General features: G+C 42.3%; 3 protein-coding genes across 9 annotated transcripts; 2 read left to right on the top strand and 1 right to left on the bottom strand.

Annotated features, from left to right (window-relative positions):
- The first annotated feature begins 4409 nt into the window (after positions 1–4409).
- Positions 4410–5424, top strand: LOC111159379 (galectin-3-like). Its single transcript, XM_022521794.1, is given in 3 exon segments — positions 4410–4434; positions 4437–4589; positions 4698–5424. Coding segments are annotated over 3 exon segments (753 nt in total). The 3' UTR covers positions 5273–5424.
- Positions 5425–17500: 12076 nt separating this feature from the next.
- Positions 17501–20627, bottom strand: LOC111159378 (putative uncharacterized protein FLJ37770). Its single transcript, XM_022521793.1, has 2 exons — positions 20589–20627; positions 17501–20497 (listed from the first exon to the last, which is right to left on the bottom strand). The coding sequence occupies exon 2, from the start codon at positions 20137–20139 to the stop codon at positions 19507–19509; it is 633 nt and encodes a 210-aa protein (XP_022377501.1). The 5' UTR covers positions 20140–20497; positions 20589–20627; the 3' UTR covers positions 17501–19506.
- Positions 20628–21048: 421 nt separating this feature from the next.
- On the top strand, positions 21049–49600 carry LOC111159632 (THAP domain containing 12). Of its 7 annotated transcripts, none has more exons than XR_002641422.1 (6): positions 21049–21229; positions 31209–31329; positions 34694–34801; positions 39454–39490; positions 41256–44061; positions 49585–49600. XR_002641422.1 is itself a non-coding variant. In XM_022522177.1 (6 exons), the coding sequence occupies exon 6, from the start codon at positions 41429–41431 to the stop codon at positions 43187–43189; it is 1761 nt and encodes a 586-aa protein (XP_022377885.1). In that variant the 5' UTR covers positions 21049–21229; positions 31209–31329; positions 32195–32289; positions 34694–34801; positions 39454–39490; positions 41256–41428; the 3' UTR covers positions 43190–44173. The 7 variants fall into 7 exon arrangements, 6 of the variants coding, with proteins under 6 accessions (XP_022377885.1, XP_022377883.1, XP_022377888.1 ...); XM_022522177.1 differs by lacking the exon at positions 49585–49600 and adding an exon at positions 32195–32289 and having other exon boundaries at positions 41256–44173; XM_022522178.1 differs by lacking the exons at positions 21049–21229; positions 49585–49600 and adding exons at positions 30384–30651; positions 32195–32289 and having other exon boundaries at positions 41256–44173.
- The last annotated feature ends 21725 nt before the right edge of the window (positions 49601–71325 follow it).

Genomic DNA, 71325 nt, shown 5'->3' with positions numbered 1-71325 from the left:
GGGTCCTGGGATCGAGTCCCACATCAGGCTCTCTGCTAGACAGGGAGCCTGCTTCTCCCCCCCCCACTTGTGATCTCTCTCTGTCAAATAAATAAAATCTTTGAAAAAAAATACTATAGCTATAGTATAGTACTATAGCTATTAGTAAGGGTTCTCTAGAGAAATAGAACATATGTGTGTGTGTGTGTGTAGATATGTATATGTGTATATGAGCACACACATACACATACAAAGAAATTCATTATAAGGATTGGCTTACACAACTATGGCAGCTGACAAGGCCCAAGATTTGCAGTCGGCAAGCTGGAGACCCATCAGACCCATGGTATAGTTCCAGTGTGAGTTTGAAGGCCCAAGAACCAGGAGAGCCAGTGGTTTAAGTTCCTGTCTGAAAGCCAGCAGGCTCAAGACCCAAGAGAAGCTGATATTACAGTTTGAATCTGGAAGCCAGAAAGGGCCAATATCTCAACACAAACAGCTTGGCAGGAAGAATTCTTTCTTACCTGTGTTGGGGGGGCTGGCAGGGTGTCAGCATTTTTGTTCTAGGTAGACCTGATCAGATGAGGGCCACCCATCGGGGGCGGGGGGGTGGGGCATTCTGCTATGTGTCCTCCCCAAACACTCTCAGAGACACACACAGAATAAGGTAGGACCAAATATCTGGGTGCCCCCTAGCCCATTCATACCCCAGTGAAACCGCAAAACCACAAGGAAAAGAAAATAAAAGCTCTCAGTGGAAAGGGACAGATTACCAAAAGGGGTGTTAACTGCAATGACAGCAGCCTTCTCATCAGCAACAATGGAAACCAAAAGACAGGAGGATAATATTTTCAAAGTGTGGAAAGAGAATAAATCTCGACACAGAATTCTAGACACGGTGAAATTCCTAAGTGAGAGCCAGATTTTCAGACATTTTCAGACAAGCCAAGCCAATGAGTTTACCTCACACAAACTTGCTGAAAAGAGCGCTGGTGGATATACTTTGGTAAGAAAATTCAGTCCAGAAAGAAGTTACAAGGAATGTGATACAAGAGAGGTCGGGCCACAGCCAGCTCCCATTAGCCCAGAGAGCCGACTGCTAAAATTTTAGCAGTTTTGAGAATTGGTTGTTAAACATGGTCATTATTCAGCATTAGATTATATAAACTTACAATTAAGCGAGTTATTTTTTAAAAAGGTTAAAAAATCCTCGCAATGCATCACTTCCTAATTATTTGATACAGTGTTGCTATTATCTACATTCTTGAGGTAATTTCTATCTCCCATACCTATACAGTAGGAGGAATATAGAATGGTGTGTTACTGTGCATTTCTTTCCCATCTCCATAATTCAGAGATGTCATGATGGCAATTTGAGTATTTACACCCCAGAGATCAACAAATGCTACAAACCAGAGCTCCCCTTACCCCTTACCACGTAAGAGCTGGTTGTTAAATATCAGCACACCACTGAAAACAAGAAACAAGTTTCCACTCCTAGGTGTATATCCAAGAGATCTGAAAATACATATCCACAAAAATACTTGTACACAAAAGTTCATAGCAGCATTATACATAATAGCTAAAGGGTGGAAACAATTTAAATGTCCATCAGCTAATGACTAGTAAATAAAATACGGTTTATCCATACAATGGAATAGTATTCAGGCATAAAAAAGAATGAAGTACCAATACATGCCCCAACATGGAAGAACCTTGAAAACATCAAGCTACTTGAAAAGATGCCAGAATGAAAAGCCACATATTACATGATTCAATTTATATGAAATTTCTAGAATAGGCAAATCCATAGATACAGAAAGTAGTTTAATGGTTGCTAGGGACTGGGGATAGGAGGGAATGGGGAGGGAATGGGAAGGGACTGGTAATGGATATGGGATTTCTTTTGGGGATGATGGAAATGTTCTAAAATCAGATATTGCTGATGGTTGCACAGTTTTGTGAACATATTAAAAAACTATGGAATTGTACACTTAAAGGGGGTGAATTTCATTGTATGTGAATTATATACCTAGTTTTAGGATTTATTTTTTAAAAACTAGGTTTTTTAAAAAAGACATATTTATTTGAGAGAGAGAGAGAGAGAGCATGAGCGGGGGAGAGGGAGAAGAACAGAAGACTACCCGCTGAGCAGGAAGCCCAACATGGGCTCAATCCCAGGATCCTGGGATCATGACCCGAGCCAAAGGCAGATGCTTAACTGACCAAGCCACCCAGGCACCCTAAGATTTATTTATTTATTTTAGAGAGAGAGCATGGAGGGTCGGGGTAGGGACAGAGGGACAGGGAGAGAGAAACTCAGGCAGACTCTGTATAGAGGACGGAGCTGGACGTGGAGCTTGATCTCATGATCCTGAGGTCAGACTCAAGTTGAAACCAAGAGTCAGATGCTTAGCAGACTATACCACCCAGGTGCCCCATGAAATATATTTCAATAAAGAAAAGGCACCAAAGAAAGACAGACAAAGAAATTAATATGCAGGCCTGTAAATCCAAACAAATGTTGGCTATTAAATCATCTAATGGGGGGGTTGTTAAAAGTAAGTTAGGACCAAAAAACTAAAACCCAAATTACTTGGAAGATAGAAGGGGGTAGAGATCAGAACTGAAGAATTCTAAGGATCCTAAAACCTGCACAATGAGCTAGAGATGGTAATTAACACTGTTAACTCAAGTATGCACATTAATAATGTAAGAACATCCACTGAAGGAACAGAATTAGAATGTATATCTTCCAAATCACTCATGAGAATAAAAAGGGAGTAAAGAAAACAACTAAACCAAAGACAGTACAAGAATAAAGCAAACACATGGCAGGCAGACACCTAACCAAGTCACCGAGGTGCCCTACAGGCATATACTTAGGGACAAAAGGGATAGTTCATCAGGAAGATATGACCCAGAACCTCTCTGTACCAACTGGAAACATGCCTCCAAATATATAAGATTATGAGGAGAAATGGACAAACCCATATACTGAGAATTAACACATCTCCCTCAGCAGCTGATGGAGTAAGCTGGTGAAATATTTGTAAGGCTATAGAAGATTTGAAGAACACAACAGTCAAGCTTTTTCATCTTTCCATACTCCTGGCCTCAAAAGTTCCTTCTCACTATTGCTACACACTGAGTCAATTGCCAAAATTTGTGGAATCTCACAGTACAGTGGGTTGGTTCTGTGCCAACCCCCTTTCATCCTTAGCTATTTCTTGGCTCAGGCTTTAGTTGCCTCTTCCCTGATCCACTATAATTATCTTCTAATTGAACGACCCCCCCATATTTATAGAGAATCACCCAAATGACTTGTGGTTCAGTAGTTTCATTTTGATGCTATACATTTTATTTTTGAATAAGCCAGACTAAAGGTATTGCGATATTTCAGTCACAGTGGAAGCACTTTTATTATACTGAGCTCTAGTATGAAGTTATTGGCTATTTGGAGGAATGGTAAAGACAAAATCCTAGGAAACTTCCTCTGGCTGGTATATTATTCCAGGTACATACTGTATTCTCTTTATGAGGAATCTTGGGGGGAGGCGATTCTGAAATCTGTACTTTTCCTGTCCAACCAATTTGTTTATATTTTATGGACACTGAATCATGTAACTGATATTTCCACTTTGCTAGAGTCACTAGGAAACTCACAGATTTGCTGGCTGCTTTTAACAAGTATAGAAATAACTAATATTTATTGAATACAAGTTTTGAACCAAGCATTGTCCCAAATGCTTTACATGTTTTAAGCTATTTAACCCCCATCTCAGGCCAATGAAATATGACCATTATGGGCCCCATTTTAAGATGAGGAAATTGAAGCCCAGAAAGGCTATATAGTTGGCCCAGGATATACAGGTAGTAAGATGGTGAGTCAGAATTCATACCCAGGCAGTCTGGTTCCAGAGTCTATACTCTTAACCACAATATGACATTACCTTTTTAAATCTTATGATATGCCTGCCTTTGTGCTAATCATAGCCCCTGGCTCCATTAATTTCCTATGCATATACTGTGGTTTCTGGCTAAGATGATGTAGTATTAGGGACTATACTTACCTGCCTATACAAAGCAGCTACAAATCTGGACAAAACATATAAAACAGTGATTTTTTTTTTCCTCAAAGATTTTATTTATTTATTTGACAGACAGAGATCACATGTAGGCAGAGAGGCAGGCAGAGAGAGAGAGAGAGAGAGGAGGAAGCAGGCTCTCCACTGAGCAGAGAGCCCGATGCAGGGCTCGATCCCAGGACCCTGAGACCATGACCTGAGCCGAAGGCAGAGGCTTTAACCCACTGAGCCACCCAGGTGCCCCTAAAACAGTGATTTTTAAGACACTGGATATCGGGGATCGCAGCACCTCACCAGAAGCCACCCCTGCAGCAAGCAAGCGAGGGCTGAGGCGTCAGGAAAATGGCAGACAGTTTTTCACTTAATGATGCTTATCTGGGTCTGGAAACCCAAACCCTCAAGGATGGCCTGGTCAATGGGGAAACCAGCCTGCTGGAGCAGGGGGCTACCCAGGGGCCTCCTATCCTGGTGCCTACCCTGGACAGGCCCCTCCTGGCAGTTATCCTGGACAGGCCCCTCCTGGTGGCTACCCTGGACAGGCCCCTCCAGGAGCCTATCCTGGACAGGCCCCTCCAGGAGCCTATCCTGGGCAGGCCCCTCCTGGCGGCTATCCTGGACAGGCACCTCCAGGAGCCTACCCTGGCCCAACAGCTCCTGCTTATCCTGGACCACCTGCACCAGGACCCCACCCTGGGCAACCGAGTGGGCCTGGGGCCTACCTGCCTCCTGGACAGCCAAGTGCTCCTGGAGCCCAGCCTGCTGCTGGCGCCTTTGGCATCCCTGCTGGACCACTGACTGTACCTTATGAGCTGCCCTTGCCTAGAGGAGTCATGCCTCGCATGCTGATAACAATTCTGGGCACAACGAAGCCCAATGCAAACAGATTTGCTTTAGATTTCAAGAGAGGGAATGATGTTGCTTTCCACTTTAACCCACGCTTCAATGAGGACAACAAGAGAGTCATTGTTTGCAATACAAAGCTGGATAACATCTGGGGAAAGGAAGAAAGACAGGCGACTTTCCCATTCGAAAGTGGTAAACCATTCAAAATACAAGTGCTGGTTGAATCTGACCACTTCAAGGTTGCGGTCAATGATGCTCACTTGTTGCAGTACAATCATCGGATGAAAAATCTCCAGGAAATCAGCAAGCTGGGAATTTCTGGTGACATAGATCTCACCAGTGCTTCACACGTTATGATATAATTTTAAACGGGAAGATTTAAAAAAAATGAAATTGAATATAAACGCTTACACATTGAAATTTCATGTTTCCTGATTGAAAAATTTCACTTTTATTCATCACCGTCCTTCTTGTAAATCTTCGATTTAATAAACATTCTAAGAGTTAAAAAAAAAAAAAAGACACTGGATATCAAGCAAGAAAAAACAGTGATCCCTGGAAAACAGAAAACAAGCCAGGTGAACCTTATGATTGTTCCTGCTTACCTCCTAGAGAGGGTTTCTAGGCCATAGGGCTGAGAGAGTAAACCCAGGTGGAACCCAGCAGTTTTCCTGAATTGAAGAGATGGAGCTATGAGTCTGGGGAGGTCAAGGTAGCAAGAGTTCACAGGGAAGACTGCCAAAGAGAAGAAATATGCACCAAAAGAAAGCTCTGGCTATCTACTGAGGTTCCCCCTGCAGTCTTCAACATGCATGTGAGGAAAATGCCTGAGACCAGAAAGAACCATCCAAAGGAAATAGAAGGAACAACTCACAAAGAACCCACAGGTCCAGTTCCTGTTCCCAGCATTCAGAGTGGCAGGCATATTTCACATGGCATCAGATGGGCTTTGCCACAATAGTGGGGCAAAATTAGCCCTAGACTAATGTTGCCCTGATCCCATCTCACAATGTTTAAAGATAATAGCCAAAAGCTACTTCCAAAAATTCAAAATCCCTCAACTGAAACTGACCAAGACAGCTAGGATGGATAGATTAAAAACATTAAAACAGTCACAACTGTACTCTATGTGATCAAGAAGCTAGAGAAAACACTCAGCTTGTTAGAGACACAGAAGATGCTGAAGAGGTCCAAGTCACAGTAGCCACAAACATGCTCAGTGCCCATCTCTTCATTTCTGAATACCATTCTCCAATAAAAGGAACCAGAGTTCTTTAGAGAAATGTTTGATTGTGGATCTAGAAGAGGGAAAATACAAGATGATTCTGGAGTACGCTGAAGAACTAGAAAGTAAGGAAGTGTTCAAAAACAAAAGAATGGGAACATGTCAAAGAGATACAGAAGCCAACCCGAAAAAGCATCCAATGGCCCAAACTGAAACAATCTGAGCAATAAAATAAATAACATAGCATTGAATTATAATGCAAAATATCAAATAAATATACATGAGCCCAAAATGATATAAATACTGACCGAATCAATAAAGTGGGAAGAAAGATAATTATTCTATACAGAATTCCAAATAGCAGATGCAGATATTCTCCCTTTGCAGGAGGTGGAATATAATCATTCCCCTTCCTTTGGGTGTGGGCTGAACTGGGTGACTTGCTTCCAAAGAACAGAAAGGAAAGGAAAAAATAGTGTCTTTACAGTAGGAAAATCTATCAAAACTACCTTAATCAAGTGATTAAAGTGAAGGTCACCAGTGATGTCATGTGGCTATCATATGCTCTCTAATTTGATGTAATAAAAAGAACACTTTAGCTGCTATTCTTTCTCAAAACCTATAACCCCAGCTAATCATAAGAAAAACATCAGACAAACCCAAATTAAAGGATATGCTATAACATACATGACCAGTGCTCTTTAAAACATTCAATGTCATGAAATGTCATTGAAAAACATGATAATGTCATGAAAAACAAGATAAGACCGAGAAACTGTCATGGGTCTCAAAAGACTAACAAGATATAATAAGTAAATGAGATCTGATATCTTATTGATTACTGGGATAGAAAAAAATCATTATTGGAAAAGCTGATGAAATCTGTATAAGGTGTGGGGTTTCATTAATAGTCATGCACAAATGTTGGTATCTTAGTTTTGGGGTAAGTGCACCACAGTAACATCACAACATTGGGAGAAACTAAAACTGGATGAGGGGCAATTTGGAAATGCCCTGTACCATCTTTGCAAATTTTCTGTAAGTTTAAAATTATTCCAAAATAAAAAATATATATTTAAAAAAAAACAGGTCAAATTTCTTGAGATGGAAATCACTGTATTTGAGATGAAGAATCCACAAAATGAGATTAAAATAGAGTAGACATTTCAGAAGAAGGCATTAGTAAATTTGGGGACACAGCAATAGAAACTAAAAGAAAGGGAGGAAAAAAAAAAGGAAAAAATTGAACAAGTATCAGTGGGTTATCGGACAATTCAAGCGGCCTACTATTCATGCAATTGGTGCCCCTAAAGGAAGGAAGGGCAGAGAAAATATTTGAAGAAATAACATCCATAAATTTCCCGAATTTGGTGAAAAGTTCTGGCCCACAAATCTAAGAAGCTCCATGAGCCCCAAGCACAAGAAACACAAGAAGTACTATACCAGAGTATATAAAATCAAATCACTAAACTCAATAATACAAAAGAGGTCTTAATACAGAATACAGTAATAGAGAAGAGCAGCAAAAGAGGAAACAGTACATACAGAGGAACAAAGATAAGAATTACAGCAGAAATAATGCAAGCCAGAAGACACTGGAGCAAAGTCTTCAAGGCACAGAAAAATCTGTCAACTTATAATGTGAAAATATCTTTCAATAACAGATGTGATGATGGGAAAAGAAGAATCTTTTCAATAAATTGTGCAGGAGTAACTGGAGATCAACATGCAAAAGAATGAAGTTGGACACTTACTGTATGCCTTATACAAAAACAAACTCCAAATGGACCAAAGACCTAAATATAATAGCTAAAACTATAAAATCCTTAGGAGAAAACATAGGGACAAATCTTCATGACTTTGGATTTGGCAACGGTTTCTTAGCACAAAGCAAGCAAAAAATATATAAATAAATAAACTGGACTTCCTCAAAATTAAAACTCTTTTGTACCAAAATTAAAACTCTTTTGTACCAAAACTCTTCCTCAAAATTAAAACTCTTTTGTACCAAAGAACACTATTAAGAAAGGGAAAAGACAATCCATAGAATGGCAGAAGATATTTGCAAATCATGTATCAGATAAAGGTCTAGTATCCAGAATATGTAAAGAACTCTTTCAACTCAACAACAAAAAGACAACCCAAATAAAAAGTGGGCAAAGGGCTTGTGTAATAGACATTTCTCCAAAGATACACACATGACCAGAGAGCTCACCAAAACATGCTTGACATCATTAGTTATTAGGGAAATGCAAATCAAAACCACAATGAGATTCTACTTCATATTCACTAGGATGGATGGAGATCTATATCTATATCTATATCTATGGAAGATAATAATTGTCATATATATGTCATATATATATATATATAAAATTGTTGATGAAAATGTGGGGAAATTAGAACCCTCAGTTCATACACTGCTGCTGAGAATGTAAAATGGGCGATTGCAGTAGAAAACAGTCTGGTGGTTCCTTAATAAGTTAAACATAAGCTTACCATATAACCAAGCATTTCCATTCTCAGGTATGTACCCAGGAGAATTAAAAATAGGCGTTCAGGGGCGCCTGGGTGGCTCAGTGGGTTAGGCCGCTGCCTTCGGCTCGGGTCGTGATCTCGGGGTCCTGGGATCGAGTCCTGCATCGGGCTCTCTGCTCAGCAGGGAGCCTGCTTCCCTCTCTCTCTCTCTCTGCCTGCCTCTCTGTCTACCTGTGATCTCTGTCAAATAAATAAATAAAATCTTTAAAAAAAAATAGGTGCTCAAACAAAAGTCTGTACATACACACATTCATAGCAGTACTATTCATAATAGTCAAAAGGTAGAAAAGCAAATGTGTATCAGTGGATGAATGGATAAAGAAAATGTGGTCTATCAATGCAACAGAATATTATTCAGCCTTAAAAAGTTACGTAGGAAGTACTGATACATGCTACAACATGGATGAGTCTTGAAAACATGTTAAATGAAAGAAGCCAGACACAAAAGGCCACATATAGCATGATTACATTTATGTAAAAATTTCAGACTAAGCAAATCCATAGAGACAGGAAGTGGATTAGTGGTTGGTTGCCAGGGCTTTGGGGTAGGGGGTGATGGGGAGTGTCTGCTTAATGGATACAAGATTTCCTTTTGGAGTAGTAAAAATGTTCTGGAACTAGACAGCAGTAGTGATCGTACAACACTGTGAATATACTAAATGTCACGGAAATGTGCACTTTAAAATGGTTAAAATGGTGAATTTTGTTATGTGAACTTTGAACAATAAAAAAAGCAATTACCATAAAAGTCTATTCTTTTATTCATCCATCAAGCATTTATCCAGACAAGCTCTATTCTGGATGCAGGGAATACAGAGAACAATCACATACAGTCTTGGCTTTTGAGGAGTTCATGGGCTGGTAAGGGAAGAAAAACATTCTGCAAACAATTAAGTTCAATTAAGTGTTAATGTTTCTTTAACATTAAGAGTGTGTATGTACATTCAGGATGGCTGCTTTGCCATTGCAGAGAACAGCAATGGTAAGGTTAAGGCTCGAGTGCTGAGTAGGAGTTTGCTGGGTGCATGGCAGCAGCAAGGAATTCCAGGCGGAGGGTGTGACCTGTGGAAGTTCAAAAAGCTGGGGTCCAAAAGACACCGGTTTTCAGTAAACACCAAACCATACAGCACATGTGCAGCAGTGTGAAGGATGGGCTTCAGGACAGTGAGGTGACAGGTGGATAACCACCTCAATCTGGTCTCAGCAGGTGGTAACTAAGAAATATAAGGATAATGACATGGACCACTGGACATGAGGGTCCAAGAAAGTGTGATGCCACGATTAGGCCACTTGGTGGGTGGTGGACGCTGCAGGTCCCTAAGGTGGGTCTGCGGGACATTGTGTTCTCAGGGCACATCCAACCAGAATTTACTCCCCTCCTCCCCATCTTATGTATTCTATTTTTAATGATTTTTTTTTCATTTGAAACCTACTTCCCTTTTCCTTGGGCTTCCTCTGTTTTCCTGTTTAAAATATGTGTTACTATGGAAATGTCATGGCACAGTATAGTGGCATTTACAAGTGAAGTGTAAAGAATTTTCAGAACATCTAGAAATATAACTCTATGGTTTAGGAATATAAACCCTAATGATGTGATAGCATTCACGCCTATAGACACTGTGTCATAAATATAAACACACCCGGAAATTTGAGACAGCATAGAGGAGATAGTTAAGAACTTTATTAGGATTTATGTGCCCAGATTTTAAAAATATATATGAGAAATATTAAAAAACATAAAACCTAACACACTACTTGGGAAGGACTCTGGAAAAAAATGAATGACAGAATGCCAGCATTTACTTATGAATACGCACCTCTGGAACAACCAGAGGGCCTGGACACACCAATGAAACTTGGAAAAAACTGTCCTACTTTGATGCTTTAAATACATTCCCTAGGGGCACCTGGGTGGCTCAGTGGGTTAAACCTCTGCCTTCAGCTTAGGTCATGATCTCAGGTCCTGGGATCAAGCCCCGAATGGGGTTCTCTGCTCATCGGGAAGCCTGCTTCCCTCCCCACACCGCCCGTCTCTCTGCTTGCTTGTGATCTCTCTCTCTCTCTGTCAAATAAATAAAATCTTTAAAAAAAAATACATTCCCAAAAAATTGCCCATAAATCAACTGTTGGTAAGTCATATTTATCAAATGGGATGTTGACTGCTATTTCAAAGATATCTTAACAATGTATATGTTGGTAAAGGCAATTATTACCAGTGGAGTAATGGAAAAAAATTCACTGGGCTGAGTGAAATTCAAGGTCCTTCATTATTATTCTGGCTCAGCCACCAGCTATATGTGTGATTCAAAAGAAGTCACTCAACCTCGCTATGCCAATTTCCTCATCTAAGCAGAGCTGTAATTCTGAATTTTCACTTATTGGGTTCTTAAAGCAAGGTTCAGGGGGATTGGCCCACAGCCCAACATCCAGTTTCTTCTGAGAGGTACAACTTCACACGGAATCCTGGGGATGGTATAGCCAGCAGGCCAGTTAACCATTGTTTTGTGTTTTTCCTCTTTAAACTCAACTTTCTCGTTCCCACAATCACCCTATGTGTGATCTTTCTAACTTTCTGTCCTGGATTCTTTATAAAAGCTTGTTCCTTACAGCTGTCCTCTGGGAAAGATGGACAATCTAAGGTGGGAGCCCATTTTCAGTGGTCCTTCCACCTCGAGCCCTTTCCCCATGACACAAGGCTGGGCACAGCCTAAGGGCAAGGGCCCAACCCTCTTTGCCTCAGGCAGGCCCAGATCTGAAGGAATTCACCAAATGAATGCTCACTATGCTCCTGGAGGAAGATGAGGCAGAGAAATGGGTCTGGTGAAATACCTGAACTCTAGGGGTGAACTTTTGGCTGCTATTATCCAACATTCCTGGACCTTCCAAAATTTCCACAATGGGGCAGGAATATAAACATACCACAAGCATTAAACTCTTTTCCTGGCTTTCCGACAATGTCCTGGCCTCCCACAAATAATGCAAACTTTGCCCAGCTCACCAGCATTGGGAACAGGACATGGGGAACACATCTTTAACAGAAACAGCCATGACAGCCTCTGCATCTGTTCTGTTTAAACAGCAATGACACCATGCCATTTGTCTTTGTGGACCTAACACCTGCCATCTAGTCCCAGGCCAAGACCCCTGCCAACTGGCTTCAGAAAAGGCCATCTATCAACAGTGTTTAGGCACCACCTTGATTAATCTGCTATACAGGAAGGTACAAAACATAACTGTAAGAATTATTTGTCATAAGTAAAAACAGGTTTAAGCTTTATTTAAACTGGCAAGAGCTAGAAGGCAATGGGTCAGGCTTTGCCTATTATTGCCATTTTGTGGAGTAATTCAAGAGCCATTAGGAAGACTAAAGAACCAAAGGAAATCGCTATCTACTGAGTCCTTTACCGTGTGCCAGGTCTTGTGCTGGGGTACACTTGCATTAAAGTAAGCCTCATATCTAATAATCACTATCTAACCTGCTATATTCTTGCTCTTGCCTGTCTCCCCCACTTACAAGTATGCTCAGGAGGAGGAACGTTTTCTTGTCTCGTTTATTGCTGTATCTTCCGTGTTTAGAACAATGTCAGATACACGTAAGCAGTCGATAAATACGTGTCGAACCAACAAAACGAACAAATCTACGAGAGGAGTGTTATTATTCTCCTTTTACAGATGAGTATATTGGAGTGCTCCGAGGGTGCAAAATGAAAGGCACATGGGTCGTTAAGGAGCCAGTACCCGTTCTTGCTCTTCTGTTTTCTACGGACCAAGAGACTTAAACTTTGATCTTGAAGAACTATCTCAGCTTGACAAATCTATGCATCCCCCAAAAATATGTCCATATACTCATTTGAAGGTCTGAAATTTTACCAAAGAGGTATATTTGGCATTTTAATGATAAACATTTTGCTAAAGCAACAATGAAGGGCAGATTTTCCCAAGATGATGACCTTTTCACCTATGGATAGGCCTTATCTACATCACTTCTCACTTTAAAATCCCAGGACATGTTTACTCTTCAGACACAAACAAAAAGCACAGCAATTCTGGATTCCATTGAAATCACATTTGCAAACTTTAGTTTTGTAAGTTACAATGGTAAGATGACTAATGATATGCTTCGGAATTCTCAGGGTGGGATGCCAAATATTCCCATGTACATCCATGCTGTGTGAGCGTCCCGGTATGGGAGGAGGTAGGCCTGGCCCCTCAAAAGCCACTCCTAGTCTAACAAAATTATGTGGAAGGCTCGAGGATTCTTCAGAGAATCAGCTGTAATAAAATCCATCTTGAGAATACTCACTTTGTATGAAAGAATGCAAGAGAATGAGGTTACTTTTGCTTGGGAGAGTATTTCCATATCCTTTCCCATTGTTAGAACATTCTTGATCCATACATGCTCTTTTATTTATCTAGGATTTTATAACAGGAGCGTGCCACTCATGATAACTTCCCATATCACTTCGGCCTTTTTTTGGGGTAGGGATTCTGGTCCCTCGCCTTCTCCTCTGCGCCAGGCCCTTTTCCCTTCTTACTACTGATACAGTATCATACAACCTCCACGTCCACCCAGGCTGTTAACTGTTCGAGGACCAAATTAGTGGTTTGGCTTGTCTCCATTGCCACCTTTTGGTGCTACTGTTTTATTCTGATGGTAGAGGTGGTAAGTAATATTTTGTAGAAATTTTTAGAAAGAGAAGAAACAGAGAAATTAAGAAAACACTTATAACCGAGCCACCCAGAGTTAGCATGCCCATTCCAGTCATTAAAAAAAAACAACACACATTTTTGGATTTATATATACTATTTTGTGTACCAGTCTTTTCACTTAACATTACAAGCATTTTGCCATGCTGTCTTAACTGTTCATAAACATTAATTATAATGACCGCATAATAGTCTATTGTACAGTCATACGGTAATTTATTTAACCAATTTTCTACTGTTGGACTTCTGGATTGTTAAGTATAAATTCTGCCCACATTTTAGACTATTTCTTTAGGACAGAGTCCCAGAAGTGGAATTAGAGGATCAGAAGATATAAACATTTTTAAAGCTCCTGATAGATACTGCCAAATTGCTTTTTAGAAAGCTGTTGCCAATTTACACTTCTAACATTGCCAGCGTGTTTCTCTACCAATCCAGATCTGTCTAAAGGATAATAAAATTTAAGTAGAACACACAGTCCTCAAGCTATTCATGCCGCTGGAGAGCCTTCATGACCACAGCACAGAGGCCTATGACAAAGGTCAGACCTATTGCTGGGTATGCAATTAACAATGAGTTCGTGTGAGCACATGGGGCATGGAAGAGGAGCTGTACCGAAGTGGAGAGTAAAGGAATTAGATGTCAGATTGTCGGATCTAAGGCCTGGGTCTGTTTCGTGCATTGCTGCACCCAGCACACAGGACAGTGCCTGGCACATACAGTCACACAACAGAAATGTGTTGAATTAACACAGACTCTTCTTTCAGATGCATTTTTCCCCCCAGCAGCTGTAGGAGTTAGTCACTCCTGGATTCAAGGGAAACTTGACTGGTTGGATTATAAATACCCTGTCCGATCCTGAGATTCCACTTCAGTTTTAGAAAATCGGTTACCTGAAGGTGACGCCATAAGGCTCTCTTTAGGGGAAAAACAAGTAAACACATCTGAAAGGTACACCCTGGGCACCAGCACGCAGAGGAGTGTATGATTCAGTGAGTGTTGTCACCTCCACAGTAGTCACTTCCACAGGTGAGAATGTAAACTCGTTCAAGCGCTGCCCATGACCATGGTGATTTTGGACCCACCTTCAGTTCATTCGGTTACCACACTGGTTGCAACTCTGAACTATCTGCAGTATTGCCCAAACTGTTTGAGATATTATAAGGGCATAATATAAGTAGTAGTTTGCGTAACACCATTTTTAGTCAATATGGTTGAGATAAACTAGTTCATTCAGTTCTAGTTCACTCTCCTGGCACTGTAAAGATTCCCTTCAATATTCCATAATTTTTATATCATAAACTGTCAGACACTGCTGGATCAATATGGCATTAACAACGTTATTGATGGAAAAGGATCAATCTTCTGTCATTTTGTATATACACTTTATATACATTGGACCAGGTAGGCAAACTATGGCCCATGGGCCAAATCTGGCCCACCATCTGTTTTTCTCTGGTATGTAAGCTAAGAAGTCTAAGAATGGCTTTTTACATTTTTAAAAAACAGTCGAACAAAATCAAAATAGTATTTTGTAACATGTGAAAATTATATGAAACTCAAATTTCAGTATCCATAAGTAAAGGTTTATTAGGACACAGCCATGTTTATCTGTTTCTGTATTAGCTAGGTCTACTTTTGCAACAATAAAATGCTAAGCAGTTATTAAACAGAATGTATGGCCCACAAATCCTAAGGCATTTCCCTTATGGAGAAAATTTGTTGACCCTTTCACTAGATCCAAGGGTCCTTAGAGGTACTGAAGTTTCCCACTACAAATTTTTTATTTCTAGATATTAATACTGGGAGAAGGGTGATGAAACTGGGACAGTATTTGCAAGGATCTGATAAGGCAGAGACTAGAGAAGATAAATACATGCAGATTGCTTGGGATACTGTGTAGAGGCCGGTAAAATCTGAGAGGTCTGATCCAACCAAGAAGCAGTTGGAGAATGCAGGGTTGCATATACAGTTCCAATAGCAAGGAACATCTTGCTAATTGAGCTACACAGGACCCTGGTGAGACCCAATCCCAAGAAGCCTAGTGAGCCTTGCTGACAAGGTGTTCTGCAAATAGCACACTGGGTAGCAGTGTATGAGATGCAGAGACAGACAGTTCCCCAACAGTAGCCTCCTTTACTAGATGTCCTCAAGTCAGTTGGTACACAAATTGATCCAGGCATCTCCATGGGCAAATCTGAACTCTAAGAAATGGATCTGAAAGGAAGGCTCTGAAAAGCAGGTCCCAGGTACACATTCTTCCCAAACAATAACATTTCAGTGATGATTCAGAGCCAGGGGCAGAATTCAGGAGACTGCAGAGCTTCCCATGTTTTTTTTGAAATCAAACATTGGTGAATATTCTCTGTTTTTGCTCATTAACAGTGGGGCAAGTGGAAGTAAGGTAGGGAGGGGTGAAGGGTGGAGAAAGAATTAGATAAAATCACTGATGGGATGATCTGCCCTGGAAGGTGTCTACTCTCCTGGACTTCCAGCTGTGGAATATAACATTCCATATGGATTTTGAACCAGAATGGGGTGAGGAGAGAGATCAGTCTGAAAGCCAAAGAGATTTCATTAACTGACTGTGTGCTGAGCTTGAGAATTACACCAAGGTTTGCAGATGGCCAGCTCTCCTCCTGATGTCCTACAGAGAGCCAGGCTTCATCTTCTACATTTAGGGGAGGTTACCCTGAGAGAATGGGATTTGGATGTTGTATTTCTGAAAAACATTCATGACTCCTGAATACCTGAGATAACCAAACTGCCTCCTTAAGAAACTTGTAACACTGGTTGCCTCTGGGGAGTGGAACCACTGGTGGCTAAGGGTGGGAGGGATATGCTTCCTCTACCTGGTCTGTCTCTTAGATAAAACAAAACAAGAACACATCCCTTCATGTTGTCCCACCCTGCTTCTTGAGGATAGGAAAGAAACTTAGGGACAGACAATTTCCCTACTCAAGACTATAGGGCTGAAGTGGGGAGCTGGATAAAGGATAAAAAATTAGAGAGTTGTAAGTTGAATGGAAAATCCTGACCAAAAGGGAGGGAGGTGTGATCCTGAACCAGAAAACAAAGCACCAGTATAACAGAGGAGAAAGAGCAAACTGATAGAGAATAAACAGAGGTGTGTTAAGAAAAGCCAAGGACAAGAGCCTGGGGGATGATGATAAGTGGATTCTTGAGATTCAGGAAACCTGTGGGGCAGGTGGAAGTCCAAGATGTAGTTCAGGGTAAATTTTGTGTCAGTGATAAAACAGATTTGGTGCGGGGGGCGGGGGGGGGGGCGCCTGGTGGCTCAGTGGGTTAAGCCTCTGCCTTCAGCTCAGGTCATGATCCCAGAGTCCTGGGATGGAGCCCCGCATCAGGCTCTCTGCTCAGCAGGGAGCCTGCTTCCCTTTCTCTCTCTGCCTACTTGTGATGTCTGCCAAATAAATAAATAAAATCTCAAAAAAAAAATAGATTTGGTGGGCAGGTGGGTGGGCACATGAGGGGTACTGTCATACAAGAATTCTCCTGTCTGGGGATAATCATAGGAGCTCATGCTCTGGCCTGGGGCTTAGTGACTCTGGACAGCCATGTATGGATAGTTTGCTGTGGGATGAGTGTTCAGGCAGAAATTTTACTTCCCCAAATCTGAGGCATCTTAGGGTCTATTATAATTTCTTTTTTTTTTTTTTTAAGATTTTATTTATTTTTTTTTGGAGAGAGAGAAAGCTAGAGAGTGAGTCTGAGCTGGGGCGAAGGGCAGAAGGAGAGGGACAAGCAGACTCTCCACTGAGCACGGAGCCAGATGTGGGGCTTGATCCCAGAACCCTGACATCACAACCTGAGGGGAAAGCAGAGACTTAACCAACTGAGCCACCCAGGCACCCCGGGTCTATTATCATTTCATTGAATATTTCCTGGGAAGCCTTGCAAACAGGTAATTGGTTTAGGGAGAGCCAAGTTTCCGACCTGACTAGTACTCAGCACGTGATCTAAAGTAAACAATTAAGTCCTTTTCATTCTAGATACTAGTAACATTTTGAACTCACATTCTTGATTACCTGCTTCTGGTTGCTGTGTCCAAACCCTGTCTGGGCCAGCAAAGCTTCTGGTACCCTATGCTCCAGCATGGTCTTGGTCCGGCATCTTTGGAAGGCTCACTCCAGCCCTGTTCACAGAACAGGAATAAGTCCAGAAATAAGTTCTCTCAGGTTGGAGATAAGGCCTTGAGATACTGTTGTAGGATCCTGGCCCTGGCCAAGGAGCATACAATTTTCCAACAATTACCACTGAGCCTACCAAGGAATAATGTGAGGTTCAGCCACCAAGTTGCAATAGCCAGCTATGGGGGCTTTGTTCCAGAAGTGCAGGGTCCCTGGTGGCAAGTGCTTGTGGGGAACTAGGGCCTCACCTGATGTGGAAGATGTAATGGTCCTGAAACGGAATGCTACAAATGGCTAAGCATGTAGAAATCTATAAGCTGTTGTTTGGTTTAAGAGTTCTTTTGCACAAGACCTTTTATTTGTGGGATAAGGTCTAGGTTTCAGGGCACTTCAAAACTGACAGGTATTAGTAGGGAAATTGTCATTTTTTGGAAGAGATAGAGACAGTGAAAGAACAGAACTAAACATAACGGTGTTGAATAAATAAGTGTTGGGCTTCTATCAACCAATATGGTTTAGTAACTTACTAGTTAAATAATAGGGACTGTTACCCATAAAAATCCTTGGGTAAAACACAGACATCGGCTAATCCTGTGAAATGCTCTAACCATCCCTCCACTGCACTTCGTCAGGCATTTCTGAGATGTTTCCAGTCTATTGGAAGCCACTTGGGAAAAGTTCCATTCCATAATCCTTGCGGAGAGGCAGAAAGAGATAAAAAAAAATTCTAAACTTGCAGAACTTTTTCCAGGGTGTGGGTGCAATTGATGGGAAAACTAGATAATCAAGTGAGTTATTATAAACCTATCTACAGATTCAGGGGAAGCAATTTATAAACTTATGGCATAGTTAGGGCAGAGGAGAGGAAGCAAATTATCCGAAATTGTTCATCTTGTACAATAAACACCATTAACTTCCTCCAGACTTTGCTATTTCAGCCAACAGTGCCATCACTTTCATACCAATGCAGGTTCGAAGAGTCAGGCAATTCCACCTGCTTTGGGAAGCTTTCCCTAATTTCCTAGCCTCCTGTCTCACCCTTCTTTATGGATCCAGTCAGGAATCATCTCATCTTGATGTCCACCCAGCCAGCCCTTGATGATTTTGTTTTATACCTTCACAGTGTCAATGCCCAGCAGCGTTCTAAAACTGCATGTGCTCAAAAGCCACCTGACAGTGGTAGGCATTAGTTACTAAAAGCAGGCCGCTGTGTGGAAATCAGCACATACGCAGCAGACTCCCTTAAGTCAAGGTCTAGAATATCACCTCGTCTTCTCCTCACACACTGCGGCCTGGGACTAAGTCCACTGGCTTCTATTTTCTAGGACCAAATCCTCCTCTTCCAGCAGAGGGGATACACAAATGAGTGGGGGGGTCCAGGACATAGGACTCATGAAACGAATCCAGCTTTTCTGTAAGAGACAGGTGTGTGAGAAAGTGAGTATAGGTGGCCAACCCCTGAGTACTGAGGGGTTCCCACTGAGTTATTTGAGCTAGATATGCCCTTAGCAATGCTCACTAGGTCAGCATGTCACTACCTTCTGTACCATACCTCAGGTCCTGCCTGTGAAGCAGGTTGGAACTGTAGGCCTTCTTTTGAGGTCCTCCCATAATATGCCTTCATGGGCACAGAAGAACTCCAGGAGGTCCTGTTCCCACCTTTCAGTGGTATGATCCCCTGAGGCAGAATGTTGAGAACACAGGAACACAATAGCCACAACAAGCTAAGGCCTGGGCAGTGAGGAGATCCAAACTTTAACAAGCAAAAGACATCAAGAAACAAGCAAGTACCAGAGGTCAACAGGCAAAGTTCCTCAAAACCAGAAGACGGCCCAGTAGTCCAACAAGGGTAACTAGGAGGGTGGTAACATGTGGGAAAGAGTGATAAAGACTGAAAATGGATGAGCAGCAAATGAAGGTGCCTAACTGTGAAGCAGCTTTCTAGCTCAGGCTCAGCTACCTCACATTCCTTTTATCACGGGGTGAACCAGTCCTGAGCAGTCCTGGTGGGAAGGCTTGTTGATGATGAAGCCTGCAGAAGCTGGTTGGCAGGGTAGTGGTTTGGGGGATGGGATACAGGCAGAGGTATCTTCCCACCAGCTTCACACTCGAGATGAGTCCGTGTTTCAGAACTTATCTTTTTCCTTACACACAAGCTATTTTTATTTTTCCTCATTTCATTTGAAAGGTTAGACTGAAAGTCAAATCTCTGAGGTTTGGGTTCATCCTTCAAAATACCTGATACAACTTTTGCAGATATTTTCCTCATATTTAAGTTCTCTTTCAAAATGAGTCTAACGGTTTCTTTATCTAAATTTAACTCTTCCGCCATCATCCTCACGGTCAACCGCCTGTTTGAACAAACCAAGTCCTTGACCTTCTGGATATTTTCATCTGTCCGGTGGGTGACTGGACGACCACTTCGGGCGTCATCTCGGACATCTTCCCGCCCTTCTTTAAACCTTTTGTGCCAGTCGAAAACTCGGGCCCTTGACATGACTTCATCTCCATAAGCTTCTTTTAAAAGGTGGTGGGTCTCACTTGCGGACTTGTTCAATTTCACGCAAAATTTGATACTAATCCTTTGTTCTAGATAGCGGTCACTCATTCTGGCACTTAAACAGCACACGAAAGTGAAAAGACCACAGCTGTAAGGGGAAGCGAGCGGAACCAATCTTTATAGGGCTGCAAGTGGAATCATGTCGCTCGTAACGATCCTCCAGAAGCCTCACCAGGGGAAGAGTAACTGCTTAAGTTTTCGTCCCTCAGCTTCCGGTTGAGGCGGGGAAAACCCGTTCTGAAAAGCTAACAGGGCTTAAGAGTAGCTGCAAAACTGGGGGAAATGAAATCTCCTACACGTCTCCGTTCAACTTGTGCACGCAGGTCTGCGGAAAGTGGGCAAATCAGTCAGCAAGGTCTTTCAATTCCGCGGCCCTTCAGAGTCTATGGCGATTTCTGCAAGAGACCTAAGTGGTGGCAACGTAAGCAAGCAAGGAGAGATATAACGTGCAAGCTCGCCGCCCCAGGTCTGCGGAAACCCCCGCACGCCAAACCTACCGACTGTGCCGGGGGATCGCCAGCTCTAGTGTCCGGGGAGACATGCCCGCATGCGCAAAGCCATCTTCTGGAGGGGTAGGTTGTGCGCACGCGCACTGCGGCAGCCCGCTCCAGGCCTCGCCTCCACCTCGCCACACCCGGGCCGGCGCGCTTCTTTGCGCGTGCCCGCCTGCGGAGAAGTCGGCGGAAAGGAGGGGGCGGGGGAGGAAGGCTGAGGGAAGAGAGGGCACCCCCGGGCGCCAGGGTGCATTGTGGGAAGGAGGCGGCAGCGTCCCGGGCGGGCGGGAGGTGCACCAGCGGCAGCGGCGGCGGCGGCGGTAAATCCTCCCGGCCACTCACAGCACTGTGGAGCCGCGTCCCCAGCCCGGCCTCGGACCGCGGCGCCCCTCCTGCCCCTCGCGGCTTCTCGCCCGCCGCCCCTCCCCCGGCGCGCCGGCCTCGCCGAGCCGGCCGGCTGGCCGGCCTGGCTCCCCTCCCCGGCCCCGACGGGCGGGCGGGCTGCCCTGAGGAGGCGGGGAGGGGAGGGCTGGGCCGGCCGGCGGGTGGGCGACGATGCCGAACTTCTGCGCTGCCCCCAACTGCACGAGGAAGAGCACGCAGTCGGACCTGGCCTTCTTCAGGTTCCCGCGGGATCCGGCCAGGTAAGTGGCGGGCGCGGAGCCGGCGGCCCGGGCCCACCTTCGCGGGGCGCGCTGCGCGCTGCCAACCGCCGGCTCCGGGGCTGCGTGGGGAGTGGGCCACGGTCGTCGACCCCAGCCTCGGCCGCTGGTGGGGACCGGACCTGGAGCAGCGGGCCGGCGGGCGCCCGGGGACCTCGGAGCACGTGCGCCAGCGGGGGCTCGGCGCGGCAGGCACCACCCGAAGGAAGAGGCTACTGGGGCGGCGCGCAGGCGGAATGAGCGGTGTTCTCGCCCTGGTTAGGTTGCTTGGGTGACCTCGGGCGGGTCGCTTTCTCCTCTAGGCTTTAGTTTCCTCAGCTGTCAAAAGAGGGACTTGGAGTCTATAGTTAGGGTCACCAGGGCCCGCCCTTCTCCTTGCGATTACCCCCGGGAGCAGTGACCCCAAGTCACAATTATTTTCTTCGGAGGATTTGATCCTGGTTTAAATTCTGGCTCTGACCGTTATTCATTGTCTTACTTGGTTATCCTGGGGATGGTTATCCTGGGGATAACGGAGGGTAGGGTTGGGGGGAGGGGTACGCCTGTGGGCGTGGGAATGGGTATTGAAATGTCTTCCTTGAGGTAACTCACACGCTCTGACGTATATTTAAGAGTGATGGAGAAGGGACTGTGAAAGTCTGAAGAATTTTCCTTGGCCTCTCTTCTTGATTCGTTCATTTCGAACCAACACTTAACTGTGTGCCCAGCACTAGTGTTAGGTGTTGGAAATTCATATGTGAGTGAGACAGTGTTGCTGCCTGCAGAAACCTCACAGTCTGTTAAGGAGACAGATATGGAAGAAGGCGATTATAATATAGCATTCTATTTATTAGTTCCACAAATATTTATTGAAGGCCTACCATGTGGTAGGCATTGCTCTGAGCACTGGAAGTGTACAGATGAACTAATCAGAGCCCCTGCTCTCTTGAAGTTGACATTCCAGTGGAGGAAAATAGACAAATAAATATGTATGTACAGTATGTCATGTGGTGATAAATACTTTGAAGAAAGGACAAATGTTGGGGCATAGAATAAGGAGTAGCAGAGGAGGCATAATTGTTATTTTAAAATAGGTGATCAGAGAAGGCCTCACTAAGAAGGTGAATTTGAGGAAAGACCAGAAGTAGCTGAGAAGGCCAGCTATGAAGATATCTAGGGGAAGAGCATTCTGGTCTGTGGAAACAGTAAATGCAAAGTTAGGGCATGCATGTAACAGGTACAGTCAAAAGTCCATGGACAGTAGAGCTGGTTTAAGGAAGGAGGGAGAGGGAAAAAATGAGACCAGTGAAGTGTGTGTTTGTATGGTAGGGGCAAATTGTGTGGGACATTATAAGCAATGTAAAGCACTATGGTCTTTATTTTGATTGAGACAGGAAGTCATCCAAGGGTTTAGAGAAGGGAGACTGTACTTTAAAGATTTTACTTATTTATTTGACAGAGAGAGAGATCACAAGCAGGCAGAGAGAAGGGAACAGGCAGCCTGCTGAGCAGAGAGCCCGATGCGGGACTCGATCCCAGGACCCTGAGATCATGACCTGAGCCGAAGGCAGAGGCTTTAACCCACTGAACCACCCAGGCGCCCGAGACTATATTTTTAAATAGGATTACTGGCTGCTTATTAGATTGTAGGGAAGCAAAGGTGAGAGCAGGAAGACCAGTTAAAGGCAATTGCAGTAATCCAGGTTAGTAGAGGAGGAGGTGGTAAACTGCTGGTGTTTTAGACACGTTTTGAAGGTGAAGCCAACAGGATTTGTTAATGGTTTAGATGTAGGTTGTAAGAGAAAAAGGGAAGTCAAGAATAACCCTAAGATTTTTTTAACCTGAGTATTTACAGAGCTATGGAAGTCTGGGAGGAGTAGGTTTGGTGGAGACATTCAAAGTTTGGTCTAGGACATGTGAAATTTGAAGAGCTTAATAAATGTTTAGGAATATCCAGAAATGAACTTAAATGGCCCATATTTAGATCAGTAACCTAAATATTTTAGAGCTAAAACCATAAAAAGATAGTCTGGAATTTAGAGACTTTCAAACTAGATACTGTAAATATGGGTGTTCTCAGTTTATAGAGGGTATTTAATGTCATGCTCTGGGGTAAGTAAAGCGGAATAGGTCTGAGAATTGAGCCCTGGGGCATTCCTGGTGTTTAAAGTTCAGGGTGGTGAGGATGAACTACTTTGGAAGACTGAGGAATAGCTGTTGGGTTCCATGGGAGCAGAGAAGGGGAACATCTGAATGTGACTGGGCCTTACCCCATTAAGCATTATCTTCCTTTTACCCAAATTTTAGCCCAAGGGCAATCTTGAGAATATATTTCACTTTCATAATAAGGGCAACATTAGTTGATTCTGGACCACAGGTCATTTGTGTCTGTATACTGTAGCAAATGCTCTTTTCATTACACTCCTTAGAGGGGAGGAGGTATGACCTTTAGGGGTGTACAGTCTCAAATTTGGAAGGAATTTTTAGATCTAGTGCATTCTATCCCCTTTGAGAATCTAACATAAGGATCTAACTTGAGAAAAGACAGAGACACAATTTTGCATTCCACTGTCAAGGTATTTATGGACCCTTTAGGGCCCTGTGCATTCCTGATGGGGGCCTTTGCTAAAACACCTCCAATGACTGTTCTCTGCTTTGTGAAGGGATGCTTCAAGATTTTGGACATCTTTAGCTATTATTTCTTCCTTGTATTGAGTGGGAATATGCCTCCCTATAATTTATGCTTTGGAGGTCCTAGTTATGTTCCTACAGTCATACTGAGCAAATCTGTGCCATTTTCTATGTTAGACTGCTTTGAATATTTCGAGACTAAATTAAGAACTTTTCTTAATTTTTTTTAAACATTTTTATTGAGATAAAATTCACATACCATACAATTCACCCATTTAAAATGTGTATTAAATGCATTTTAATATACGTTATACAGTATTAATGTATATTGTTTAGTATACATTATTTTTAAACATTTTGTTAAGATATATAACATAAAATTTGTCATTTTAACCATTTTTAAGTGTATAATTCAGTAGCATTAATTACATTCACAGTGTTGTGCAGCCATTACCACTGCCCATTTCAAAAGTTTTTTCATTACCCCAAGCAAGCGGTAACTCTTTCCCTACCCCCTACCCTGCTCCATCCGCTTTCAGTCTCCATGAATTTGTGTGTTCTGTGTACGTCATGAAAATGGAATCATACAGTTGTCCTTTATGTCTGCCTTATTTTAGTTAACATAATATCTTCAAGATCCTATTTTATCCAAACCAAATCTCCTCATACTAAGGATTCCAGATTCTTCTGTTTTTGACAGTTTCTTCTTTACTGTGCCCAGAATTAATTATAATAAAGAAGTAGTTTTCAGAAGTGTGCATTGAATTAATGATAGTATTTTTAGGGTTATTAATTATAATTAGTTTTTTTTCTGTAAATGAGTTGCAGGGAAGGTTGATAAAAGGTGACATTGCCAACCTGTCCTTGAAAAGTTAACTAATAATTGTTAACTAAAAATGTAGTATATTTAATGTTATTAAATAGTATATTTCTTTTTGTTTTATTTGTAAATTCCATGGACGCTTTTATAAAGAGCTATTTGAAGTAATTTAAAATTCAAAAGTGTAGTTAATAAAGGGCACAGTGCAGAATTTCCCAAAATACAGTTTTTATTTTATTTTATTGGTTATAATAATTTTTATTATATAATAATATAATAATTATTGGTTAAAATTATTTTATTGGTTCAGAAAAAGTGGCATTAATGTGCTTTTTATTTTTTTATTTTAATTTTAGTTTTTTTAATTGAGTATAGTTGACAACGTTCAGCATTAGTTTCAGATGTACAGTGTAGTGATTCTATAAGTCTATACATTATGCAGTTTCACCACAAGTGTAGCTACCACCTGTCCCCATATAGTGCTGTCATAGTAACACTGACTATATTCCTATGCTGTGCCTTTTATCCCTGTTACATATCTTTCTTTTTTTTTTAAACTATAAAATAATTGAATCGACTTACTTTAAGACAATGGTAGAGAGATCATAGATTACCTAAAATTAAAGTTAAAAAAAAAAAAAAAACCTGCCTAAAACTGGATCACTCGAGGATGGCTTGATTAATGCCAAGGCTTGGCAGGAATCTAGGGGCAGCTCATAGTAGAGCTCATACCCAGATGAGGTGAAGGTACAAGTAGAACTAATGAATTGCTCCTATTAGAGCGAGTTGGGCAACTGAAGCCCTCTTCTTCCTTCTCAGGCAGTTAGTTTTAACTCACCCCTAAGGTGGTGAGGTCTTCCAAGGTTCTTTTGGCAATAATCAAAGTAAATTGAGAATTGATGTACTCTGCCTTGTAAAATGCAGAACAGTGGTTTTTTGGGGCACTCATGAAGGTCCCCCAAGACTTTCAAGGAATCCACAGGGTAAAAACTGACATTATTTGCCTTTTTCATGCTCATTCTTTCAGGAATGTGCACTGAAGTTTCCGAGGAGGTCCATAACATGGTAACATCATTGCTCTGAAAAGTTGTCTGTTATATTTTCTAAATTTCCTAAGTATGATTATACAGATGCCAGTGTGTGGTAGACATTTTCTCAGAAATGAATGGAAGGCTGCCACTTCAAGGGAAACAATGGACATTCAAGCAAAAATTAGAATTTTGGAAAATTTAAATGCACCACTTTGAGCTTGACAACTCTCTAAGACTTTCCTGTTGAGATTGATGGTGATATTGATAAACGTGATTTTTTAAATAAATTGTATAAGGGTGGTTTGCATAACTGGCTGAACTGATATTTTCCAAATTGGTCAATTCATAATTTCACAAAGACATGCACAGATAAAAGCCCTATTCAGGGGCGCCTGGGTGGCTCAGTGGGTTAAAGCCTCTGCCTTCCACTCAGGTCATGATCCCAGGCTCAGGTCATGATCCCAGGGTCCTGGGATGGAGCCCCGCATCGGGCTCTCTGCTCAGCAGGGAGCCTGCTTCCCTTCCTCTCTCTGTTCCTGCCTCTCTGCCTACTTGTGATCTCTGTCAAATAAATAATAAATAAAATCTTAAAAAAAAAAAAGCACTATTCAAAGTATAAGATACACCAAGAGATTTCAGTGTAATAGAGTGAGAAATCTCATTGGTCTGGTGTTAGATTACATATCACAACTCATCTTTAAGAAACCACCACTTGTGGAGTTTTTGTGTAGTATTAAAGAGTATCCATAGTAATGTGGGTAAGAGAGGAATATTTTAATTACCTTTTTAATTGCATAGCAGTGTGAGGCCAGATTTTCTTCATATACTTTAACCAAAATCACATATGGCAACAGATAAAATACAAAAGCAGATGTGAGAATCTAGCATTAAAGAGATTTGCAAAGATGGAAAACAGTGCCAGTTTTCACAAAATTATGTTTTTGTTTTGGAAAATGCAGTTATTTTTAATTAAAATATTACCTATATTAACATATAATGGGATTGCAACTTTTAATGAATTAATAGCTATTTTAAAAGTGTATTTGGTTTTATAGATGATAAATATTGATATAGTGATAAATATTGATAAACAAAAGCTCTTTGGGTCCTCAATAAGAGGGTAAAAAGACTGTGAAGTTTGAGAATCATATCTATAAAATATGATCTTAAAGTGTTTTCATATCTCATTTAATCCTCCAACCAATGCTGTGAGTTGTAATGATAATACTTCTTACAGAATACTTCATACTCTATGTTCCAGGCAGTGTTCTACGTGTTTTATATACATTATTTCATTTAACCCTTGCAATAGGTTTTGAGATAGTCCCTGCTTTTCAGATGACCAAAGCAGGCACAGAGAAATTAAGTAATGTGTTCAAAATTCCACAGAAACATCTGAAACTCCAAGAATATAATAAAATATGTAATATTACTGAAACTTATTTGACCATGAAACTTTTTTTATTTTAATGAAACAGTTGACTAGAGTTTCTTAAAATATGTTTTTGGAAATGCTGCAAGTAGGAGACCATCAGAGGGAAAAATACACAAAAAGGCTAAATGGTACTGAAAGGGTGATTAAAATGAGGATACAAAGTGACCATTGGATTTGGCAGGATTGAAATCATTCATACACTTGAGCAATTTCAGTGGAAAAGAGGTAAAGTAGAACCCTCCTTGGAATTGATTGAGGAAAGAATGTGAGACAAAGTGGAGACTGTGAAAATGGGCTGTAGTTTTGCTTTGCAGAGGATCCAGGTTAATGGAATTTTTTAGATGGGAGATACTAGGGTACATTTATACTGATGGTAATAATATAGATAAGTAAAGGATGTTGAGAGACCATATACAGAGAGGAAGGGGAGTGTTTCCTAAGTGTGCGTATACATAGTTCTATACATATGTATACACACCTGAATCAGGAAAAGTTTCCTTCAAGAAATATTTGAGGGGCACCTGGGTGATTCAGTCTTTTAAGTGTCTGCCTTCAGCTCAGCTCATTGATCCCAGGGTCCTGGGGTTGAGACCTGTGAGTCCCATGTTGGGTTCCCTGCTCAGTGGGGAGTCTGCTTCTCCCTTTCCCCCAACTTGTGTTCTCTTATGTGTGCGCGCTCTCTCTCTCTCTCCCATAAATAAAATCTTAAAAAATAAAAAACAAAAACGTTTACTCTGCAGTGTAGAGAAAGGGTTAGGGAAAGGCAAAAGACCAGTTTGGAAGTTAGATGGATTCAGAGAATCATTTCACTCTGCTAAGGGAAAAGGCTACAGAGTCTGGGAGTACAGGGCGCAGAATAATGAGAGGGAGAGCTAGGAAAGGGGAGACAGTGGTCAATTTGAGAGATAATTATGTATATCCTTAAAAGCATTTAAGTATATATACACATGTGTGTATACATACGTGTACACATGTAGAAAGCTTATCATATATAATTTTTATAACTTTATTGATATAAAATGTATATATGCAAGACCATCAGAAATCATAAGTGTTGCATGGCTTGTTGGATTTTCAGGGTGACCTGTCCATGAAGCTTTCGCCCAGATTTAGAAAAAAAATAGTCTATTACTAATATCCCAAACTCCCTCTCCCCCGAGGTTCTCTCAGTCATTATGCCACTATCCCTAGTGAGAGTCATTGTCCTACTGGATACAATCAGATTAGTTGGTTATTGAGAATGAGGGACAGAGTGAGGGAATCTTTTATTGATACATGACATACATAGAAAAGAATTTTGTAAAGGGGCGCCTGGGTGGCTCAGTGGGTTAAGCCGCTGCCTTCGGCTCAGGTCATGATCTCAGGGTCCTGGGATCGAGCCCCGCATTGGGCTCTGTGCTCAGCAGGGAGCCTGCTTCCTCCTCTCTCTCTACCTGCCTCTCTGCCTGCTTGTGATCTCTCTCTGTCAAATAAATAAATAAAATCTTTTAAAAAAAAGAAAAGAAAAGAAAAGAATGTAAAGTCAGTAGTCTAGAACTTGATGAATTTTTATAAAATGAATACCCAGATAATGTTTGAGATACAGAACATATTTCCACCCAGAAAAGCCCATTAGAGATCCAGTGCCCCCCCCCGCTTTTAAAAAGATTTTATTTATTTATTTGACAGAGACAGTGAGAGCAAGAACACAAGGAAGAGGGAGAAGCAGGCTTCCTACCAAGCATGGAGCCCGATGTGGGGCTCTATCCCAGGACCCTGGGATCATGACCTGAGCAGAAGGCAGAGGAAGGCAGACACTTAACAACTGAGCCACCCAGGCGCTCCTGGTGCCCAAAGTTTTTATTGCAAGGTAGTCACACAGACACTCTCTGACAAGGGTATATTAAAATTCTAGACTCCCAGAAGGAAGGCAGATGTTCAGTATAAAAATATTGTTAAAAAAAATAAATCATGTTGTTTCCACAGTCCTAAATACAATGAGCCACCTTATCAGTTAGGGAAAGTTTTATGTCAGTGTAGGGAACTATTTATTAACTATTTATTAAGTTTTATATCAGTGTAGGGAACTATTTATTTATTAATTATTTATTAACCAGTGTAGGGAACTATAAATTAACTATTTATTAACCAAGTTTCTTCCAGGCACCAGCCAAAAGGCTGTCTTTACGAGCGGGCCTTTCCTAAGGATAGCAGTCTCAGAGCTCCTATATTAATTAACTTTTTTTCTGCATAATCACCATAGATGAGTTTTGCATATTTTTTTATGACATCTAATTTCTCTCTCTTTTTTTTTTTTTTAAGTTTATTTAAGTAATCTCTATACCCAGCATGGGGCTTGAACTCATAAATCAATTTGAGGGGAATTGATATCTTTAGAATTCCATATACCAATCCATGAACTTGTATATCCCTCATTGAAGTTATTTAAAATCTTTTTCAGTTAGAGGGTCTTACACATCTTTCACTAGATTTACTTCTAGGTATTGATATGGCAGACATAGATGTAGCTATTTGAGCTAACTGCCCGACCTATCCTTGACTGAATCTGAATGCTTGTCGTACCAGGAATCTGTCTCAACTTAGTTCAGAGATAATACAGACAGTAGTATTGTGTATGGAAGTTCTTCAGAGATCTAAGAATTAAAAAACAAACAGCTGTAGCAGTATGGCAAATTATTTTTTAGTGAGGCAGTTTCTGTGCTAAATATTTAGATGTTGAAACATGAAATGTTTATGAAATCATATTGCACAACCATGTAAAAATATTAAAATATGGACATCTTAGGTATCATTACTGTGCAGTAACACTTCTTGGCTGAATGAAATGCTGTGCAATTTAGGTGTGGTTTTAGTTTCAGTTAGATAATCAACATTTCACCATGGTTTTACATATTGAGAGTAGAGGGAATTAAGTGTCAGAGCGTGTATGTGTGGAGGGGTAAGCTGTAATATTAAGACATAATATACTATAATGTGATTATAAAATAAACCATGTTTTCAAATATTTTTTAAGATTTTATTTATTTATTTGATAGCGAGAGACACAGCGAGAGAGGGAACACAAGCAGGGGGAGTGGGAGAGGGAGAAGCAGGCTCCCTGCCAAGTAGGGAGCCCAATGCTGGGCTTGATCCCAGGACTCTGGGATCATGACTGACTTAAAGGCAGACACTTAATGACTGAGCCACCCAGGCCCCCCATGTTTTCAAATTTGTGACTGTGACAGCATTTTTATTCTTAGAAACTTGAGGAATGAAGGAAAGATTAGTTGTGAGCTTTAGCAAATTACTTAACATTTCTGTGCCTTCATTTCTTCATCTACATACAGGGTATAATGTACCCCTTTTGTAAAGGACTTAGAACAGTGTCTGGCTTATAGCAAGTGCTTAGTGTGCATCATCATCATTGTTGTTGTCATTATTATTTGTTTTTCTGCAGATTTGTAAACACCAAAAGAGCATGGACTTTGTCTTGTTCACTATCTTCAACACCTTCTGTGTACTAGATTGTGTAGAATCCCTGCAGTCATGGAGCTTGCCAATCTAATCTTGTACATGTTGTATAAGATTGTAGAGAATAAATCATGTTCATAATAAGGCAAATGAACACAGGCCATCATGCTCCTAGAAGAAACTCTAAATGATTTATAGAACATCTATTTACTAATTTTTTGCAATGGCAGTGTTGTTTCATATCCTTGGGAAATGTTAGGCCATGGGTCTCATGGTTGTGTGAGTTTTTGGTTGAACTGCTGATAATTAAGTCCTCTCTGGTGCAAGGATGTCCTGGGAATTGAAAGACTCAGATTTAAGTTCTAGTTTTACTGCTGATTTTGTACAGGATTCTGAGCAAGTTACTTCTTAAGCTTGTCTATAATTGAATGTACTAAATGATTTATAAGGTTTCTTTTAGCTCTCATTTTGTTATCAGTCAGCTTCTCCAAATTATGTTCTGCAGAGAAAGGGGAGCAGGAATCCATCGTCTATGATATATCTTTGCCTTATAGATGAATGCTAAAATATACATTGAGCTCATATTTCATAACTGTATTTTGGTTTTATTTATAGATGCCAGAAGTGGGTGGAGAATTGTAGGAGAGCAGACTTAGAAGATAAAACGCCCGATCAACTAAATAAACATTATCGATTATGTGCCAAACACTTTGAGACCTCTATGATCTGTAGAACTGTAAGTAATAGAAGGGCTTGAGTTGTTTGTTTTCTCTCTCTCTCTCACTCAGTATCCGGTTGAAAATGTAAATCTTTATTAATGTTGGGGTGTATCCTTGCACCCTACCACTTTTTTTAAAGTCGAAGACAAATTCGGAGCTGATTGGTATCTATTGTGTTCTTTAAAACCTGAGATTTTTTTTAACCCCACCTGTTTCTGATGCCCCATTCCTACTCACCAGAGGTTGCCACTTTTACTTTTCTTATGCAACCTTCAGAAAATTTTTGGTAATTATTAAAGTGTATGTTTAAGGTAGAGTTTGCGTTTTTACTTGCAGCATCTTCTCCAGAGCTTTTTTCATGAGTGAAATCTTCATTGAGAAATGGAGCTCTTTGTTTTCATGTTTTCATATGTACTGTTAGAACCCACCCTTATTTTTATGTTCAAGTTACAACAAGAAGCAAATTATATATTTAATTTGAAAAAAATTTTCCATCAGTATTTTTCAATTTCATATCAAGACCAGGATCTCTCATCCTTACTACTGTTAACTATGTGAATTTGGCCATGTCACTTTCCCTTTCTGGGCCCCAAAATCTAATAAGGAGATTAAACCACATAATTCCTGAGATTTTAACATTTTTAACCCTCTGTGGTTCTGTCGTTGCTGTGAATTATTAGAGACACAAATAGGGCAGATTTGATTGAAATGAAGCAGACTTGAAACACTTTAAAAACTAGTTAGGAAGACAGTTTTGTTAAATAATATATTCTTGTTTAGGTATAACTAATGTATCATCTCAGATATTGGGATAGACATAAACTTGATTTGAAGATACACTATATATTGTTACGCAGCAATTTATTTTGATATTTTTTTCAGATACATTTTGCAGAGGCATCAGAAAACTAAAGAATGATTGGGTTATTTTATTTCTCAAAATTAATTGAAGCAGATACTTGTGAAGTCATTGGGAGGTGAGCCAATTCCGGTTCAACAGTTTAATCACAAATATTTGAGGGATATTTTTGCCTTGCTTTGTTAAGAGGGTAATAATGATCAACCAAAATAAGGGATTTCATATGTTTAAAAGGCAAACCATTTTTATGTTCTTGACATTAAGTAAAAATATCCCAAATTATTATTTTAAATATACAAGCCATATGCATTTTTATTTTAGTAATAAATATGGTCTCTTTATTAGACAATTCCAGTGAGATTAATGTGAGAAATGTAAAATTAATAGTTCACCCATATTTTTGTTTAGTCAGAGCATAGAACAGAAAGATGAGCTATTTTTGCTTTTTAAATTTCCACGATTCTTCAGTCTTGAATAAGTTAATGTAAGTACAAGAAGAAGTTCTTTCTACACATGTAGAAGAAGACACTGCTATTAAAAACTGGCTTATATGGTATAGATATCCAAATGTTTGAGAGGTTTGATTTGATTAATTTGGCATTGAAAGTTTCATCACTAAACATTCATGGCTACTTCAACCAAAGCCAAATATTATCTTTAATGCTAGAGTAAGAGCATTGCTTTATGCTCAAACCTTAGTTCAGCAGTTAAAGATTAAATCTTGATACTGAGTTAAAATTGTCGTGCACATAAATTGAATATAGCTCTTTTTTGCATGTGAACTTTTAAGTCAGTATTTATAAAAAGTAACGTATTTTTAATTCATGTTTTTTTTTTTTGGTCTGTAATATCTTTGCTTTATAGCAAATCAATTTGATTTAAATTTAAGAAATGCATTAGGAATGTATTATCCCTCCTCTCCTTATTTAATAATTGGTAAGGTATCAAGAATTGACTGTGTATGTTTGTATGTCGTGACATGTTTGCTAAGCAGGAAAGGTGAAATGTTTGGGGTATGGTATAGTTTCTGCTTCCTTCAGTGATTGTGTCCCTAATCAATCTTATTCAAAATTCCTGGTAGACTCAGGATAATTGGCCCAGCACTAGAAGTTGAGTATCATTAAGAAATAGATTAAAAAAAAAAAAAAAAGTTTTCTTCTTTGTGTTTTCCATGAGGCATGGGGTTGAAATGGAAAATATTGACTCTGAATAGAAGTACTTCCCAAATATGTTTAACACTCTTTAGATAATACCCGAGATAGTGTGTTCCCTTTAGTGATGTATTTTTTTCTTCATATCATCCTAATTTTCCTTCCCTTGGTAAAAAAAAAATACAGTTGTTATTTGAACATTTGAATATTTGAACATGCTTTAGTAGTTAGCTTTGAAATAATCACTGCTCCCGAGAAAGCTTTTTGAAAAGAAGAGTATGTGTCTTTATCAGTGCAGACCTGTGAAGAAATTAAAGGCACTGTTTCTTTAGACTAGACTGCAGTTATGTTACTCTTCCTGTTAATAAGCTTCTTGTCCCTACCTGACCTCTGGGTTGGCTGTTGAAGATTGTCAACATCCAGTTTATAGCCAGGTTGGATTAGGTTAACAGGAATTAGAATAGAGAATAGTCATCCTCCAGTGATAAGAATGTTAGAATTAGAAATTTAGAAATACCTAGTGTAGTGTTTGCAAAATCCAATTATGTATATCATGGTTGTGAATGAATTCAAGTGGCATATGAGTCAATTTTTAGGAGTTTCACTATGTGTTAAAAATATACGTAGCTCATCAAAATCATTATTTTATAGTTTGCATTGCCTAAGACAATGCTAACTTTAAAAATGAGTGGATTATGTAAAAGTGCAGATGATGGAATGCAAGCCTTATCATTAGTATGTGAATCATTTCATTTTAGGAAATATTGGTCTAGTTTAATACTTGAATTTTATTCAGAAGAGGAAACTGAGGTCCAGAAAGGGAAAGTATTTGACCAGGATCTTACAGTGAGTAACTGGTAGAATTTGGACTAGTTCCTGGGTCTCCTGGGTCCAACCCAGTCCAATATTATTTCACTATACCTTGATGCTTCTCAGTAATAGTAGTGAAAGTGGAGTGAACATCAGGTAAAGAAGGAAAAAATTACTAAGAATATACAAAGGATAGATTGAGAAACTTTTGTTCCTGCTGTAGATTTGGTAGGCTCATGGAAGGGCAGAATAGATGAAGTCACTGGGAGGATGAATTAGAAGTATATATGCAAGATGCAAATACATTTAATTTTTTATGCATACCATCAGTTCCGTTCCTTTTTTTTTTTTTTTTTTTAAATAGTAAGATTGCCAGAAGGGCAAATGCAAAAAGAGTTAGAAATAATAAGCTCTTCTGGACTGACATTGTCATTCTGCAAGTCTCTACACTTTAGAGCTGGAGTTGAAGGAATACTGGGGAAGTCATTAACGTAGCATTTTCTTTTATGTGGAATACATTCTTACAGACTGTCTCTGAGTTAACATATTTTTCTTTTTCAGAGTCCTTATAGGACAGTTCTTCGAGATAATGCAATACCAACAATATTTGATCTTACCAGTCATTTGAACAATCCACATAGTAGACACAGAAAACGAATAAAAGAATTGGTATGTCAATATAGTTTTGGCTTTCCCATGCCCCATAATACTATGAAATCAAATATAGATGCATTCATGTTAAAATTGAACCCAAGTTAGTCTTTATTTCAAAGGTAGCATGGGAAGTGAGTACTGTGGTTATTGAAGTAGCATGGATGTGAGACAATTAGTTTAATACTTAAATTGGGAAGTCTTTTTCTAATTTAGCCTTTTGATTTAGCCTGTTGATACTCATTGCCTTGGGCCAAAATATGCTGTCAGTTACAGACCACTAGCACATTCCCTTCCAGGGGAGGGGGAGGGAAACACTACCTTTTCTTTTATAGTAAGGAAACTGGAGCTGAGGGGTATTTCCAGAATTCAGCACAAAGGGATAAAGAAAGGGAAGGTATAAAAGTTAAGACATGGTGGGGGTGGGGGGCGCCTGGGTGGCTCAGTTGGTTAAGCGTCTGTCTTTGGCTCAGGTCATGATCCCAGGGTCCTGGGATTGAGTCCTGCATCCGGTTCCCCGCTCAGTGGGACATTTGCTTCTCCCTATGCCTCTGCCTGCCTCTCTCTCTCTCTTATTCTCTCATGAATAAATAAATAAAATCTTTAAAAAAGAATAAAAATTAAAAAAATAAAAGTTAAGACATGGATACTTTTATGTAGAGGTTCTGTCACTATTAAGTACTGACAGAGTTAGAAAAAGCTTTTAAATCTCTGTATATGGCATCATCTATGCATGTTTTTATATTCCTTTGATACCCTTTAGTGTTTTTTTTTTGTTTTGTTTTGTTTTTTAAACATTTTATTTATTTATTTGACAGAGACCACAAGTAGGCAGAGAGGCAGGCAGAGAGAGAGGAGGAAGCAGGCTCTCCACGGAGCAGAGAGCCCGATGCGGGGCTCGATCCCAGGATCCTGGGATCATGACCTGAGCCGAAGGCAGAGGCTTCAACCCACTGAGCCACCCAGGCGCCCCGATACCCCCGATACCCTTTAGTTCTAATGCTTGAAACCTATCTGTTTTTTTTTTTTTTTAAAGATTATTTATTTATTTATTTATTTGTTAGAGAGAGAGAGAGAGAGAGAGAGAGCGAGCATGAGCACAGGCAGACAGAGTGGTAGGCAGAGGCAGAGGGAGCATTGGGCTCCTTGCTCAGCGGGGAGCCCAATGTGGGACTCGATCCCAGGACGCTGGGATCATGACCTGAGCCGAAGGCAGCCGCTTAACCAACTGAGCCACCCAGGTGTCCCTATCTGGTTTTTTTTTTTTGTTGACATTAGGTGAACAACATTAAATTACTGAGACTCCTCAGTCCATGACCTTCTGTCTTTGTTGCCACCGGCGAGACCCTTATTTTATTTTTTCTTCCTCCTTCCGGTATTACCATTCTCATTTCCTCTGTTTTTGGTATCCATGCTAGTGTATTTAATATTTGTCATTTCATTCTGCCTGCTGTGTGCTTTTTAAAGACAACATTTATCTAATATTCCTCATTTTTTCTGTTTACCATTTAACATATTAAGGTAACATATTACCTTAAATATGTTTACCTTTCATATTTATATATTTCATTGATTTGGAGTTTGTATCTCTTTATTACCATAGCTTTATAATATATCTTGCTTTCAAATACAGTGATTTCTTAACTCTTCTTTTTCAAAATTGTCTTAGCTGTTTGTGGATCTTTATCCCTCCAGATGAATTTGAGAATTCTTTTTGTCAGGTTATAGAAATTGTATGGGGATTTTCATCACGAATGCTTTGAATTACCATCTTTGCAGTATTAATTAGTCCTGTCTATAAACAGAAGAAAACAGCTATCAAGTAATAGCAGTTATTGACAAAACTAAATACTAGTTCTTTGAAAACACTATTAGAATACTTTTAGGGGCACCTGGATGGTTCAGTTGGTTAAGCCTCTCTTTGGCTCAGGTCATGATTTCAGGGTCCTGGGATTGAGCCCTGATTCGGGCTCCCTGCTCAGTGGGGAGTCTGCTTTTCCTTCTACCCCCTCCCACCCGGCTCTGGCTCTGGCTTGTGCACTCTCTCTCAGATAAATAAAATCTTTACAATAAATTAAAAATTTTAAAAATACTTTTAGGAGTACACAAAGTAAAAAAATTAGAAAAAAGTCAGGGTTTTTGCTGCAGTTCTTTAAAAGAGAACAATATGTACATTCTTCCTTAAATTACTTCCTAAATACACTATGGTTATTTTTGGTATAGATTATGTATTCTGGTTGAGATTGTTTCTAGCAATTTTGAAGACCCCTTTTTATTAATCCTAATAGTCCACCAAGTTTTCTGTGTGATTGATTGTATATCGTCCTCCAAATTTGCCTCTTCTTTCTATCCTCATAATTAAAATTTTTCTGTTGCCTGTGTTCCTGTTGAGTCCAGACCCCTAAGAGTGCTGTGTTGAACAATCCCAGGAATGTCACAGCTGGTACATTTGTGGCATTAAATGTGCCATTTGTTGTTGATATTGTTAAATAATTTTTATGAAGTTAAGGAAATTCCTTTTATTCCCTTTTTGTCCTCATGTTCAGAATTTTTATCATACCTTGTTGAACTTATCAGAAGATTTCACTGCATCTGTTGAGTAGAAAAGTTCATGATTTTTTTTTAAAGCAGTGAACAACATTGATGGATTTTCTAATGTTGAACCATCTTTGCATTCCTGTGATGAACCCTAATTGATTGCAGTATATCTCTCTTCATTTGTTTGATTTAGTTAGTTAATGTTTTATTTAGGATTTTGCATTTATAATTTTACGTGTTGTCCTCTAATTTTCTTTTTGTGTGCTCCTCTTACCCAGTTATGATATCAAGGCACTATTAGCCTTATAAAATTAGTTGTATAGCTTTCCTTTTTTTCCTCTTAATTTTTCTAGAGAAACTTAATGTAAGGTGTATATATATATACTGTCTGCTCTTGAAAGTTAAACCATAAAACAGAGGGCTTGGGGTAGGTGAGGGAATATTTTGATTGCCATTTTGATTTATTTATTGGTTTTCTCTTCTTGTGTTTCATTTGTTCTCAAGAGTTTATGAACTGCAGCTAGGATTTTGGAATGCTTGTTTTTTTCTGAACCTAAGATTATTTTAATAGTCTGCAAAAAAATAGTGGTTAGTTTTATCAATGATATCTGCACTTGTGAGCTATTTTATTGATTTCTTCTTGATTTGAGGGATTTACTTTTTAGCTCTTTTTCTGGCTTCTTGAATGTTTAGTTCATATTTATGTATATTCAAGCTGTAAATGTCTAAGTGTGTTTTAGTTGTATCCCACAATTTTAGACATGTAGTGCTTTCATTGATTAACCAGACGTGTTTTGTAAATTCCCCTATTCCGTTAACATAGGATTATTTTTGTTTTTGGTTTACAGGGTTTATATTTTTAAGACCTTATTGTAATTTTTATTTGGAGTGTTATAATTAAATGATACATAAGAGGATATGTACAGTCTGTGCAATACTGATTCTTTCTAGTTTTTGCATCTGTTATTGCTATTAAACTCTGATGCCAGGCTGATTCTTGCTCCTTTTTAGATGATCTGCTTTTCTCCCTCAAAGTCTTTAGTTTTTTTTCCTTATATTTGACATTTTGAATTTTTGCTAAACAGAGTCTAGATGGTTTTTTTAATTATCTGGATTTACATCTTTAAGTTCTGAGAAGTCCTCAGTTTTTATTTCTTCATGCATTTCTTTCCTTCTATTTATTTATTTGTTTTTCTGGGACTTCTCTTAGATGAACACTGATACTCCACAACAGTCCTCCACATCAGCATTCTTCTTAGTAATACGTACCAGTGGTAAGACGCTCAGCAACTCCCCATCCTATAGCTATCATTTCCCCATATTCTGTCCCTTGGGAACCTCAGATACCTTATTGCAGACATACTCTTCCAGATCTGCCTGCCATCCTTGCAATTGCAACTCACAGGTTAATGAGGGAATGTTCCAGATTGGCTAGCCTGTTGACATTTCTTGTTAGCAGTATCATGTTTCCATGCTGCCTAGCAGGTACCCTGCTAACTCCAGCTGCCACTGGTACTACTGTTTGTCTGCCCAAGAATAGTAATGGGGTGGGTTGTGATTTAAGCATTGTTGGGGGTTAGAGGGAGAGAAAAGGATATGACTGGGAAGTCCTTCCTCGGTCTAACCCTGTATATATGTGCCACTTGCACTCTGTGCTGTGTGCATCCATTTCTCTTCATTCTGCTCTGTGTTACTCTCCTTCCCAGGGATTGTTCGTAGCTTTTATGTTAGATTCTGGGATCCAGCAGTGGTCTCTTACCTGGCATTCCCCCAGGATTGGATTGAGTAGGGAACATGATTTGTGACCCTTTGGAATGCCCATCCTGTACTTTCATGCCTTTTATTAGCCAGCAAACACTTGTAACCCAAAGTTATGATGATCTAAATATAAAGTAAGTTAAACAATGTATTCTTTCCCCTCTAGTATTTTATTATGAGCTTGGAGTCATTAGTAAATTATACTTCTGGTTTTTCTGTCATCTCTGTTTGAAGAATGTTTTCCTTATAAGGAATTTATGCTCTTGAAGGAATTAAATTTGAGTCAAGATATGCTTTTTACTTATGAGTCTACAGTGATGTGCTAGAGTTCAGTTTTCTTTAAAGGTGTTGTTTTCTTTTTTCTTGTCATTTAGAGTGAAGATGAAATCAGGACACTGAAACAGAAAAAAAGTAAGTGATAGTGTTAATTACTCAACTTCTGAATGTCTTTTAAAAAGGCCTTGACCTGGTAAGGACAAATAATTATGTTTTATGTCCAAAACCTGCCGTGAGAATGATGTAAGTGTGTGGTAGGCATTGTCCCATGGTCTGGAATTATCTGTGAGACTAAAGTGTTAGCTTAGTTTCTTGATTGAGTGCTTCTGTGCCATACATTTTGCCTTCTCCCCACTAGGGCTGTGCTCTTGGTGTGGTAGGAGTAGCAGACACACAGACAAAATGGCCCAGAATAGGAAAGGAGAGGCAGCAGGAAGGACAAGAGCAGAATCTGCGTCTACCCAATGTGTGGTGCATAATAAGTTCTTTTTCTTTTTTTTTTCCTTAAAGATTTTATTTATTTATCCAACAGAGAGAGAGAGCACCAGCAGGTAGAGCGACAGGCAGAGGCCGAGGGAGAAGCAGGCTCCCCACTGAACAGGGAGCCAGATCCCAGGACCCTGGGATCATGACCTGAGCCAAAGGCAGATGCCTAACAACTGAGCCACCCAGGCACCCTCATGATAAGTTCCTGATACATTTTTAAGGAGTAAATGCTATGGGAACACTTAACCTAAGAGAGAATGGGAGTCAGAAGCCTTTCTGCAGGGTACTGATAGATGATCTCTGTCAACAAAAAATGAGGACCAGAAGTTGTTTTCGTTCTTGTCAGTGATTGCTATTATTCCTCCTTTCTCTGTCTCCTCCTGCTACTGTGTTGCTGTTATTATTAATGTAAGTCTTTATGTGTACTGTGTACCCAGTCTTTATTCTAAGTGCTTTTCTTAATTGACTTAATTCTCACAGTAGTCCTGCAGAGAGGAGACTTAGAGTCAGGCAAAGGAGTGAAGAATATTCTAGACAGAAGTAGAGTGGCTTGACACCAGGTGCCAGATTTGGGCGATTATACTCATTTTGTTGTTGGAGCTTCTAAGGTCCCGTGATGATTAATCAGAAAATGAGCCTAGATGGGACCACAGGGTCCAGGACTTGCAAGGTTATATGTATGACAGTGGGCAGGGCACTCACCTCAGAGCCTCGGTTTTCCTATCCAAATACAAAGATACTTCTAGTAGTCTAATATTAGCCTTAAACATTGCCTGAATATAAAATAAATAAATAAATAAATAAAGTTTAAAAAATTGCCTGAATATACTTTTATGTTTTATTGGCTTGTATCACTCTCCTCTTCCATATAAAAATGTAGCTTAATTTCACAGACGCTGCATCAGCCTGGATCTTGGAGCCACACAGGCTTGGATTTGAATTTTATTTCCATCCTTCTAACCATATCTGTGACCTTGGCGGTTATTTACTTTCCTCATTTATCAAATGGGGTTGATAGCACCTGCGTGTAGAAGGAATAATGTGATATATATAAAATGCCAACACAGTGCCTCAGTAAATACTAGTTCTCTTCCTTTTCTTTTTTCTGAGGGCACAGACTGTTAGAGCTCTGTATATATTTTATGTCACATGCCTTGTTAAGTTTATAAGAAATCATTTCTCTCTTACAACATTCACTGTAGGATTAAAATAGATCTGTAATACGGTTTTTGTCTCCTCCTCTAGAGTGTGCCTTATTGTAACCTCTGTACCCTAGTCTGTGGTCCAGTAGGTGCCTTTGAATGTTGAATGGATGAGTTTGTGAATTTTAAATATTTAACCAATCAAAAATACAATTTTTATTGTTTGTATGGTTCCTCCTGAGCCTTTTTATAAAATTAATTTTTTTTTCCAGTTGATGAAACTTCTGAACAGGAACCAAAACATAAAGAAATAAACAACAGCAACGCTCAGAATCCTAGTGCGGAAGAAGGGGGTGAGGAACAGGATGAAGATATTTTACCTTTAACTCTTGAAGAGAAAGAAAACAAAGAATACTTAAAATCTCTATTTGAAATTTTGATTCTTATGGGAAAACAAAACATACCTCTGGATGGGCATGAAACTGATGAAATTCCAGAGGGTCTCTTTACTCCTGATAACTTTCAAGCGCTGCTGGAGTGCCGGATAAATTCTGGTGAAGAGGTTCTGAGAAAGCGCTTTGAGACAACAGCAGTTAACACATTGTTCTGCTCGAAAACACAGCAGAAACAGATGCTAGAGATCTGTGAGAGCTGCATTCGGGAAGAAACTCTCAGGGAAGTGAGAGACTCGCACTTCTTTTCCATCATCACTGATGACGTAGTGGACATAGCAGGAGAAGAACACTTGCCTGTGTTGGTGAGGTTTGTTGATGAATCTCATAACCTGAGAGAGGAATTTGTGGGCTTCTTGCCTTATGAAGCTGATGCAGAAATTTTGGCTGTGAAATTTCACACTACGATAACTGAGAAGTGGGGGTTAAACATGGAGTATTGTCGTGGCCAGGCTTACATTGTGTCCAGTGGATTTTCTTCCAAAATGAAAGTTGTTGCTTCTAGACTTTTAGAGAAATATCCCCAAGCTGTCTACACACTTTGCTCTTCCTGTGCCTTAAATATGTGGCTGGCAAAATCAGTGCCTGTTGTGGGAGTATCTGTTGCGTTAGGAACAATTGAGGAAGTTTGTTCTTTCTTCCATCGATCTCCACAACTGCTTTTGGAGCTTGACAATGTAATATCTGTCCTCTTTCAGAACAATGAGGAAAAGGGTAAAGAACTGAAGGAGATCTGCCATTCTCAGTGGACAGGCAGGCATGATGCTTTTGAAATTTTAGTGGACCTCCTACAAGCACTTGTTTTATGTTTAGATGGCATAAATAGTGATACAAATATTAGGTGGAATAACTATATAGCTGGTCGAGCTTTTGTACTCTGCAGTGCAGTAACAGATTTTGATTTCATCGTTACCATTGTTGTTCTTAAAAATGTTCTATCTTTTACAAGAGCCTTTGGGAAAAATCTCCAAGGGCAGACCTCTGACGTCTTCTTTGCAGCCAGTAGCTTGACTGCAGTGCTGCATTCACTAAATGAAGTGATGGAAAATATTGAAGTTTATCATGAATTTTGGTTTGAAGAAGCCACAAATTTGGCAACTAAACTTGATATTCAGATGAAACTCCCCGGGAAATTCCGCAGAGCCCAGCAAGGTAACCTGGAATCTCAGCTCACCTCTGAGAGTTACTATAAAGAAACTCTAAGTGTTCCAACAGTGGAACACATTATTCAGGAACTGAAAGATATATTCTCAGAACAGCACCTCAAAGCTCTTAAATGCTTATCTCTTGTACCCTCTGTCATGGGACAGCTCAAATTTAATACATCAGAGGAACACCATGCTGACATGTACAGAAGTGACTTGCCCAATCCTGACACACTCTCAGCTGAGCTGCATTGCTGGAGAATCAAATGGAAACACAGAGGGAAAGATATAGAGCTTCCATCTACCATTTATGAAGCCCTCCATCTACCTGACATCAAGTTTTTTCCTAATGTTTATGCATTGCTGAAAGTCCTTTGTATTCTTCCTGTGATGAAGGTTGAGAATGAACGCTATGAAAATGGGAGAAAGCGTCTCAAAGCATACCTGAGGAACACTTTGACAGACCAGAGGTCAAGTAACTTGGCTTTGCTTAACATAAATTTTGACATAAAACATGATCTTGATTTAATGGTGGACACATATATCAAACTCTATACAACTAAGTCAGAGCTTCCTACAGATAACTCAGAAAACATTGAAAATACCTAAGAAACGTTTAAAGTAGGCTTTCTCTTATGTTTGATATTTGGAAAAATCTGTAAGAAATTTTAAAACATCTTACGGAAAAGCTGTCAGGTGTATGTAGGCCACTTAATCACTGAATATCTTGACATACTGACCTCTCATTGAGTATATTAGCCATTGATAATCTGCCTGTTTAAATGGCCCCTGTTTAAACTCTCATGCTTTGGAGACATAACTGTTCTTCCAGAAGATAGCATTGAAAGTGCCACATTACACTTCTGTGGGATTTCTGCTAGTGGCACTTGGGAATTGTTTTAGTTAAGTCATTTTAGACATAACATTTATTATCACTGGATCCAATTGTCGGGTATTGAGTTATCACTTCTTAGAAGATAAAGATTTTGAAGAGGTATGGGGGGAAGGGATACATTTTAGAAAATGTTACAAGAAGCTCATGAGTGACCCTTGAGTAGTAGGAGTGTTAGTATGTTAAAAATCTGTAATGGACAGTTCAGGGAGTTACCAGACAGAAACACGTGAGCTTGCCAAGCAAGGATGCAGTAGAGATTTTATCTTTATCAAATGAACTTAACAGAACAAGTTACAGTTAAAGTTTGAATGGGAGAGCCTGCCATTGTTCCACATTGGGTTGTTGCTGTTTACATTCCTTTGTTGAGCCTACATCTTCATAAGCTCTTTAGCACGTGTATGTTGAAACACCTACGACTTTATAAGCTTTTTAGCAGGTATATGTTGAACACCTCTGTTCATGGTCAAGGCAGGATCAGAGGCCATGGATACTGACAACTGATTTGTCTGTTTTCCTCTGTCTTTTTCCATGACTATATCTACTGCCTCGTCTTGATTTATAAACAAAACCTGGAAAACCTACAAAAGTAAGTGTTTTGTGGTTTATCTAGGAATAATACAGAAAATATTGCTGTTATTTTTGGTGAATAAGATCAATTTTGTATAGTTTATTTCAACTTAAATAAAATGTGAATTTTGTTTAAAGTTCAAGTATGTGATTTTTGGTGGGGGAAAAAGTGGATTCTTGTGGTAAATTCTTTTTTCAAAAATAACACCTTTGCAATTGAAGACGGGTTTTTTTAGGGGGGCGTGGTTTATGGTTTACTGCTTGGGGTATATAAATGACATTTTAATTGAGTAATTTCTAAATAATAAGGTTTATCTAACTCATTTTTTAAAAATATTATGTGCTCTATGACCCTGTTACAAATTTTCAGGGTTTGTGTAATTGTTGATAGCCAAAATGTAAATGAATTAATTATGCTGAGATGTCACTGAATTATTTTATGTTGGGATATGTTAGTGTTACTTGAGTTTCAGAAAACAGAGTGCGGTGCATTTGCAGAGTACAGGTCTTAATGATAGCTGGCAGTGCATTTCCCTGTCAGGGACAAGGCTGACAGATGTGTTAAATCAGGACACATTACCCATTCAGGTTATGAAAAAGATAACAGTTTATCTTATAGCCAGAGTTCTAAGAGGAGCCTCTGTCTTTGGCAGAAAGAACTGATCAGGTTCATGGTGGCAGAATGACAAGGAAGGAGACAGCTGGCCGCCTAATACCTGCTTCTGTGGAGTTCTTAGGACACTTAAGAGTGGTATGACCTTAGAGCCCCTAGGTGGGACTCAGTCTTTTGGGCGTCTGAATTGGGCGTGGGACTCTTGATCTCAGTGTAGGTCTTCATCTCTCAGGGTCATGAACTCAAAGCCTGCATGGGGGGGGGGGGGAAGTGGTGTGACCTTGGTAGGTTATTTGACCTGGGTATGTTTCCTTAGCTCTAAAAAACACACTTATGGTTGTGCTTTGAAGGGTAGATAATTTATCATCAATTACCTATGACTGCATAACAACATCCCAAAACTTAGTGGCTTAAAAAAACAGTTCATCATTTCTCAGTTTTGTGGCTTGGTTGAATGGTTCTTTTGCTAGTGTCTTGTGGGCACTCTGCCTTCAGCTGGCAGATTGGCTGGGAGCTGGGTGGAACAGCTGGGTCTCTCCATGTGGTCTTTTATCTTAGGTTTAAGGCATAGTGGTCTCAGAGTACCAAGAAGGCAGAGGCAATAACTTCAAAGGCTGAGCTCGAGAACTCACTGAACATCGCTTTCACCACATTCTTTTGGTCAAAGCAAGTCATAAGGCTGGCGCAGATACAAGGGGTGAGGAAAGACTCCTTGTCTTGAGAGGAGCTGCAGAATACAACCCTGTTTGCTCTCCATCTTAATAATATATGTAAAACAGTCCTGCAGCTAGCACTGGGTAAGCTTTTAAGATGCCCATCATTTGTTTTTATAATCTGTGTATGTTCTCTAAATTGGGAATTTATTGAAAACCCCCAAACCTTAATTTGTTAAGGCACTTTCACAAACTCATGTTTGAAGATAGATTGAGTCATTGGTGGTCTCCCCACATATAAAACATTGTTGCTTTTGCAAGATTAGATAGAAAGTGATAGGTATTGTGACTATTCCACAAATACTAGGTGAACACCTGGTGTGTGCCAGATTTAAGTGCTGGCAGTAGCAGATGCACTTTTCTTACTAGAGTTTACAGTCCTGAGTTGGCCCTTGGACTATAATTTTACTAATTTGTAACTATACATACACACACTCAGAGTTAAGTGAATCAAATTTACTAAAATTAAAAAGACATAGAGGGTATCTATAAAAGCCTGTTCAGTTTTTTTTTTTAAGTTCTATATTAAATCTAAACAGTTTGTGAAATATACTAGAAAATAGATTTAAGACTTAGCAAATCTAATTGGAGAAATTTTTGCTTTTGACCTATCCACTCTCATTTATGGGGGGAAAAAAAAGTTACACAGTTGAAACATAACATAGGATTTGTTACCTGAAGAATAAATGCGAACAAATGCTTATAAGTAATTTTGTGTAATTTTTATTTAATTCCTAACAAAAACCCTGAGGTAAATAGTAATTGATTGAGTTGAAGAGACCCCTCTTGAGGCGAGTTCCTCTGCAGTAACTTAATTGGATCTGGTTTTTATTTCATTTTAGGGACCGCTACTTTCAAAGTGCTATTTGAAGTGAGTGATTCATAAAACAGGAAAGTTGTACTTGCAGTGTTTATTCATATTTATATGATACTTTACAGCTTACAGAGCACTTTGACTATATCATTTCCAGTGCTCTGAAAAACTCAAGCAACTATTATCCCCATTTTTCAGTTGAGAAATTGAGCTCAGAGAGGTAAATGAATTGCCCCAAATTATATAGCTAATAAGTGCCAGAGCCATGTACTTCAATCCTTCAATCTTAAAATTGATTATGAAAGCCACTTCATTCTTATGGTTTATAAAAGAAATATTTGCTTTAGGAATAGGCTTCTTTTATGTTCCTGCTTTATCCATTGCCAGCTTTTAGCACGGCATCTCTAGAATGTGCTCATTATAGTCGATGTAGTTTCTTTGGAGGGAATAAAAAAAAGTCTGAAACTTCTGAGACTTCACAAACTGGGTGTAGAAATGCTGCCACCTTTGTTTGGCTGCCAAGACACTACCACAAAGGACTGTAGATCCAGGTCCATTTATTTCATGAGAGTGGGTGCAGCTGTCTTCTTGCTGTAATCAAATGCTCCTCTGTAGCCAGCTTTTTGTGGCCAGAAAAAGCAAAGAAATTTTTAGTACAGATTAGCATAAAAATCTCTACTAGATCAGTTTCAGGAAACAATTACTAGCTTAGAAACAACAATAACTGTGATCTATAGGTTAAAATGGCAGTTAATTTCCAGACTTTTTAAAATGCCCTTTATTTCTCACCATGAATACTGTATAAATAGAGTATACTACCTGCCAATGTATTTGATTTCATAAATTATGTGGACAGGGTGAACAACAGACTTCAAAACTAAGTAGAGGTAGTAAATCTGCCCTTTTTAATGAGTTTGGATTTACAGTAGTAGTTTAAACATCTGGAAGTTTAAAGTCTTAATTCATTCCAAATGTTCAACGAGGATATGTTGCAAAGAGGATATTGTAATTGGAGGATCAAGAAAACTACTATTGACTCAATCTGAAGCCTTCCTAATTTTCTATATATGCATTAATCACTTAAAACTTGAGGCTGACAGTTCAAAAACAGTCGAGATGGACCCAGATATCTAAGTTGGCATGCTTATAGAAGAGTAACTTTTAAAAGAGGGCATAGTTCCAACAAGGATAAGGTTTAAATGCTGCTAACATATCTAAGATACAGCCAGATAGTGTGGCTGTGTTCTGTGCTGCATATGGGTATGTGGTGGGCTTTTTATAATTGTTCTTAAAACTGGACTGTGTTAGGGAGTCAAGGAGTCACAAGGGAGTCAAACCTTGTGACTTAGAAACTGTAATTTTGATTAATGCATCTTGTAGTCCAAGAATCTGCAGCCAGCACCTAGCATGAGACCAAGCATTCATTTAGTGCACACTTACTGAGTCCCTACTGGATGTTTGTTAGGTGTTGGTTTGATTTTCCTACAGCAAAAACGGCTGTGGTAGCAGGAGGAGTGGTTATCATTGTGGTAGCTGCTGTTAAGAGTGCTCACTGCCTGCAAGGGGCTGTGCTGAAGCACTTTGCCTGGATTGTCTGGTTTCAGCTTACCACCCTGTGAAAACGATAGTATCTCTGCCTTTTTTTCAGGTGAAAACCTAAGAATTAGAATCTCATGCAGCTGGTGAGAAAGTTGGAACCAGCATTTTAGCATGATGTAAAGATTTACGAATCTAATTTGTTGTCCCTTGTATTTGAGGCTTTTCATGCTAATTTCAAATACTGTCTTGAATGCCTGTAGTGGTCAGTCTCTTTAGCCCCAGGCATGAGGCTAAGCATCATGGATATAAAGATGAGAGTGAGGCGGAGCCCATGCCATGGGTGCCAGGGTAAATAAAACTGAGCCCATACTTCAGTGAGCTGAGTCACACGGGGAAGCCAGATCTGCAAGTCAGGATCTTCCAGGAACTGGGCTAAAGGTAGAGTATTGGTATAAGATCCTCACGACCAGGGCACTTTTGAGAGTGTAGTAAAAGTGAAGCACTTTTACTAGTTATGCCAGAGTAGCATAAACCGGGACTATCCAGAGCAAACCAGGACTTAGGGTCACCCTCGCAAGATGAGAACCCGTGGTGTGAGTGGAGCAGACTTGAGGTGACGCCCCAGGTACACTTGTCTCCAATCATTACCCTTCCACCCTCACTGTTTGTCCTCCAGACCTCAGCTTGGTCGTCACTTTTCTGGAGGCTTTCCGTCCTTGAAATCTGAGTCAAGCAGCCCTTATATATGCTCCCAGGCTTGCCTGGCTCTTCAGTAGATGTAAGTCCCTGTGAGTGAGAATCGTGTGGTTTCTACATGTCTCCCTGTTTGCAGCTGAGAGTAGGGAGTTGGCAACAAACAGCCTTTGCAGAAACCTATAAAAACAATATTTCTTTTCCCACGTATTCCTTCATTTAATTGATAATGGTATATAAAACTAAGCTAGATTTACCAACAATTGCCAATAAGTCCAGTTGGAATAGGTTTGAAGCCACTAAGAAATTGACATTTGCTAAAAGTATATCCACCTTTGAAAATTGTGTGTCTGTGGGACTTTATGGTCCTAAATGTTTTTAAGCTAGTCTCTTGCTTCTCAATGAAAATGTGATTTGTTATCTTAGTATTAGAAATCTACCTATATGCAGTTGGCCCATGAACAATGCAGGGTTGAGGAGCACTGACTCCCCTGCACAACTGAAAATCGTGAATAACTTTTGACTCTTCAAAACTTAACCAATAGCATCCTGCTGACCAGAAGCCTTAACGATAGCATAAAAAGTCAATTCACACATATTTTGTATATGCTACTATATACTTTATTCTTACAATAGTACCTAAGTTTGTCTTAATTTTTATGGTATTTCTAGGTTACGCAGTTCATCTATGAATTTTTTCAAATTGTCTCAAATCTCCAAAAAATTCTCCAATATATTTTATTTATTTATTTATTTTTAAAAGATTTTATTTATTTATTTGACAGACAGAGATCACAAGTAGGCAGAGAGGCAGGCAGAAAGAGAGGAGGAAGCAGGCTCCCCGCAGAGCAGAAAGCCCGATGTGGGGCTCGATCCCAGGACCCAGGGATCATGACCTGAGCCGAAGGCAGAGGCTTTAATCCACTGAGCCACCCAGGCGCCCCCTCCAATATATTTATTGAAAAAAATTCACATGTAGGTGGAACCATGCAATTCAAACCTGTGTTGTGCAAGGGTCAACCATAATGTTATTCATTTCCCCCCTCCTGACTAAGAGGATATTTCTTTTTCCAACCACTTTTACACATATTAAACTGTAAAACCTACATGGTAGAGTTTTAGATCTGGAAGGAGTTTTGGAAACTATGTAGACAACCTCTCGTTTTACAGAGGATTGGACAGGACACCTTGCTCAGGGTGACGCCACTTGGTGGTGGCAGAGGCCGAAGGGAGAACGGAAGGGTCCCAATAGTGTGGTGTTCTGTCGTACCACACGGACGTAACTGAAAATGGAAAGCCTGAAAGAATTCTTTCTTGGCAGGTGAGTAGTGTCCACCCTTTAAACTGTTACTCATGCAAACCGTAATCCCGTAAGTATGTCAGCTCTTCAGGAGAGAGATTTATTAAGCGGGCCAGGGCCTGGGGTTAGTTCCTGGCGCATTTCTGTTTTGTGTTACTATAAAATTTTGGTTTTAAAAATGTTTAAAAATGTTTGGTTTTAAAAATATTGCTTACATCTTTACTGGCAAATTCCTATTCTTAGTGTGATTATTTTTCTTCAGAAGAGGACATGTGGATAGATTATGGATTTGCAAAGCCTTTTTCCTAAAAAAATGAGATGTTGAAAGCTTTCCTTATAATTGTATCATGTGGGATTTGGACTTTTAGTAACAGCTGCTGCTGTATGTTGAGCACTTACTATGTCCTGTGTTCTCTTAGGGACTTTATATTCGTCAGTTGTTTTAGGTTCACCATAACCTGGTGCAGCGGCTCTTGCTATCCTCATATCATGGATCCAAAAGTGACTTGTGCAGGGCCATTCAGTGGTGGAGTGGGAGTCAAACCCTGACCAACTGATTTGGGTCAACCAGTTTGCTCCTCAGAGTAGAAATAGCCTTCTTTTTAAAAATGTGTGTGAAAAGACTTGGAGGAAAGCATACCAGAATACTAATGATTAGCTCCAGGTGGTGGGAGTATGAAGATTTATAAATTCTTCTTTGACATTTCTATTTTCCATGTTTTCTGTAATATGTATATTTTTCCTATCTTGGAAGAGATTAAATAGCATTCTGAAATAGAAAATTGGAATTTCAAGATCAGTTATGTGAAGACGTTTTTCTTCCGGAAGATTTGTTACTACTTTTCCAGTTCCATTTAACACACATCCTGCCAGACATTACGCCAGGTGTTTTTGCTAGAGATAGGACGTTGACACTGTGACAAGTTGTTAAGCTGGGAATTAAGACCCAGGTCCTGTCTGTCACTATGCACCACCACCTCTTGCCCCCAGTTCCTCCTTAACCACCTCTGCTGTTACCACTGCAATTTAAAACCACTGCCATGTCTCTTTATCTTTCCCTCCAAGTTTATTTTCCAACTAATAGCCAGAGTGATCATGGACGTCCTCTTCTCAGACCTTTTCAATGGTCTCGGACCAGAATCTAAGCTCTGACCATACATGAACTACATACCTCCATGATCTGCTCCATGCCATCCTCTGGCATATCCTAGTCTGATTCCTGTTCACCCTGCCCAGCTTTTCTGGTTTCCTTCTGGTTTTTCCCACTCACCAATCTCATTCAGAGCTCATTCAAGACCTTTATACTTGCTATGCCTTGAAAGCTATCAATCCAGTTAGCTGCTAATTCACTTCTGCAGCATTTAGGTCTTTGCTTAAATATCTCTACAGAAAAGCTTTCTCTGCCTCCCCTTTTAAAACTAGCCTACCTTTACTAGAAATTATTGGTCTTTGCATATTTGTATGTAAGTTCTCTAAGGGATAAGACCTTGTGTTCACTACAGCTGTATCCCACTGCCTGAAACAGTGCCTGGCATGTAATAGGAGCTTTGTGTGTATTGAAGGAATGTCCAAATGATGTGTTTTAGGACCACTGGGAAATTCAGAGTGGCTTCAAGGTTGAGGGGAAGAGAAAGCAACTGGAGATGAGGATGGAAAGGCATTTGGAGCTGTCCAATCTCTGAAAACTGTTGAAATTCCTGCTTAGGAATTAACAGTCACCCCCTGGTCAGGGCATACTCCAAGAGATGGTAAGCCTAGACTTCTTGCCTGTGTGGACTGCCACAGGAACAGAGTCCTTCATAGGCTCATAGATGTGTATGGCAGACTCCAGCCTGCAGTTTCTGGGCATGTTTAGAAAATTTTGAGAACACAGTTGAACTAAAAAAGCAAACTCCACGTTGGTCACTGTTAATCATAATTAATAACGTCTGTGATTTGTATAGTCTTCCAAAGCGTTCCAAGTCTTGAGACATGATCCCTTTGGTCCCCCTAGGCCCTGCCACAATAATGACCTTGGCATGTGATTCACCACCCTCCCCTGCCATATAATACCCTCTTATTTATCACCCGTCTTACCCCTTCCTTTCCAAGTCAAGTAATTTCTTGTTTTTTCTTCTCTTCCTTCCCTTCTCAAACCACAACCCATATAATTTTCATTGCCCTCTTTAGAACCTGTTTGCGTCTCGGCTCCAGCCTTTTTATAGAGAAGGGGAGCAGACCTGGAACAGTACGGAGGGAGAGATGTGCACTTTTAAATTACCTCCATTATGTAGTGGCATTTTCCTCTGGGCTGCACTTCCTTGTCCAGCTTTGCAGTCTCCCTGGGTGATAGATGACTAACACAAAATGGCTGCTGGTGCTTTAAAATCATTAGCAATCTCAGTGCTCCTTCAAGCACTCTTGTCTCTACCCCATAGTATGAAATAGATCAGCTTGCTTAAATAATAGAACTAAGGTAATGGTTTCTGCTATGCTTCATATAATGATACTTAGGAAGGGATTTAATACTTACTGAGTGACTCCTGTATGCCAGGCACTGTATGAGATCCCTTATATATAAAATCTCATTTAAGACCCACACTTTTATGAGATGGATACATTATCCCCATGAGAGAACTGAATTTCAAGGAAATTATTTGCTTGCAGTCACATGGTCCATGTCTGTCCAAAGCCAGAGCCCGTGTCTTTGCAAAACACAATGCAGCTAGCCTCAACTCTACCACAGCACTTGAGAGTATACCAAGGGTCTTCACAGACATTATGTCATTTCAGTCTTCATGACAGCCTGTGAGAATGGTGGTGTCATCCCGAACTGACTTGCCAAAATGCAGCGCCACTGGAACTCAACTTCATGTCTCCTCTAGCTCTGTGGCTCTCTGACTCAGAGTCTGGTGTTTGGGGGAAGGGTCCCATGCAGATCGCTCTGCTAAATGAGGGATTTGAGTTCATCTCTAGAAGAGTTCAACGTTGGTGGGCTATGCTGGAGGGACCAGACCACAACCCCTGTGACATCAATGACAGCAGGGATGTAGGTGTTCGTTGGGGAGGTCTGGATGAGACTGCTGTCCCTTCCCTGCTAGTGAGAGTAGAGGCAGGCCTGGCTGGGACCTGAAAGCATCCAAATGAGGGAAGGGGCAGGGTTGGACAGACCAGTAAGAAGCAGAGGTTTGGTGTGAGGACAACCAGTCGGTGTTGCTACTTGTGAGCTATGTGGCATTGGGTGAACAATTTCACCTTCCTGACTTCAGATGTCACTCTGTTGATTGTGCAGTCACGGGCAAACCTCAACATGACTTGGAATGCCACTTTGTCCAAGAGAAGGCTTGGCAAACCTGACTTCTTGGTTATGGGAGACTATCCCAGAACAAGCAGGAAGTACTGAGGACATGAAGAACCTAGAGACTCACTTCTCATCTGTACCCTTAAAAGAGAGGTTAGGCAAGTTGCTGCCCCTCTCTGGGCCTCAGTCTTCCCATCTGTAAAGCAAGGATGCTAATACTGCCATGATTAAGAAGAAAATGTTTAGTCAGCTATATTTATCATGTCACTGAAATGCTCTGATAGAAAAAAGCTCCTTGATGAAATTAGGAAAGTTTCATGGACTTCACGCCAAAGGACCTGGAAAGACTTGGAGGAGTATGGTATGAGGTAGGTCCTAAAAGCTGGACAGGGGTGCAGAGAGGGGTGCAGAGTTTGGACTGCCGGGGCAGGAGACCAGGTGTCTTCCCAGACAGGAAGGGCTACTGCTCTGTCTCTTCCCTTTCCATCCATCTTTCCCTTTCCATTAGCATCTCTCCAACATTCACAGCTCTGGCCCTCAACCCTCATTTCTAAGAGGCTATTAGTTACGAGACACGCTTTTAATTAAATTGGGGCTTTTAAGGGAATAAAAAAATATCTCCACTATAAACACACACTGGTTTTAAGTTGCATCTCAGTTTCAAAACCATTAAAAGGAGAGAAAGTGTATCTTAGAAATGAGAAAATACTGAATGTGTCACTTCAAAATAAATACTACCCCAAAAAATTCATCATGTGGACCTTGAGACCGATATTCATGTTCCTGTTCTACCACATGCTAGCTTTATCCTTCTGGGCAAGTTGCTTGATTTCCCCAAGCATCAATTCATTTTTTAAATGGTCTGTAAATTGCCCAGGCATAGGAGGTGAGCAGTTAAGATTATTTGAATCAGAATGTTGACTCATTTTGGAAAGAGGACTATAAAACATATTTTGTCTAAAATTAGGGGTTGCCATAGTTTAAAAAAAAAAAACACCTATATATTGTCATGTTAGGACAGTATAACACAGAGTGGTGATTCTCAACTGGGGGCGGTTTTAACCCTCAAGTGACATTTGGCAGTGTTTGGAGGAGTTTTGGTTGTCACCACTGTGGGGGGCAAGCTACTGGCATCTAGTGTGCAGAGGCTGGGGAAGAGACTGAACATCAGTGCATAGGACACACACACCTCCCCCCCGAACAAAGGGCTTTCTGGCCCCGAATGTCCATAGCACGAGGTCAAGAAACCCTGACATAGAGATTCAGAGTGTTGATTGTGGAGCCCAACTATCTGAATGTGATCCCTGGCTCTGCCACCTACCAGCTCTGTCAGTTACTTGCTCTCCGTCACCTGGGGGAGCATAATAGCAGTTTCTGCTGCATGGGGTGGTTGGGAGGATTACTAGGACTGAATGTGGGTAGAGACCGGCTTCTAGGCGGCACCCAGTGAGTGTCAGATGTTAAGGAATCGAATAAGCACTAGACTGTGAATATACCTGGTGACGAGTTCTAGGACCTCAGATAAGCGCGTTAATGCCTTGTGTCTCAGTTTCTCCACTGAAAATTATGTCAAAAAATTATGGAGATCAAATGAAATCATGACTATGATAGCATACTGGGAACAGTGGAAAATTTCACAAGTACATTTGTGTCATTATTATTGCCTCAAACCCCAGTAAGACAATGTCCTGGGGTGAAGCAGTGAACTCTCAGGGGCCAGGCTGTAACTCAGAAGGAACAGCAGAGAGAGGAGGTGCTCCGAACAGCACGTTGCAGGCCCAGCAACGGACTGCACCTTAAGTACATCCTCAGCTGTGAGTGCAGGAAGTTGCCTTTATTGCACAGTTATGCGCAAGCTGCGCCCGGCCCCACATACCACTTTCCCCGGAGGGGTGCTTGGCGGAGCAGCACGCACGCCTGCGCTGCAGGCTCTGAACTCAGGGAAAAACAACAGCTCAGATGGGAAGAGAGTCCCGCAAACCCTTGGCCAGGGATCTGTTCCTGCTCGGCCTGTGTCTTCTCTGGCACGTAGACGAAGGAACTGGCTTGCTAGCCTGGACTCCAAGTTCTGCCAGAACTCTAACTCCAACCATACAGGACTGAGTGAGGATTATTATCCTAAACAATTATATCAGCAAACCATTAGTTAGCAGAACTGTGTCAAGCAATTTACATAAATAAACTCATGTGATTCTCAAAACAACCTTGTGAAACATTGAGTATAATGTCCATATTACTGATGATAGCACCGGGACTCAGACCTTAAATAACCTACCCAAGAAGGCATAGAGCCAGGTCCACACCACTGTTCACTAACACGCTGCATGTGCAGAATGTGCAAAGGGCCTGGAAAACATGAGGCACTTAATACATGCTCATTGAGTTTAATGAAAGAATGCCTAAAGGCAAATCACAAAGTGGCTTGTCCTTTCTCCAGCTCTGCCCATCCCCGCCTCTTGTCCCCTCATCCCTGTCCTTGCCTGGGCTCCCAGTGCCTGCTCACTTTGGCCAAGAGCTTGGCACCTTCTAGGTAGTAAGTAAAATTGTGCTTTCAGGGACCTTCAGTGGCAGCAGCAGAAACTAGCCTTTCCCACTGTACCATCCGGTGACCCCACTCCGTGCCAAGCCTGGGGGGCTTGGGAACACAGATCTTTGTCATCCTTAGTACCTGATCTGAGGGGGGCCCACATGTGTGGGAGGTCGGTGGGGCCAGAGGGAGACTGTTGAGAATACCAGCTAGTTATAAGCAAAAGGATAAAAGCAACCCTTGAAGGGGGAAGGCTCAGGGAAGCCTTCCCTGGGGGTGAGGCTGCTTTGAAATGCGCATACCTATATGGGCATAGATTGGGCCACAGCTGCCTTTCCATCCATCCCGGTGTATACTCCTTTCAGTGTCCTCACACCGTACAATTGAAAATGAAGAAACGGTCTCTCTAGCAGTTTCAGAATCCACACTGGGGAAGAAGGGAGAGGGAAACGGCTGCTGAGTGCCTACTTTGCCAGCTGCTTTCATCTGCTTTATGTAATTTAATCCTCTCAAGTAGCCACCAAGGTAGGCGCACCCATTGTAGAGTTAGGGGACGTGAAGTTCAAAGAGGTTAGGCAATTTGCTGAAGGTTCCACAGGAAATTGCTTATAGGGATAAGCCAGTCAACTGGCCTCCTCCCACGTTGGATCCCTATGCAGGTTCACCCTCACACAGCCCCTGAGAGGGCTATTGTTGGGGTGTCCCGTATGCTGTAGAGTCTGGGCGCAAAGGGAGGATAGCTCAGTTTCTGCAGACCCCCGCACAAGGTTCTTTGGTCAAAACAACTCAGGGGTGTGCCCACCTTCCCTGGAGTACCTGTGGAGACAGTCTAAAGGCCAAGGGTGCACAGTGTGGCAAGACACGTGGAGATCCATATCCAGAGGTGGGCATTTTTCTCAGTGGGGCTTTAGATGGGGATAAGAGCCTGAGGGAGAGGCTTAGGAGAGAGGGACATCTCGCTCATCCCTGGGACTGCCCAAGATTGGGCCAGTAAGCTGCTTTGGGACCCTCAGTCAGACCTATGGGGGGAAGTTCAGCCTACACCACCCATAGTGAATAGAATTGCCAACCCAGGCATAACACACTACTGTATCACTCACTATTAACCCAAACACAATCACCCCTAGTCATGTAATCCCCACCCTCCATCCCTCCCCCAGTCATTCCTCTACTGCACTCAGTAACTCCTTTCTTTCACTAAGGGTCTGCGGACACCTGTTAGGCAGCTTGAGAATTTTGCCAGGATCCAAGAAGCATAAGACCCAAGCCTTGATGGATGAGTTGGAACTTTGGCAAGTAGAAATGGGTTAAAACAAACAGCAGTCAGATGGAAGGAATGGTGGGAACAAAGAAGTAGTAAAGTCTGGGGGAAGCAATAATGAGCAATAATTTGTCATCCACTTAGGCAGACAGTGTTTCCCAAGAATATTTGACCACGGAGCATCTCACAAGAGGAGTGACTTGAGGAAAGCACTTCAAGAAAGGCTATCCCAGAGAGAGAGAGAGAGAGAGAGGAAGAGTGTGTGTGTGTGTGTGTGTGTGTGTGTGTGTGCATGTGTGCACGCATATGGGAGAGAATAGACTAGTGAGTGCTGTGACATCTGTGCTTGCTCTTGGAGGTGGTGATTTTCAGCATCACTTCCGCAGAATCCTGGCCCACAGAGGTTCTTTGTGGTCTTGCAATACAGTGTCCTCGCACGGATTCACGGATTCACGAGGACAGTAGCATACTGAAGGCCACTCCCCCACCCCCACCAGTCCTGCAGCAAAGACACATTAACTTTGCTTAACCCTGCGTGGACCAAAGTTACTTCACCATGAATCCCTTTGTTTCGAGGAACATCTTTATTTGGGGGGGTTCAGGAGCTAATTTTTTTTTTTTAATGTTAACGTGTACTTACAGTGTGAATACCTTTCAAACAGAGCAATGGGGTATGCCATGAAAAGTTTTCTTTCCAGCCTTGGCTCCCTTAGACTCTTAGTTTACTTCTTCCACAGGGTAGCTCTTCTGTATCTTTCCAGAGAATCCTACGGTACATACGACGCATGTGTATATTTTCCTTTCAAAATGTACATGGAGGCCACTGATAAGCACCTCCCTTCCGTAGGCCCATTTCATCCCAGGGACATGAGATAAGTGTTTAGGCATTCCTGTAGTGAGGCATCAAGATCACGTCTAGTCTCTTGTTCATCTGAACTAGGGGCTGGTAAACTATGGCTTGATAAATCCAGTCCACTAGCTCCTCCTCTTCTTCTTCTTCTTCTTTTTTTTAAGCAGTGAACTCTATGGTCCTCTAGCTAAAGTCATCACAGTCTGGCCCTTAATAGCTGCGAACAATGCTGTCATGAATATTCTTCCCCGTTATTGCAAGCATGTGCAAGCAGATGTCTCGTAAATACATCCTATTTGCTCTAGGCCCATCTGAGGGGCATAGCTCATGGTTGAGTTGATTTTCCTTTTGTTTTGAGTGAGGTCAAGCATCTTTTTACAGATATAAAAATGTTTATTTTTCTCTTTTTTGTAAATTTTATTTCTTCCTACTTGGATAAAGAACATTGAACAAAGGTACTTTTCTTATTGTTTTATAAAAATATTAAAGAAATTAGTATTTGTCTGTCTTGTGTACAAATGTTTCCTCCATTTGTCATTTGTCTGACTTTATGGTTTTTTTTTTTTATTTTTAAGATATATCTACTTATTTTAGAGAGAGAGAGAGAGTGAACAGTGGGGAGAGAGCGGAGGGAGAGAACTCCTCAGGCAGACTCCCCGCTGAGGACGGAGCCTGAGGCTGGGCCGGATCTCACAACTCTGAGATCATGACCTGAGCTGAAATCAAGAGTCCGGTGCTTAACCAACTGAACTACCCAGTGCCCCTGTGGGTTTGTTTTTTTCCATGCAGAAATGTTCTTAGTGAAGTGAAGGTGAGTTCAAGTGCTGACAGTATAGGAGGTGGGAGGACCTGGCCCAAGCAGGCAGTTTTTATTTGCAGAGCCCCTGTTTGGTTCCAGATCCTGGGCAGACACTGGGAATCCAGTAGTGAACAAGACAGGCAGAGGCTCTGCATGGTGGTGATGGTGGGAGAGTAGGATAGTGGTCCGCAAGAGTATCACAGGGATACGTCCCTCAGTTGGACTGAGGAGTGAGGAGGACCATCCAGGGGTCCAGGAGGCAGGAGGAGAGTTCTGAGCAATGATTCCTATAAGACTAGACCTCAGAGAGGTGGCGGTTTCAGAGTTCAGGTTCCTGGAGCCCAAGCCATTCTGGGTGGTGATGAGACACCAGGCTATTGGGGGGCAAGGCAAGGACAAGAGTCCAGGGAGTCTCCTCAAATTCCTGAGTGGACAGAAAATTGCCCTATCAGGGCCTGCCTAAGGTAGGAGTTTTGTCTCTTTGTACCGAGGAGGAAAGTTACTCTCGGGGCTAAGCCACGGCCAGTAAAGATGAAACCAAAGTCCGAGTGCTTAGGACTGGTTGGAGCGGGGGTGAAGTTTTGCCCTAGGAGCAGCAGACAATGGGAGCAGAATGCTGATCTCTCCAGGAGTGAAGTCCTCTCCCTACTTATCCACAGTCCTGGCCTGGTTCACACCTCTGCAGAAGAATCAAAGAGACAGCGAACCATGTGTACTAGACAGGGTGGCAGCCACAGAGGGGATGATGAGGCAGGGAGGAGGGAGAACTGATGAGAGGGCTGATTCTTAGGCCTGGAATGCCAGGCTAAGGTGGCTAGAGGCTGATGAAGGTGATGAGGGCCAGGAGGCCTGGGAACTGCTTTCCTGCCTGGAGCCCCACTCCCCGGGCTCTTGTAGGCAATGACAAGAAAGGAGGGGGTGCCTGTGGGGAGAGCCAAGAGCTCACAAAGATTCCGCTGTGCTTGGCCAGGACTTCCGCCAGAGCCCGCTTGCCTGCTTGCTTGCTCTGAGGGAAGGATCTGATTCAGAAAGGTGGTTGCCCAGGGCTCAGGGCCAGGCCTACTGGCTGCCAGCCCAGCACAGCACCCCCACTCCGAGCTCCCCATCCTGGGGCCTCCTCATTCCTCGTTCTTTTAGCGCTCCCTGTTAGACCCCAGTAAAATACCACAGTCTCACACTGAAGATGTAGTCAATGCTGGGGGCCAGTGTTCACCTGAGGACCTGGGGGAGGGGATGCATGTGCACAGTCTGGTCCAGCGGGCACTTCATGGGGAGAGAAACACATAGAAGCTGCCCTGACCTGAGCACCTACTGTATGCCAAGCATACAGGGCATTTGTAGGGTTCCTATTTAATCCTCCCAACCATCCAGCAAGGCAGGTATCATCATTTCCATTTGACACATAAGAAAAGAAAATCCCAGAAAGGCTAAGTGACGATAGTGAGTCAATAGCAGGGCTAGAATACTAACTCGGGTCAGCCCTGCCTGCAAATCTTGACCTTAACTCTGTCGTCCTTAAACCCTATAGTCCTTTGTGCAGGAAATGGCCGTGTCCTGCATGTGTCTGGTGCAGAGAGAGGTTCCCATGGAAGTTGAGACATTTTCTCTCTCCCTCTGCCCCTTCCCCCAAATAAATAAATAAATCTGAAAAGAGAGAGAGGAAAAAAAAAAGAACTGTGCTCAGGTGGCTGGGTTCAGGACACCCACCTTGCCCTGTATATTTCCTATATATTCCTATAGGATACTTGCAGCAAGAAAGGGCCTTAACTGGGCCTATTTCCTCTTCTGTCAGATGAGGACAGCTGGACTAGGTCTTTGATTTTCCTTTTAAGCTGTGGTACTTTTCTTCAAAATAATCTTAAACTGAACCTCAGTATTCTTTCATCCATTCAACAAATATTTATTGAGACCTTCTGGGTGCCTGGAAGGTAAGGTTGATTGGATTTTCTTCCTACTGTGAGGTGAGGCACTCTGGCATATGGTAGAGAAATCAAGGGTCCCCACCCCTCTGCTCAGGATGGGAATCAGCCACCTGGGCTACCAGGGGTCCACTTCCTCATCTGGGAGCCTAGCCATCAGAGTTGGCCTGAGAAGCTCACTGTGGTGACAGGAACCTTAGAGATAGTCATACACTCACAAGCAACTACATCACAGATTAGATGACAAAGGCCCAAAGAGTGTACCAGGCTATGGGTCCCTTGAAGCAGTCTCTTCATGGGATCATTAATCAAAGAGTCTTTGCAAGGGTGCCTGGGTGGCTCAGTGGGTTAAAGCCTCTGCCTTCGGCTTGGGTCATGATCCCAGGGTCCTGGGATCGAGTCCCGCATCGGGCCCTCTGCTCAGCAGGGAGCCTGCTTCCTCCTCTCTCTCTGCCTGCCTCTCTGCCTGTTTGTGATCTCTGTCAAATAAATAAATAAAATCTTTAAAAAACAACAACCACAAAAAGAGTCTTTGCAGAGTTGTTAGAGACCAGGCATGTCTGTGGGGAGAGAGAAGCTGGGAGGACGCATGGCCTGGGCAAAGCCGTGGAGGTGGGAAAGAAGCTGTCTTGCAGAGGCCAAGAACCCCACCTTCTCCTGCCTGGCAGAGCCTTCTGGACAACCTCCCCAACCCCTCCCCACCCTTGCCATCCTCTGCCCAGAGCCAGGGTGCCAGCTTAGGTTTGGTGAGTGCAGCCCTAAAGAAGGTGTTAGATGGCTGAAGCCCTCCGTTGTAGACATTCTGGCATCTTTCACAAGCCCAGCTCGCCAAGTTGTCCTCCTGCCAAACTGGAGAGTGGTTGGCTCCAGAAGGGGACCCTCTCCAAGCAGGTAACTTGATCTTCTGCAGCCCATCCCCAGCCCATCCCTGGCTACCAGAGCTGGAGCCCTGGAGAGTTTACAGCCACATGGCAGGACCTGGGAGCAGTTTTCAGGATCAAGAGGAACAGCTACCAGGAGTTCTAGAGCCAGGGCAAGGGGGCAGGGTGGTAGGAGATGGGACTGACAGCCCAGAGACCCGGGTTCTAGTCTCAACGCTTCACTAACTTGCTGTGTGACTTTGGGTAAATCACCTCCTCTCTTGAGGTCTCAGTTTTCTCATAAGGGAGTCCGATAGAGGAGTGGTTCCCTGAAACTTGTGGATGGACTGGCCTAGGGCTCCAACACAGTTTCAAGTAAAGGTCTGATTGCTCTGCCCTGGCTGGTCAGGGTGCCGGCTGGCTCTGCACCCCACAGTCCTCAGCCTCTCTCAGCTCTCATGGAACATTCTGAAATCAGTGGAACTCCACTGGGTAAACCACACTCCATTTCCTTCAAGATAACCAAGTAAAACAGGGTTTTCCTCCACAACTGCAATAAAGCTCAAGAATAAGCTGGATATAGAACTCTTCCCGTCTGAATCCTTAAACTGACAAACCAATGTGTGAATAAAATTGTGAAGTAAAGCTTTGACTGTTTCTCCCCTGGGATTTTTTTTCCCACTATCATATCAGTTTTTACTATCATATCACATTTATTTTTCTGCTATCATATTTTTTACTACCTTTTTTAACATATGATTTTCTTTACTATCATCAGATAAAGTATGCTGTTGTAAACTCACCACTGTCCTTTACTGAGATTATGCTTTTCCCATTTTATATGCCCTTTATAGCATGAAATGTCTTTTTTTTTTTTCAGATGAAATGGTGGTATGATAGTACATGGTAGTTCTCTGAGTTAATTTTTTACAAAGTCAGATACATAGAATAGTCTTGTTCACATGTGTTCGGCTTAGTGTGTTTCCACTAAGTGAACACACTGGGTTCACCACCCAGATCAAGAAACAGAACACAGTGATAGTTCTTATTTTAATGTTCTTCCCCAAGCAAAATGAGAAGTTGGCAACTTTACATTGTTCTCCCACTATTTACTTAAAATGGATCCATCTGTAAAACCTAACATTTGGGAATCTTCCGGGCTAGATGATCTAATGACCCATGCAGTGTGGGCACTCTGCCGTTCTGTCTGAGCCCTTGGAGCCAGTGTCTTTGGAGCTGCACCAACCAGAGGGAAGTAGGCTTGGCCTGGAACTCTGCCCAACCAATGCCAGAGGATAGGGAGAATCTGGCCAAATGTCCCTCCAGATGTGGAACTCAGCACTACTGGCTGCTGAGAGCCAGAGCTGAGGGACAGTGAAGAGGAATGGCTTTGGTAATGAACCATTTCTCCCACTCAGGCCTCTCTCCAGCCATTTTCATTAGCCATTACTCTGCCCCTCCACCCACCTGCCTTCCTGGACACCTAAGAATCCCTAAGGGCTCTTTTGTGCCCCAAAGTGGCCATCCCTTCCACCCCAACCAATTTGCAGGTCACGCTTCCCAGACCCAGTAGATCATTTTTGACCTCTTTTACTTCTTTATTGATCTAGGAGGAAATCCTGGGACCTTTCTGAAAGTTTAAGAAATTTGTCCAAAATCACACAGCGGGCCGGGGTTCCAAGAGTCCACACCCACTCACCAAGGTAATGCACATTTGTCAAGGACCGGCTTTGTGCCAAAAACATAGGAAAGGGTGATTATAAGGAAAAAGAGACTTTCTGTTCAATAAGTATCAAGTATTATTCTGTTCAATGAGCATGTACCCAGCCCTCACTGCCTACTGAGCATTCACGCATTCAGCAAATATTTATTGAGCAACTTCTCTGTGCCACTTGGCTTCAGTCACCTTCCTTGGGGAACTCACAGCCTGGCGGAAAAGTAAGGGCAGACAAAATGTCTATAGATGAAGCTAGACAGTGATGGCAGTGATGAGAGTGGGATCAGGGATGGGGGAAAGGAGGTGTCACAAGAGGTGGCAGGGACCATGGAAGGCTTCTGGAAGGCATGGCATTTGAATTTGCTCTCAATACAGGAATTACAGTCCACCTACTCAGCTCCCCGGAGTCTGCCAGAATGTTCCTCTCCCACTAGCATTTCAGTATTGGTCCCTTCTGCTAAAAATGACTGCCCTCCTGCCACTAGTGGCCTGGGCTTAGGGGCTTGTTGTCACTCAAAAAAAAAAAAAAAAGTTAGCTGCACACACACATAGCTCAGTTTAGGAAGCCTACAAGTCTTGTAATGGAAAGCAGCCTTCTCTCTGCTTAAAACACACGCACCCGCGCACACGTTTTCCGTTCTACAGAGGTAACTTGCGTTTTACTTGCGTTGCTCCTTCTTGATGTGTCAGTTTTGGACTTCTTTCTCTTTGCTCTCTCTATACCCACATGTCCGTTTTGTCTCCCCTCCACCCCCTGTCTGTCTTGTCCAGTATAATTATGTTACAAGTCTGACTGGAAGAGTACTCACCGTTTGCATTATTAGGCATATAAATGCTGCTGACAAGTGAGCCGTGTAATATTCTGTGATTACTTTTCCTTTCCTGCGTAACAATTACAGTTATGTAATCTCTCAATATGTTTAAATGTGTTGGATAGCCTACCAGTTTCATTTCTTGAAGAAATCTCTTCCAGAGCCTTCCGTCCTGTTCCAGGAGGGGTTAGTTGCTTTCTATTGTGCAACCATTGGCCCAGGGACTCCTCTGTCCCCTCCTTTATGGCATCTTCTCCTTAGATACCATGTGCTCCTCTTCTTTGGTTTACTCCCTTGCTCATTTCTCCTGAAGCACATCCTCTAGCAGCTTCCTGAGAAAGTGGGCAAGGAGACCTCACACGACTAAATGTCTTTATCCTGTCCTCACTCTTCATAATCATTGGGTTAGGCATAGAATTCTGGGATGGAAGGAGTTCCCTTCAGAATTTTCAAGGCACCTTGCCATTGGCTCCTAGGACCCATCTTGTTCTTAAGAAATCCAATGTGGGCACCTGGGTGGCTCAGTGGGTTAAAGCCTCTGCCTTTGGCTCAGGTCATGATCTCAGGGTCCTGGGATCGAGCCCCACATTGGGCTCTCTGCTCAGTGGGGAGCCTGCTTCCCCCTCCCCCTCTGCCTGACTCTCTGCCTACTTGTGATGTCTGTGTCAAATAAATAAATAAAATCTTTAAAAAAAAAAAAGAAAGAAAGAAAAGCAATCCAATGCCAGTATGCTTCTTACTCCTTTGCATGAAGCCTGCCTTTTTTTTTTTTTTTTTTTTTTTTTTTTTGTTCTTCTACCTGGAAGTTTTTGCCATCTTCTCTTTGTTCTCAGAGTTCTGAAATTCTGATGTCATGGTATCAATCTATGTTCATCCTCAGTGCTGAGTCCTAGTGGGTCATTTTAGTCTGACACTCACGTATTTCAGCTCTGGGACATTTTCTCTACTGCTTCCTCCTCAAACTCCTGTTATGCACATGCTGAGTTCGCTTAAACTAGTCCTCTAATTATCTTGTCTTTTCTGCTTTCCCTTGTTTAGCCTTTTTGCTCTATTTCCTCAAATTTATGTCTGAGTTCTTTTGAGTTTTTTGTTTTCTGCAACAGTATTTTTCATTTCCAAGAGTCCTTTTTTGTAGCCTCCCATTCTTACTCATGGATGCAATACCTCACTTCTTAGGACATTAACAAAGGTTTTCTCTTTCAAGTCTTCTGCTTTATGCCTAGTTGCTATCTTTCAAGTCCCCCGCCCCATGTGTTTCTAACCTCTTTCTTACTAGAGAATTTCCTCAAATGTTTACTCATTTTTTGCAGTCTGCTCATACTTAAAAATGGGACTCTAGGGGTGCCTGAATTGCTCAGTCTGTTAAGCGTCTGCCTCCGGTTCACGTCATGATCCTGGAGTCATGGGATGGAGCCCCACATCAGGCTCCCTGCTCGGCATGGAGTCTGCTTCTCCCTCTGCCTGCTGTTCCCGGAGCTTGTGCACCCTCTTTCTCTCCTATTCTCGTTACATATCAAATAAATGAAATATTTTATTAAAAAAATAAAATAAAAATAAAAAGGGGACTCTAAAACAAAGACCTGATACCAGACAGTCATAACTGGGGCTGAGTACGTGGAGCTGGTTGGGCCACTCTTTGTCTTTTCTGCTGAGCCGGTCAAGAAAAAAACTCCTTCAATCTCCTGTCTGGGGGTACTATCCTGGCGGCCAGAGTTTGGGTAGCTGAATGGAGAAAAAAGACTGGAGACCTCAGCATTGAATACATGTCATTACTTGATTCCCATTGTCAGAATGCCCCCAGAGTTGAGATCTTCTGCTACTCTCTTCTGAGAATGGGCCTTTAGTATTCTACCAGGTAAGGAGTGTGTCTGGGAGTCTAATTGCTTCCTTTTTTTTTTTTTAAGATTTTTTTTTTTTAATTTGTTTGAGAAAGAATGTGAGTGAGAGCATGAGCTGGGGCGAGGGTGAAGGGAGAGGGCAGGGGAGAAGCAGACTTCCTACTGAGCAGGTAGCTCCATGCAGGGCTAAAGGCAGACGTTTAACTGACTGAGCTACTCGGGCAGCCCAGTCTAATTGCTTCTAAAATAGATTTTCAAGTAATCTTCCTCTTTTTAAGCCTCCCCACCCATCCAATTTCCAGAAGTTCCTGGTACAGCCAACTCCTGAACCATCTGGAGGTTTCACAGTGTAAATTGGGCTGCTTTTCAGCTTTTTGTTGTTGTTGCCTATTTAGGATTCAATCAGTTCCTATTCTTTGTTGGCTGCGTCTGGTTTCTAATATTTTGATAAATCCCTTCACTGTTGTTTTAGTTGGTTTTAGGAAAGACCACAGTGTGTGTTCAACTTGCTATCCTTATCCTATTTCAATTTTAAACGAGTAGAAACAACACATTTTCAAGCAGGAATTCTCTGCTGCCAATTTATAGAAGTAAGCCGTGTAACCAGCATGTGGCAGAGTGCCTCCCCCACTAGTTCTTTACCTGGTAAGAACTTTCCTGGCCCTCAAAGCCCAGTCCAAGAGCCATCCTTTGTGATGCCTTCCTCAGTCTCCCAAGCTGCTATCTGGTTTTACCCAATTTGGGTCTACTGAGTGATAAACATTCTATAGAACTTTATAGACATTATCCCATCTAAAACTTTACACTTTACACCTATAAGACCTGGGGAAGGGGGCGGTCCACAGACCAAGATCCCACAGCCAGTGAGTGAAAGGACTGAGATTTGAACTCAGGTCTGTCTCTACCACTGAACCCCTTTTGACATTATTGTTAATTCTGAGGAGGCCCAAAGGAGGAGCTTGCCTTCTGGTGGGGGGAACACAAGTCAGGTGTACTGCACAGACAGCCCCAGGCATAGAATAGGAAAACAAAATGGGAATAAAGATGTTGAGTGGTGTGCAGTTCAAAGGAAGGGGGACTTCATCCCAAGGGACTGAATCAGGGTGGGCTTTATGGAGGAGGTAGCCCCTGAGCTCATCATCACATCAGGCTGGCTTTTCTCCTTGCCTAGAGGATTGGCAGTGACAGAGAATAATAAAGATGGTAGTGGTTTAGTTGCAAAGCACTTTTACACAAATCTCTTTGATATTAAAAAAACGTGGGCTGAATGTTAGCTCCATGTTTGTTTGCTCCACAAGAGAAAATCAAGGCATAGAGAGGTTGATCACCAACTCCTGGTTAGCCAGCGGAAAATCAGAATTCAAACCCATCTCCTCCAATTTCAGGCTCTCTGCTTCCCCCACCCTGTCCATGCTAGCTTTATCCTGGCCATCAGTTGAGGGAAGCCTTCTTATTCTAAAATACCTCTTCACCAATATTTCACAGTATGTGGTGTATGGCCTGCCTGTTTGTTTGGGCCCCATTCTAGGCCTGCCTAATCTCTGGGAGATGGGGTCCTAAAAACCTGCGTTTTAACAACTGTCCCCGTGATTCTTGTGCTCACCTGAGTGAGTTGCCCTCGGCCCACAGCGATGCTAAATGGCGCAGTAGTCAGAGCACGGACCCAGGAGGCAGCACCACCCTTCATGATTCTGGGGCAGGACCGCCTCAGTTTTCCGCCTGTGAAGTGGGCCTGCTCATCCTGGTAGCACAGCGAGCTCCACACCTGCCTCCCTCCCCAGGCTCCTTCCCACCTCCATCCCGCCCGTCCCGCCCGTCCCGCCCTGCCGGAGTGAAAGGAAACAGCTGGGGACTCTCCGCTTCCAGGCTGCGGTTGCCTCCTAATCGCCTGCGGACAGGCCCTGACACTGGGGGAATCTGGGCCGCTTTCCGCACGCGCCGACCCCCCACCGGGGACCGCAGGGAACCCGAGTGCATGGCGCATCCCGCCTGCCAGGCTGCGGGGCGGGATGAGGGAGTGGGGGTGGGGGGTTGCCTCCCTCCCAGCCTGGCCTCCGGCAGCCCATAAATATTCCCTGGGCCCGAGAAGGCGGAAACCGACTTTCCAGCGTGCCTCCTGGCGCTGGCCCACCTCTTCCCAGCCCCCACCCCCACCCCGGCGCGTAGAACCTTGTATGCAGAAGTCTGGTCGAGTCACCCCTCTCTACCGCACTGTCCGAGGGACGAGGGGCGTGCGCGCATGGGACATGGGCTGGGCGCCTTCTGTTCAGGGTGCGGTGGATGAGGGCAGCAAAGCAACCAGATCCACCACGGGAATCTGCAGGATGTCTCCCCAGTCGACCCAGGGGTAAGGGAATGCTTCTTGGAGATATTTAAACTAGGCTCTGGAAGATGAAAGAGTATGACATGGGCAGAGGGAATAAAGTATGCAAAGGCCAAGAGGTTGGCATTTGGAGGAAGTTACCATTATGGTTTGTCACTGAAGTATTGAGCTCAAAGGCAAAGTGTCAGGTACTGGAAAGACCATCAAGGGCCAAGGAGGCAGGGTCTTCTGAATTATGCTAAGAAGGTACTGTAGGGTTCTTAACAGAACATGTGACTTGGCCAGATTATTTATTTGCTTTTAAGAAAGACCACTCTGGCTTGGTGTGGGAGGTGAAATTGAGGGGTTGCAGGGACATGGCTGAGAAGTCTGTAGTCAGAGCTCACGAAAGCTGGGCCAAGGTAGCTGCAGTGGGAGTGGAGAAAAAGGTATGGACTGGAGGGAGAATTTCTTAGTGGAATGGGTAGGACTGTGCGCTAGGAATAGACTGGATGTGGGGATCAGAAAGTGAGTGATGGTGGATAACCCAGCCTTTCCCCCAGTAGGAAGCAAGAGGGAGGATGGTGCCTCCTCCCACAGTGAGTGCCTCCTCCCACATTGAGTGCCTCCTGGAAAAATCCTCCTCCTTCCCATATCCATCGAGCTAAGATTTAGGGCCTCACTCCATGTCCTACCTCACCACCTCCAGGAAGCTTTCCCTGCTCCCTTACAGATCTCAGAACATCAAAGCTAGTATTTGGTTATTTCTGTTTTGATTAGTTCTAGATTAGTTCTTTGGTTAGTTCTAGAACTGTGTGCATCCATTTTCAAGGGAGCCCCGCATGGTGGTTAGGATCACATTTGAATCTTAGCTCTCCTGCAGACTTTGCTCTGTGATCTGGGAAAGTCAAAATTACTCCGAGCCTTGTATTCATCTGTACAATGGAGATAATAATCCCTCCCTTGAAGGATTAATATTCTATATGACTGGCATATGGTATGTGCTGAGTGAGTGAGGTTTTTTTTTTTCCCCTCCGCTGGAGTTGGTCATCCTGGAAAACAAACGAGGGTCTCTACAGTGTCTCCTGAAACTTCTTGTCTGGAGCCTTTTGGATAGAGGTTAGTAACAAACAGTGAGGTAACAGAAAGATTTTAAGGCCAGCGATGGGAAGGCTTGACTTCCTGCTGAAGGCTTCCTATTTAAGCAAGTCAGGACCCCTTTGTCTACCTTGGACAAGAGGAAATAGGCTGGACCGCCCCTGAGATCCCACTGTTGCCCTTGGTCAGTTTCTGGAGGAGTTCCCTAGCTCCCAGGAGGTACTGAGCCCTGTGGGATTGCAGTCCTTCTGTCCACTGGGACTGACTTAGGTCACAGCCAGGCCCCTGGGACTGGTGGCCTCTTCCCAGGTGGACAGTAGGTGGCGCTAAAGCTCTGTTTATCGTGCTTCAGGGGTGAGCCTACCTGCCCCTCACCTAGGCGGGTGAGACCCCTTCTCCAGCTTGGCCCAAGTGCTTTTGGACCCCATCTTCTGCTGATGAGGCTCTGAGAAGGGCTGGGCTAGGCTGGGCTGGGCTTTGCTCTCTCTTCTCCAGAAGCTGGGAAAGCCACTTGGTTGGCTTTACAGAGCTACGGGACGTGTGAGCAGGGAGGGCTTCCAGGGCTCTTCTGGCCCATTTCATGGAGGCCACCCTGGAGATCCCTTAGTCCAACAGTCCAGGCCTTGGGAGCAAGACCCTCTCCCTTTCCCAGGCCTCAGCCATGCACATCTGCTCTGAGCCCCTCACACTTTGCCCATGCTGATTCTCCCTTCCCTGTTTTACCGTCAAACTCCAGTTTTTCCTCTACCACTCTGTGAGCCTCTGAGATGTGGGGGCTCAGGGGCTCCTCTAGGCTCCCAGGACTGTGACTGCTTTGTGTGACTGGGTGTCCTGTGCCTGTCTCCTTTGCTGGTGGGGGGGCTGGCACAGGGTTTGGCCTCCTGTTAGAACTCCAGTCTTTTTGGGTGAGTGACAGAGGATAGGTACACTGGGATGAGGGTTATTAGATGATTGCACACTGCTGTGGCCAGGGATGGGTCAACTGCAATTGTCATCTCCATTTTACAGAAGAGGAGACGGGAGATGGAAGTACAGGTCGTCACGTGGCCAATGAATGAGCGAGTGGGACCTTGCTCATCAGGCTGTCGGCACAGTAAGGCCTCAGGCCACAGCTGAAGGGGGCTGCAGGCCTGTGGGAGCCACGTGTCCCCGAGGATAAGAGTAAGGCTACTCTGGGGCAATCAGGAGGCCACTTGGGGGTGCCTGGGGCAGAAAGCCTTCCATAAATAAGGCTTCATCCTGTCTTAGAGTATGGGGAGCCCCCAGCTCTTCTGAGCCAGGCAGGGGCCTGGGACCTGAGTACCAGAAGTGTCCATGTGGCAACTATAAGCAGAGACCAGTGGCTGGAAGCCAAGGAAGAGGCTGACCTGGTAATCCAGAGAGAAGCACGGCCGCTCGGCGGGTGGCTCATGGTCTGGGATCAAGCTGGGCCAAAATAACAAGACTTTCCAAGGAGACCTGTGGTCAGCAGGCTGGAAGCTGGGAAGCCAGAGGCAAGGCTACCCGCAGAAGGCAGGACGTGGTAAGAAGCTGGAAATATTTGCTGCAGAGAAACCCAGGGACTGGGGATGGGCAACGAAGGGCCTAGACAATGTTTCAGGTTTCTGGGTCACAGTGTCAATAATTGGGCTGTCTTCAACTTGCTGCGCAACACTGGTGTGTTCTAGGTGCCCATAAGGAAAATTCTAGCCTGGAGTCCCCCAAAGGACCCCTGTGTCTGGGTGTCCAGTCTTGAAGTTACACAGAAGTCAGAAATAGAAGGACCCTCATGCTTAAGCCGGAGCCCTTCATTTATCTGAAGGAGAAACTGAGGCTCAAAGAAGGACTGTGTCTGCCCAGTCTCACAGTAAGCCAGGTGCAGAATTCAGGTCTCCCGATTCCCGGTGTGACTTGGTGGTGACTCCAAGGGCACTCTCTCCTGCTGTTTCAAGACTTGGGTCTGATTCTTTGGAGAAATGACCTTGGGGAGGTCATTTGGTACAACCCCCACCACTGGGCAGCCCCACCTTAAACCGCACCCCCAAGGAAGGAGGGTTCAAAATGCCTTACTGGTGGAAATTCATTCCTGGTAGTACTGGAGAATGTCCCTCTAGCCGCAGTCATCTGCTTGGAGATGTGTTTGGGGCTGGACAGTGTGAGGAGTTGCTGGTTAGTGGGGTGTCTGCTTGGTGACAACACCCAGTTCAGCCCCATGCCTGCCTGCCTGCTGGTGGATGAGGTCATCCTCTCTCTGGGAGGCTTGCTCCCTGGGGCTCCCATGGGGTCCCAGTCAGGTCTTCCACCTGACTCAGCAAAGGGGTCCAGCCACTTCTGGAAGGTAACTCTTCTCCTGGGTCATCAACATCCAG

This window comes from Enhydra lutris, unplaced genomic scaffold, assembly GCF_002288905.1.
Source record: "Enhydra lutris kenyoni isolate GAN:26980312 unplaced genomic scaffold, ASM228890v2 scaffoldscaffold68, whole genome shotgun sequence".
In the NCBI taxonomy this organism is placed as follows: Eukaryota; Metazoa; Chordata; class Mammalia; order Carnivora; family Mustelidae; genus Enhydra; species Enhydra lutris.
Note: the sequence above shows the minus strand (reverse complement) of the source record. Positions and strands in the feature narration are given on the sequence as shown.

What these genes read in the sequence shown, in the direction of transcription:
- LOC111159378 (XM_022521793.1), bottom strand. Translation starts at nt 20,139, where the DNA reads ATGAGTGACCGCTATCTAGAACAAAGGATTAGTATCAAATTTTGCGTG.
- LOC111159632 (XM_022522175.1), top strand. Translation starts at nt 21,141, where the DNA reads ATGCCGAACTTCTGCGCTGCCCCCAACTGCACGAGGAAGAGCACGCAG. An exon ending in TTCCCGCGGGATCCGGCCAG is followed by an intron (nt 21,230 to 31,208) that starts GTAAGTGGCGGG and finishes TTTTATTTATAG; the next exon opens with ATGCCAGAAGTGGGTGGAGA. An exon ending in CCTCTATGATCTGTAGAACT is followed by an intron (nt 31,330 to 34,693) that starts GTAAGTAATAGA and finishes TTTCTTTTTCAG; the next exon opens with AGTCCTTATAGGACAGTTCT.